The sequence below is a fragment of the Nerophis ophidion genome, linkage group LG01 (assembly GCF_033978795.1).
Source record: "Nerophis ophidion isolate RoL-2023_Sa linkage group LG01, RoL_Noph_v1.0, whole genome shotgun sequence".
Classification (NCBI taxonomy): domain Eukaryota; kingdom Metazoa; phylum Chordata; class Actinopteri; order Syngnathiformes; family Syngnathidae; genus Nerophis; species Nerophis ophidion.
In genome coordinates, this window is record NC_084611.1 from 23,976,491 (window position 1) to 24,042,822 (window position 66,332).

At 40.2% G+C, this 66,332-nt stretch overlaps 2 protein-coding genes across 2 annotated transcripts in view; both read left to right on the forward strand.

The window, feature by feature from the left end:
* Positions 1 to 10,736: 10,736 nt before the first annotated feature.
* mrps27 (mitochondrial ribosomal protein S27) lies at positions 10,737 to 26,688 on the forward strand. Its single transcript, XM_061899177.1, has 11 exons — positions 10,737 to 10,835; positions 11,054 to 11,131; positions 14,972 to 15,042; positions 15,119 to 15,177; positions 15,554 to 15,668; positions 17,619 to 17,697; positions 18,078 to 18,193; positions 18,280 to 18,382; positions 18,466 to 18,608; positions 22,454 to 22,612; positions 26,343 to 26,688. The coding sequence occupies exons 1-11, from the start codon at positions 10,763 to 10,765 to the stop codon at positions 26,583 to 26,585; spliced, it is 1,239 nt and encodes a 412-aa protein (XP_061755161.1). The 5' UTR covers positions 10,737 to 10,762; the 3' UTR covers positions 26,586 to 26,688.
* Positions 26,689 to 59,119: 32,431 nt separating this feature from the next.
* Positions 59,120 to 66,332, forward strand: part of ptger4a (prostaglandin E receptor 4 (subtype EP4) a) — an 8,493-nt gene continuing 1,280 nt past the window's right edge. The window contains exons 1-2 of the mRNA XM_061899189.1: positions 59,120 to 60,092; positions 65,273 to 66,332. The exon at positions 65,273 to 66,332 is cut by the window's right edge and continues 1,280 nt beyond it. Coding sequence (XP_061755173.1) covers positions 59,301 to 60,092; positions 65,273 to 65,800 — 1,320 coding nt within the window. The 5' untranslated portion in view covers positions 59,120 to 59,300 and the 3' untranslated portion in view covers positions 65,801 to 66,332. The remainder of the gene's footprint in view (positions 60,093 to 65,272) is intronic.

Consider the following 66,332-nt stretch of genomic DNA (forward strand, 5'->3'; position numbering starts at 1 on the left):
ATGACAAATAAAACTCTGTTCTATTCTATTCTAATATTTTTGTGATTAATCGTGTGAATTAACTTGTTTTCTTTCTTACAACCCTAATTCTAATACAAGTTACATCCACACTCCAGTTAAATACATCAACAAACAAGACACTTCACAAAGGATGGACACAAACACAACAAATACAACGTCGGATAGCTTAAAAGTAACAGTATACATTATAGTATTTCTCCAATGTATTGTGCTGTAAAGCAGTGGTTCTCAACCTTTTTTAGTGATGTACCCCCTGTGAACATCTTTTTGAATTCAAGTACCCCCTAATCAGAGCAAAGCATTTTTGGTTGAAAAAAAGAGATACAGAAGTAAAATACAGCACTATGTCATCAGTTTCTGATTAATTAAATTGTATAACAGTGCAAAATGTTGTTCATTTGTAGTGGTCTTTCTTGAACTATTTGGGAAAAAATATATATATACAAAATAAACAAAAAAATGTGTTGAAAAATAAAGAAGTGATTTAATTATAAATAAAGATTTCTACACAGATGTAATCATCAACTTAAAGTGCCCTCTTTGGAGATTGTAATAGAGATCCATCTGGATTCATGAACTTAATTCTAAACATTTCTTCACAAAAAAATAAATCTTTAACATCAATATTTATGGAACACGTCCACAAAAAAATCTAGCTGTCAACACAGTTGATGAACTTACATTCATATTTTGTTGAAGTATTATTTAATAAATATATTCATAAAGGATTTTTGAATTGCTATTTTCAGAATATGTTTAAAAAATCTCATACCTTGGCATACCTTCAAGTACCACCGGGGGTACGCGTACCCCCTCTTGAAAGCCATTGCTGTAGAGCACCTGTTGCCGCAAATAGTACACTTTAAATATCAAAATGCTGTGATGTTTTTAATTCCTATACAAAATTCCTGCAATAACACATGGGAGAACAGAAATATATATTTTTTGTATTGCGTTGCTTTATCAAAACATTTATTAGTGCTTGTGAACGACTCTTGCCGTCATCGTGTGAGTTGCGTGGACCACCCAGGAAGGACATCTGGTTGAGCAGGTTTGACTCTTTTATTTTTTCAAATAAGAAAGCTTCGGTGTCGATCAGGTCGCTTTTGAGCTCCTTCTCCACTGCTCGTCCCGGTCGGCTTTTCAGCTGTCGTTGTCAACGTCCTCGCCTGGGGCTCATCCTCAAATCTTTCGTTGCTCGTTCTCCTGCAGTGCTGTATCTGCTGCGGACACTCCACCTCTTCTCTCTTGATCTTTCCTCCTTCTCCCCTTTTATAGACTGCGAGATAGGCAGATTGTGAGCCAGTGTGTGAGCCACCCACCTGATCTTGTTTGCTGCGGTGTCGCTCCCGGCACGCCCTGCCTCTTCCTTCCACCGCATTCTCCGCCTCCTGGCCACCATCTTGAGCAGGGCCAAAGCGTGTCCTGCCCCGCTGTCGGCCCGTCAGCTCTGCCTCTACACAGTGCTATTAAGTAGTTTAATAATTAAGTAGTGTACTAACTCATGGTCACATCATCATCTTTTTGCTCTTTGCTCTACTTACCACTGCACTATTATTTAATATTTTTGCACGGTTTAGTTCTATAAGTACTTTTATATATTTTTAGTTAAATGTTAATATTTAGGGCTTCACGGTGGAAGAGGGGTTAGTGCGTCTGCCTCAAAATACGAAGGTCCTGAGTAGTCAGGGTTCCATCCCGGGCTCGGGATCTTTCTGTGTGGAGTTTGCATGTCCTCCCCGTGAATACGTGGATTCCCTCCGGGTTCTCCGGCTTCCTCCCACTTCCGAAGGCATGCAACTGGGGATAGGTTGATTGGCAACACTAAATTGGCCGTAGTGTGTGAATGTGAGTGTGAATGTTGTCTGTCTATCTGCGTTGGCCCTGCGATGAGGTGGCGACTTGTCCAGGGTGTAGCCCGCCTTCCGCCCAAGTGTAGCTGAGATAGGCGCCAGCGCCCCCCGCAACCCCAAAAGGAAATAAGCGGTAGAAAATGGATGGATGGATGGAGGTTAATATTTATTGTTTACACAGGGAGCATATACAAAGAGAGCACAATACTGAGTCAAATTATGTGAGGTAAACATACTTGGCCAAGCTGATTCTAATTTTTTTTCAAATAGAATCTTACCCCCTAATTTATTTACTTCTTTTTTTTTACTAATAATGTATACCTTTATCAAATTGACATTGTTTTTTGAGAAGGGTATGTGGCCTGTGCACAAGCAAAGTAAGGAAATTCATCAAAAATGTTTACTATTATCTAACAGTATACTGTCAACATGGTGCATACTGGATCCATTGTCATACTGTATCTACACTAACATGTGTTTTTTAAGTATGGTAACTCCACAAAGTTCCATGCATGTTATCCTCTGCATTATCCTCAGCACATACATTCTAAGCAAACATCATGTGACTTCGAATCAGACAAAATGCAGAAGAGAAGCTTCTCTTTTCCAAAACACTAACGACCACATACGTCCAACACGATGAAACGGCAAACATTTTGAGGAACTTCTCACATCCTCCTTTCCTTTCCTCACCTACGGTACACCTTTCAATTCCAACCGCTGGCTTGGAAAAAAGAGAAAAAACAATTATCGTCTTCTCTTTAATGCAGCATCAAGTGTTCTGATCTCCAAACAGTGTCCTATTGCGCTGCTATTTAACTGCTGTACCTTGGGGTGAGATCCGGCCAGTGTTTCTAGTTGTCACAGCAGATGTAAACTGGACAAAGTGCTTAAGTGGCGCTGGTGCAGTGTTATTTAGGATTCCATGGGCCATTCCTATTGATGCTAATCTTTGAATGTTAGAACCATTTAACAGTCTATATTTTTGGAGAACTAAACAGTGATGGGGCAGCACGGTGGGAGAGGGGTTAGTGTGTCTGCCTCACAATACAAAGGTCCTGAGTAGTCCTGGGTTCAATCCCAGGCTCGGGATCTTTCTGTGTGGAGTTTGCATGTCCTCCCCGTGACTACGTGGGTTCCCTCCGGGTACTCCGGCTTCCTCCCACTTCCAAAGACATGCACCTGGGGATAGGTTGATTGGCAACACTAAATTGGCCCTAGTGTGTGAATGTGAGTGTGAATGTTGTCTGTCTATCTGCGTTGGCCCTGCGATGTGGTGGCGACTTGTCCAACGTGTACCCCGCCTTACGCCCGATTGTAACTGAGACAGGCACCAGCGCCCCCTGCGACCACAAAGGGAATAAGCGGTAGGAAATGGATGGATAAACAGTGATGATGGTGTTATGGTTTTCGGTGAAAGATTTTGAGCGATGTGCAATGTTTTCAATGGCCTTATTGTCGTTTACCTTGCCTGGGACAAACATGTCATACAATAATAAAAACCAGACATAATCATTGCATTAAAATAAATTGGAGCTGCCTCCAGTGTTAACATATTCCTGATACATTTGAACATTTTTATGTTGGATTTAAGACTTGCACATCTGTTTGATATGTTTTTTACTAAATATTAGTTCACCCAGAGAATCTTTGAGAAGCGTGTTGTCAAAAGGGCCTTAAAATCAGCAGAGTACTCTGGCATATATCACATTAAATGTTGACTAGTGTATTTGCAGATGGTCTTACAAAAAAACAACAGAACACTTCTGTCCATTAGAGCAGTGGTTCTCAACCTTTTTTCAGTGATGTACCCCCTGCGAACATTTTTTAAATTCAAGTACCCCCTAATCAGAGCAAAGCATTTTTGGTTGAATACAAGAGATAAAGAAGTAAAATACAGCACTATGTCATCAGTTTCTGATTTATTAAATTGCATAAAAGTGCAAAATATTGCTCATTTGCAGTGGTCTTTCTTGAACTATTTGGGAAAAAAGATATAAAAATAACTAAAAATCAGTTTCTGATTTATTAAATTGCATAAAAGTGCAAAAATATTGCTCATATGCAGTGGTCTTTCTTGAACTATTTGGAAAAAAAGGTATAAAAATAACTAAAAACTTGTTGAAAAATAAACAAGTGATTCAATTATAAATAATAATAAAACGCACAAAGAACAATAGGGGCCTGGCGGACCCTAATAAAGATTTCTACACATAGAAGTATTTATCAACTTAAAGTGCCCTCTTTGGGGATTGTAATAGAGATCAATCTGGATTCATCAACTTCATTCTAAACATTTCTTCACAATAAAATAAATCATTAACATCAATATTTATGGAACATGACCACAAAAAATCTAGCTGTCAACACTGGATTTTGCATTGTTGTATTTTTTCACAGTTTATGAACTTACATTCATATTTTGTTAAAGTGTTATTCAATAAATATATTTATAAAGGATTTTTGAATTGTTGCTATTTTTAGAATATTTTTGTAAAATATCACGTACCCCTTGGTATACCTTCAAGTACCCCCAGGGGTACGCGTACCCCCATTTGAGAACCAATGCATTAGAGGACATTCGAGGAGTGTTTTTACAGCAGATCCTTAAAACTGCAGCGTTTTCCTGTCAATCAGACCACAGGTGTCGAATGTTCTCTAAATGTGACAGAAAACAATTGTACCACATTCAACTGCAGCGCTCCCTAACTCAATATTATTTTGTGCAAAAATCAATATTCTAAGCATTCTTTTAACAGTGTAATCCTTTTTGAAATTAATTGTACAATAACTGAACTTTAATATCCGCTAGTCACCTTGACTTCTGATTGCAGATCCAAGTTTCGATCAGTTTGTTGGCTCACGATATGATAATAATCAAATTAAGGAAGCAAATGTGTAATAATGTCATGTGGCAGTAATGCATTTTTATGGCTTTGCAGCTACAAGTGGCCTGTTGAGGGCAGCCGTAACTGTGAAAATGAATTTGACATGGATCTTTGGCTTGCGTTTTGGCAGCAAATCCTTATTCAATACAGTGTGCTTTTGTCACATGGAGGACATTTGACTAATCCACCTGAAGTGCTCCTGTTATATGTAGAGGATATTTGACTTTGCAGAAAGTCACTAAAAACAGTATGTCGCACCTGCTATACAAAACCCAAAACCAGTTAAGTTGGCACGTTGTGTAATTAGTAAATAAAAACAGAATACAATAATTTTCAAATTATTTTCAACTTATATTCAATTGAATAAACTTTAGAGACAAGATATTTGATGTTCGAACTGAGAAACAACATTTTGCAAATAATCATTACCTTAGAATTTAATGGCAGCAACACATTGCAAAAAAGTTGGCACAGGGGCCTTTTTACCACTGTGTTACATGGCCTTTCCTTTTAACGACATTCAGTAAACGTTTGGGAACTGAGGAGACCAATTTTTGAAGCCTTTCAGGTGGAATTATTTCCCATTCACGCTTGACGTACAACTTAAGTTATTTAACAGTCTGGGGTCTCCTTTATGGTATTCTAGGCTTCATAATGTGCCACACATTTTCAATGGTAGACAGGTGTGGACTAAAGACAGGCCAGTCTAGTACCCGCACTCTTGGCATTGTCTTGCTGAAATAAGCAGGGGCGTCAATGATAACGTTGCTTGGATGGCAACATACGTTGCTCCAAAACCTGTGTGGACCTTTCGGCATTAATGGTACCTTCACAGATGTGTAAGTTACCCATGCCTCGGACACTAATACACCCCCTTACCATCACAGATGCTGGCTTTTGAACTTTGCGTCTCAAACAATTTGGATGGTTCTTTTCCTCATTGTCCTGAAGGGCACGATGTCCACAGTTTCCAAAACAATTTGAAATGTGGACTCGTCAGACAACAGAATACTTATCCACTTTACGTCAGCCCATCTTAGATGAGCTCTGGCCCAGCAAAGCCGGCGTAATTTCTGGGTGTTGTTGATAAATTGCTTTCGCTTTGCAAAGTAGCATCTTAACTCGCACTTACAACTTTAGCGACCAATTGTAGTTATTGACAGTCATTTTCTAAAATGTTTCTGAACCCATGTGGTGATATCCTTTACACACTGATGTCGCTTATTGATGCAGTACCGCCTGAGGGATCAAAGGTCTGTAATATCATTGCTTACATGCAGGGATTTCTCCAGATTCTCTGAACCTTTTGATGATATTACGAACCGCGTATGGTGAAATCCCTATATTTGTTACAATAGCTCATTGAGAAATGTTGTTTTTGAACTCTTTGACGATTTGCCCTCGCCCTATCCTTGTTTGTGAATGACTGAACATTTCATGGAAGCTGCTTTTATACCCAATCATGGCACCTACCTGTTCCCAATTAGCCTCTTCACCTTTGTTTCATAAGTGTTTGAGCATTCTTCAACTTTCTCAGTCTTTTTTGCCAATTGTGCCAACTTTTTTGAAACATGTTGCCGCCATCAAATTCCAAATGAGCAATTATTTGCAAAAAGAAACAGAGTTGTGCAGTTTGAATGTTAAGTATCTTGTCTTTGAAGTCCAGTCAATTAAATATAAGTTGAAAAGGATTTTCAAATCATTATATTCTGTTTTTAATTAAGATTTACACAACGTGCCAACATCACTCATTTTGGCTTTTGTATTTAGGATTTTCGATTAGGATTTTAGCTGCAGGTCCTTAAAAACAGCAGAGCCCTCCTGTCAAAAAGAAGATATTTTAGTCGTGTTTTTGCAGCAGGTCATTGAAAAACAGCAACAGAGCTTTTCTGTCTTAGATACTTGAACTTTAAATATTTTGAGTTGCAGTCCGTCTTTAAAATGTGAGATAACTCCTGTCAAATAAAGATAATATTTTACTAGTATTTTGCTGGTATTGTCCTTTAATTTAAGTAATCTATGACATAATTTATGCCTATATTTTTCATTTGGTGAGGTCAAAACGCCTAAGTATGACAGATTCTTGCATTGACATTAAATTATATGCAAAATAAGAATAATACTGAAGGAAGAAGTCTGGCCTCGCTGCACAATTCTGTCACTATGGGCCTCAGAACAATGACGTTGTTGCTCTGTCCTTAGTAGTGGTATTACTTTTGTTGACAAAATGCAATTTATTGTCAGCAATTGTCATGAATTACATCATGTGTGCATCCATTATCCGTTTGGCCACCGTGTTCGATGGAGAAGTCTGATCTACAAAATTTGCAGGCAGCATACCTCTTCCCCTTCAAGCTGTCCTGGATGAACTGAAATATTTTTTTCCAATCATTTTGGAACTTGCAAGCATACTTTTTCTTCTTACTCGTCATCGCCATGTCTCTTCTTCGTTCTTCTGCTTCGTCTCTGTTATGTTTTTGGACATTACTATTTGCCGTAGTTTTGAAGCGATGCATGGTAGGAATCCGGATGTTGTGTGTCAGTGTATTAACGTGCCGGCTGGAATAAACACATGCTGAGTAATAGCTCCGTGCCTGCCTACTTTATGGGTTATAAATAAGCCTATGGATAACGGTGACATACAAAATAGTCTCCTTTTCAGGTGGGAGAGGACACTAAAGGCAGTGCCTTCAAGGCATGCCCCCAATATTGATGTACGGGTGGAAATCGGGAGAAATTCGGGAGAATAGTTGCCCCGGGAGATTTTCGGGAGGGGCACTGAAATTCGGGAGTATGCCTCGTGGGCCGTATAAAACCTGTTTGTGGGCCTGTTCGGCCCACTGGCCGTACGTTTGACATCCCTGAGTTAACCTGTCACCTCCATTGACACACAGCCGAGGAGTTGCATTGTGTATTCAAAGGCCTACTGAAATTAGATTTTCTTATTTAAACGGGGATAGCAGGTCCATTCTATGTGTCATACTTGATCATTTCGCGATATTGCCATATTTTTGCTGAAAGGATTTACTAGAGGACATTCACAATCAAGTTCGCAACTTTCGGTCGCTAACAGAAAAACTCTGCCTTTACCGGAAGTCGCAGACGATGACGTCACATGTTGAGGGCTCCTCACATATTCACATTGTTTTTAATGGGAGCCTCCAACAAAAACAGCTATTCGGACCGAGAAAACGACAATATCCCCATTAATTTGAGCGAGGATGAAAGATTTGTGTTTGAGGATATTGATAGCGACGGACTAGAAGAAGAAAAAAAAAAAAGTTTAAAAAAAACGCGATTGCATTGGGACGGATTCAGATGTGTTTAGACACATTTACTGGGATAATTCTTGGAAATCCCTTATCTTTTTATTGTGTTGCTAGTGTTTTAGTGAGTTTAACTGTACCTGATAGTTGGAGGTGTGTGTCCACGGGTGTCTTGACGCCAATGTCTCAGGGAAGTCGACGGCAGCTTTATGGACGGGGCAAGCTCAGCTGATCTCCGGTAAGAAGCTACTTTTTACCACAATTTTCTCACCGAAACCTGCTGTTTGACATTCGGTCGGGATCCATGTTCGCTTGACCGCGCTCAGATCCATAGTAAAGTTTCACCTCCGGGAATTTTTAAACAAGGAATCACCTTGTGTTTGTATAGCTAAATGCTAAAGTTCCCAACTCCATCTTTCTACTTTGACTTCTCCATTGTTAATTGAACAAATTGCAAAACATTCAGCTACACAGATCTCTAAAATACTGTGTAATTATGCGGTTAAAGCAGATGACTTTTCGCTGTGTGTGTGCGCAGCGCTCATATTTCCTAACAGCCCGTGACGTCACGCGTACACGTCAACATTACGCGATGTTTTTAAGAAGAAACTCCCGGGAAATTTAAAATTGCAATTTAGTAAACTAAAAAGGCGGTATTGGCATGTGTTGCAATGGGAAGAAGCAGCGAGGAATGAGAGATGTAAGTGAAGTCATAGCTAGCTAGGCAACATAATTGTCTTAAGTTGATGCTAAGTTAGCTAACGTTATTCCTTGAATCAAGTTAAACATATTCATTTGCTGTACGAGCTGTCGGGGGAATTTCCAATGAACATGAAACATAATGTTGGTTATTGTCTGCTGGTTCTGCATCAATGATGATTTGAACTAAGCATGTGTGAGTTGAGTGCTTCTCAAATGGTTTATCTTTAGGTAGAAAAACATTTTTCCATATCATCAAGTCGTGAGCCAAATTTTTAAATCATTCAAGTTATTTCACAGAAAAATAGCACAGTAGACTTGTCTTGTTAATCGGTGTGACTTTGACTAAAATAATCTTGTTTTGTCCCCAGAAAAATGGCTACAGCTAAAGCATCTGGTTTTGTTTCCAGAAAAAATAGTAACATTTCTGTATTTGTTTTCAGAAAGATGGCTGAAAATATCGGGTTTTGTTGCCCCATTTAGATTTTTTTAAAAATATATTTCCATGTCTGTCCTGGGTCCTCCTCCATCTTGTTAGTCGGTTTGCCTTTTGCTAAAATACACACTAATAGTCACTAGAAAAATGGCAAAAAATATCTGGTTTTGTTGCCACAATTTGATTTTTTTCTCCCTAAACTTTTTTTTTTTTCATGCACACATCTGACTGGAACTCACTGAAAATGACACACAATCCACTTTTATGTCACGACCCAGCAGTTGGGAACCACTGGTCAACTGCATAACAGTTACTGTAATATTTCCATGTCTGTCCAGAGTGATTGACCACTTTGCAAAAATGAAAACGAGACGTTAGTTTACTTCTCAGAAAATGATTCCCTGAACAGACACACAACAGTTGTTCATTTATTCTACTACTGTGGCTTTATTGTTTTGTGTATATTTTATAGTTTTGTGTATCTGAAATAGGATTAGCCACATTGCCATAAATGGAAATTAAATAATATAAAAGAACCCAGAGATGTAGGGGTGATTTATTTATTTTTTTACTTTTGTAGATGTTAAATTTGCAGATGATTACTGCAATATATATTTCAAAAAGATTCATTGCTCTTCCTTTTTGCTTTTACCAGTAGCAGTTAAGAAGTCTGGAGTAAAAAAGTGCACAAGTAAGTCAAATGCATTAGTTAATTTCAGGTGGTTAATCAAAGATCCATACAACATAATCTGATATGATTTCATAGTTTAAAGCACTATGTATGTATTTTTAATGATAAATAAGTGCTAAAAATGTTTTTGCTTGCGCGTTAGGGTTAGGGTTGTTTGAAAGGTCCCATGACAAGATTTTTTTTTTTTTAAAGGTTTATTTATAAATTTCAACAATTACAAACAGTAAGACAAACAACAATATACAACATTATAAAACATTATGAAAACAGTACAAAACAGCGACAGGGGTTGTAAGTTCAAAATAATAAAAATAGAATACAAATATATATATATATATATACATATATATATATATATATATATATATATATATATATATATATATATATATATGTATATATATATATATATATAATAAACAAAATGCAAAGCCGTAGGCTCATTCAGGTTCATCAAACAACTTAAATTTGGAACACAGCATCATCGTTTTCACAGCTTTTTTGTTGTTAGAGGTAGAGAGCGTTTTAATGTAAAGTTCCAGATCTTTTTTAAAGGCACAAAAGATAGGACGGGTATTAATAAACTTACATTTATGAATATAAAACTTAGCCAATAAAATAATGAGGTTGCAAAGGGTCCCATGACTAGATAATGGCGTTCAAAAAAATAGTGTGACGTAAAGTGCAACTTCTTGCCTTTTCTTTACGCACACAGCGCCCTCTTTAGTCACTTAGGAGAATAACGCTGTAAGACAATTTACAAAAAAAATATTTATATCATGCAGAGCTTACAAATCCTGAAATAAGTAAGCCTATGATAATAAACATAATTAATATTGTATATATAAAACATATTCTTTTATCAGTCTGGTTCTTCCTCTTTGAACCGGAAGTGGTGTCGTCCAAATATGGCTGCCTCTATGTTTCGACGCTGCCTTATTGACGCTGTCAAAGTTAAACGTTTATCACCCTCTTTTTCAGGTAAGTTCATGTGTACAGAGCTTTTTGAACGCCTTGTTTAATATTTTGATTTGATATTTAATTGTTGAACTTTTTGCCCTCTTTTATTGTTGGAGGCCACGGATGAGCAGCCATGTTAGCATCGCTACTGCTACTAACACTATGCTCTAATTAGTATATGTTCAAATATTCATATTTGAAACACTGTACGTACTTGAAATGCCTATGTTTCTTTGCAGCAAAAAGATGGTTACTTTCAACAGCATATTCAGACACCAAAGCATGGGAGGCAAGAGAGAAGGAACCTAAGAATTTGGGTGAGATTTTAAACAGTATTGCTCCTATATACCTCCCACTATAAATGATTAACCATTCATCCATCCATTTCCTACCGCTTGTCCCTTTTGAGGTCGCGGGGGGTACTGGAGCCTATCTCCACTGCATTCAGGCGAAAGGCGGAGTACACCCTGGACAAGATAGAGATACAACATTCACACACACAGGCCAATAAACATCCATCCATTTTCTACCGCTTGTCCCTTTTCGGGGTTGCGGGGGGTGCTGGAGCTTATTTCAGCAGCACACGGGAGGAAGGTGGTGTACACCCTGGACAAGTCACCATCTCATCGCAGGGCCAACACAGATAGACAGACAACATTCACGCTCACATTCACACACTAGGGCCAATAAACATCCATCCATCTATTTTCTACCGCTTGTCCCTTTCGGGGTCACGGAGGGTGCTGGAGCCTTTCTCAGCTGCATTCGGTTGGAAGATGGCGTACACCCTGGACAAGACGCTATTGCTTGTGTTTATTTTTTTGTTAAGCATTACAATCCGTTTCAGCTACACACTGCCTCCCGCTGTGGTCTGCATATTGTGATCACAACAAACCATTGTGTGATGTTCCCAATATTTACGAAGCAATTAGCTACTGGCTGCCACCTACTGATATTGAAGTGTATTACAAGATTACGCTGCCGAGCTCTCGACAGCACCGACACTCAACAACGGCACATTATTTGCAGACTATAATTACTGGTTTGCAAAATATATTTTTACCCCAAATAGGTGAAATTACATAATCTCCCACGGCACACAAGACTGTATCTCACGGCACACTAGTGCGCAGTGGTTGAAAAGCACTGTTAGCTCACTCAGCTTCTTAAATTTTTTAGCTCATCTTCGTTATATTCGGGCTAAAAAACAAGGTTCTGGTTCATTTTTTCCAAAGTAGTCTTGGTTGGCTTCCATTAAGTCTGCAATGATTAGTTGTGTAGTTTTTGCAGTTGAAGTAAACAGCGAACGTTGTGATGCGTCCTTGAAATTATTGTGCCACCATATGCTTAAAATGTAGAAAAAAACAACTTAAATATTACTCGGTATTATGAATGTGCCTGTGACTACTTTACATATATACTTACACCATGTTCACAAAACGTTGACAGAGGCTTACAGATAAAAAAATATATATATATATTCCTTAAGGCTCTGGATGCTGTGGGGCTGTCTTGGTTGACAAGACTCTGCAGCATCGCGTGGACATCGGGGGCGGTACCTCTGGATTGGCAGACCGGGGTGGTGGTCCCTCTCTTTAAGAAGGGGGACCGGAGGGTGTGTTCCAACTATCGTGGGATCACACTCCTCAGCCTTCCCGGTAAGGTTTATTCAGGTGTACTGGAGAGGAGGCTTCGCCGGATAGTCGAACCTCGGATTCAGGAGGAACAGTGTGGTTTTCGTCCTGGTCGTGGAACTGTGGACCAGCTCTATACTCTCGGCAGGGTTCTTGAGGGTGCATGGGAGTTTGCCCAACCAGTTTACATGTGCTTTGTGGACTTGGAGAAGGCATTCGACCGTGTCCCTCGGGAAGTCCTGTGGGGAGTGCTCAGAGAGTATGGGGTATCGGAATGTCTTATTGTGGCAGTCCGCTCCCTGTATGATCAGTGTCAGAGCTTGGTCCGCATTGCTGGCAGTAAGTCGGACACGTTTCCAGTGAAGGTTGGACTCCGCCAAGGCTGTCCTTTGTCACCGATTCTGTTCATAACTTTTATGGACAGAATTTCTAGGCGCAGTCAAGGCGTTGAGGGGTTCCGGTTTGGTGGCCACGGGATTAGGTCTCTGCTTTTTGCAGATGATGTAGTCCTGATGGCTTCATCTGGCCGGGATCTTCAGCTCTCACTGGATCGGTTCGCAGCCGAGTGTGAAGCGACCGGAATGAGAATCAGCACCTCCAAGTCCGAGTCCATGGTTCTCGCCCGGAAAAGGGTGGAGTGCCATCTCCGGGTTGGGGAGGAGACCCTGCCCCAAGTGGAGGAGTTCAAGTACCTAGGAGTCTTGTTCACGAGTGGGGGAAGAGTGGATCGTGAGATCGACAGGCGGATCGGTGCGGCGTCTTCAGTAATGCGGACGTTGTATCGATCCGTTGTGGTGAAGAAGGAGCTGAGCCGGAAGGCAAAGCTCTCAATTTACCGGTCGATCTACGTTCCCATCCTCACCTATGGTCATGAGCTTTGGGTCATGACCGAAAGGATAAGATCACGGGTACAAGCGGCCGAAATGAGTTTCCTCCGCCGGGTGGCGGGGCTCTCCCTTAGAGATAGGGTGAGAAGCTCTGCCATCCGGGAGGAGCTCAACGTAAAGCCGCTGCTCCTCCACATCGAGAGGAGCCAGATGAGGTGGTTCGGGCATCTGGTCAGGATGCCACCCGAACGCCTCCCTAGGGATGTGTTTAGGGCACGTCCAGCTGGTAGGAGGCCACGGGGAAGACCCAGGACACGTTGGAAAGACTATGTCTCCCGGCTGGCCTGGGAACGCCTCGGGATCCCCCGGGAAGAGCTAGACGAAGTGGCTGGAGATAGGGAAGTCTGGGCTTCCCTGCTTAGGCTGCTGCCCCCGCGACCCGACCTCGGATAAGCGGAAGATGATGGATGGATGGATATATATATTTTACAATTTAGAATGGAGAAAAAAAAGTAAAACGTGTGATTGTCTCTCATGAGGATTGTAAATTATGGACAAAATTATTTTGTAGTAATAGCTGATGGTGCAATACTTGTGATGACCACACGCCGGCAATAGAGCTTAATACACTTCTTTTTTAGACTTAGACAAACTTTAATGATCCACAAGGGAAATTTTTTCACACAGTAGCTTAGTTACCAAGGATGGAATGGGTAAGGATGGAAAGGATAATGCAGGTTTAAAGTTGACTAAAAATGTACCGTACTAGCAATATAAAATATAACACACTGTAAATGTCATATATACATATCACATATATACATATTATACATGCAGTATATGATATATACCGGTAGGAGGCCACGGGGAAGACCCAGGACACGTTGGGAAGACTATGTCTCCCGGCTGGCCTGGGAACGCCTCGGGATCCCCCGGGAAGAGCTAGACGGAGTGGCTGGAGATAGGGAAGTCTGGGTTTCCCTGCTTAGGCTGTTGCCCCCGCGACCCAACCTCGGATAAGCGGAAGATGATGGATGGATGGATGGATGGATGGATATATGATATATAATGATATATTATATTTCTATATGATATATACAATATATAACAAGTACAGTATATGTAACAGCTGCAGCAAAAAAAAAAAAAAAGGGGAAGCATAAAATAGAGAGTTGTTCCAGCAGAAAATATGCATTATAAACAAAGAGAGGTAGCTAACATAGAAGCGGCCAGGTAATAGACAGATATCATCTATTGCTGTATGGCGAGTGATTATACAGCTGGATGGAGTGCAGAATGAAGGAGTTCTTGAATCGAACACTGGGAACAAAGCTGAAGGAGCCTGTTGGAGTATGAGCTCCGCTGTCCCTCAATTGTCTGGTGGAGCGGGTGGGCAGGGTTATCCATGATGGCACCTCAGAGATGTAATTTATAACATCATATACCGTATTGAGTTTCTGACTTTATCATTAAATATTATTTCTGTCATTTTCTAAAATAAAAATAAACAGCTGTGCTGGCCAACAAAATAGACAGAACATAGGAGAGGAATTTAACACATCATATAACTTATTGAGTTTCTGACTTCATTAAAAAAGAGAGATAATTTATCACATCATATACTGTATTGAGTTTCTGACTTCATCATTAAATATGATTATTTTTGTCATTTTCTAAAATAAAAAAAAATAAACAGCTGTGCTGGCCAACAATATGGACAGAACATACGAGAGGAATTTTCCAGTCAGCTCCCTAATGATGTCACAGGTAATATTTTTTTATATTAATCTACCAAATGTTGAATTAGTAATTTTTTGGTATTAATAATGTGTGTGTTTTCTAGTTCATAGACAATATATCATGCAGCGAAGAGGTTGCTCAAGCAGAGTACTACCTTTACAAGTAAGACAACTAAAACTGGGACTTTTGTCAAGCTCTCAGTCGCTTTTTGTGTGTGCTATTGTTTTATTTTTTTTTTATTTCCCCGGAATGTATTGTCTGTTTGCTTTTGTCTCTTTTGTTTTCTTACGTTCAACATTGACATGCTTTTCTTTGTTATGGGGAACTGTAGACTTTTCCTGTTTACTCTTTCCACCGGAATCTGCTCCCAGTATCATGATTATGATGTTTAGGAATGTTCATTCACATATTGTAGTTTTCCTTGATAGAACTATTTAATGATCACCAGCCCAAATAGGTACAGCTTGCTGTTTAAAAAAGATCAGTTGGTGACACACCTGTCCCATTATAATAGAAACACACTTTTGCCATCCTCCAGGTTTCGTCACAGTCCAAACTGTTGGTACCTTCGAGACTGGACTATTCACAGCTGGATCAGACAGTGTCTAAAATATGGCGCCAGAGATAAGGCCCTGTACACACTTAAGAACAAGGTAAAAGCCTTTTTAAAAAAGATAGATTAGTATTAGTACACCACTAAACTTTCACCACAATAGTAGACATATTATTACAACAGTACATCTTTGTCAGTGTGCATTATATTTTATCATGGTAGATGCGTTTCATTTGTATTTTATATTAATGTTAGGGTTAGAGCGGGTGTGTCCAAAGTGCGACCCGTTGTTTTTTATTGGATTGCGACATATTCTACAGACAAAATAAACACCTCCTAGATTAAACTTTACACAAAAAATTTAAAAATGGAACTGGCCCAAATCCTTCCAAATCGGGACCAATGACAACTGAGGAGCTGTGCATCTTACTGTATGTGGTCGTTGATATCCATGCGTCCTATCATGATGAACATGTGTACAAATTTCTTGCAATATATGGTAAGTTTTTGAGCTAAAGGCCTTAAAAAAGGTTTTATTTGGCGGAAAAATAATATTAGTATAGAAAAGAAAAAAAAATTAAATATCTTAAGGGGTTTAGATTAGATATACTAATTAGATATAAAGGTCTTGTTACTACCTACAATATAACAGTTTTTGGGACAATAGAGGCTCTCTGCAGCGATTGCTGTTTGTCTCTAAACACGAGTAACACCAGAAAAAGATGCTTAATTTGTTGCTAGTTGCTAGTTTAATAAAGGAACAAACCACAAAGGATTGGAGAAGTGTCCAGAAACTGGAACAATTCTCAATAGAGTGCAGCCTGTGTTACATAGTCCATACAATAAGCAACAACTATTAAAAAGAAATGAGTGAAACGAAATGTGTTAATACTAACTATTGATAACACAGATTTGTTTTTTAATATATGCATACATTTTTTTAGATTTCTTAAAGATAATATATTACGGGTGTAACGGTACGTGTATTCGTATTGAACCGTTTCGGTACGGGGGTTTCGGTTCGGTTCGGAGGTGTACCGAACGAGTTTCCACACGGACATTTTAAGTAACGTACCACTCGTTGTGTAAACAATACACACCGAGGCACAACACAAGGCATGAAAGCAGCGACCGGGTTACGATAGACTGACCTACCTCCTCTTTTCACCGGATATGTCCTCTTTTGTGGAGCTGTCCAGGTGGAGTTTCTTAAATGCCTCAAATGTCCGTCATTTTAAGTTAGGTTTGCGTGTATTTTTAATGTACGTTCAGGGTTAAGAAGGGGTTAAAAACAAAACAAATTGTGCAAGCAGCAGCATTCGTGAGGGAGGGGCAGAGACAGCGAGAGAGTTATAATAAACGCGCATGCGTCGTCAGACTCTGCTTTTTACCCATAGATTTATCAGATTTTATTTTTTATTATCTTTAGCAGGGGTGTCAAAAGTGTGCCCCGGAGGCCATTTGCGGCCCACAGCTAACGTTTTAAAGGCCCACAGCACATTCTAAAAAATACTATTAAAATTAACAAAAACATAACAAAAGTGAAATAAAAAAGCTTTAAAGTTAAATGTAATTTTGAAAAAGTTGCAATGTTGACTAATAAAACAAAGCTATTTTTCTTTTCTTTCAAACTGTCATTGCTCAAAACATAATATTGAATCAAAATCAATGTTATCATGAATTATTGACCTATCCAAGGTTCCCATTACTTCACATCAAATAGTCCACTAAGAAAAATATTTTTGGTGGAAGATTTTGCAAATTTGCTAAATAAATAACTAAAAATTTATATTTTGTTGTTTTGTTACTGTACCGAAAATGAACCGAACCTTAACCTCTAAACCGAGGTACGTACCGAACCGAAATTTTTGTGTACTCTTACAGTCCTATAATATATGCATCATTGCTAATTACGCAGAATAAATGATGATTTCAATTAACCCCACCCAGGCCACGCCCCCACTGCCACAATTATATTGGCAATCTGTGGGAAATCCTGGTGTAATATTGTCTCAATGTGAATAAATAATGCTGTGTATGTTCCCCATAGGTCCACTATGGAATCTTCCCAGATAATTTCACCTTCAACCTGCTTTTAGATTCTTACCTGAAGGATGAGGACCTAAAAAGTAAGTCTTTTAAATGAGTCAGTTAAAGAATATGGCCAAATACACTAGATACACAAAGGTAGTTTGACACTTGTATGCTTCCAAAAGATTAAAAGAGAAGAAAACATGAGTAATTTAAAGCTTCCTATCATCTTAGATATATACTCTTAAGATTTGTGTCTATAAGTGGCCAATTAGAAAGGACCTGCTGGCTCTAAAAACGTAACGAGGTATTCTACAAACTGTTATCACAAAGTTAATGGCATGCAGTTGTCTAAAATGTCTTGCAAAGATCAGGAATCCGGTGGAACCTATGAGTTGTCATTTAAATTAATAGCATTTGAATTACAAACACACAGTGTGGCTGTTGTTGCGTAACCTTTTTTTATGAAAATCTTTAGGTGCGTGTTCTGTGGTGGAAGAGGTGATGCTCCAGGAGGCCTTTGACATTTCCTCCACCCAGATCCTGTCGCTGTACGCTCTTGGCAGTTACCTAGCAACCACACCACAACTCACTGTGAGCCGAATACACAAGATGGGGTAGTGTTATCATGAAGACAAAGTCAGTTGTGTTTTAGTGATGTGCCGGACATGTGCACTAAGGTATCAGAGGAGAAAGCATTTGGAGCATCGCTGCTCATCTGTGGCCTCAAACAAGACAACAGCATCGGCCTCACTGCTCAGCTGCTGGGAAACACTCTGCTAGGTGCGCATGTACAGGAAAAGTGCACACTTTTGTGTTCCCCTGACTGGATTCGTTAATTTGTTTTGAGTTTGGTTCTCTTTTAGGCAAGGTGGAGCTGCAGAAGGGCATTTTTGCTGTGTTCAAAGGTATGCCTCTTCTCTGGACACGTGGATATTTTGGTCGAGCTCTGGCTGTCATGGAGAGTGTTGCCGCATCGCCTGGTGAGGTTAAACTGCCCAAAGACTCGGTAAGTAATGAACCAAAGCTCTTGTGTGCTTGCAACAATCCTGCACAATGATTATTATTTCCAGCTTTTGAATTTAAAACTGCGATCTGGTTAGAAGGAATCAAAAGTGCACACCATGACTTCCAGTTTAGTGCCAACAGAGTTTTAAAACAAAAGCATGACAGTATTAACACAAATTCTTCCACAGCAAGTACAAAAATGCACAGATTTGGAGGAGTAAATATATGACTGAAATAATTGCACTCATACGAAAGCATTTTTTCAACAAAAGTAAAAGTAGATAAATGTATAAAAAAACATGTGAAAACAGTAAAATAAAAATATGCACAAATGGAGGAAAACAGACCTTTTTATTTATCGTCAGTTCTCCTTACCTCCCTGGTAAAAGTCCAGTAGTCAAGTTGCAGTTTTAATGATCAGTTTTTGGTTTATGTCGGTTTGAGTTTGCCAGTCTAAAGAACGTCGACATATACAGGTTCCACCGTACTCATTTGTGTAGCCAGCTATTTCGACAATAATGGCTGTGGTGAGTCATTTTCATGAAGTTAATAGTAAATATATAGGCCTAATGCTATGCAAGCAGTATGATGATGAATCTCAAGTATATCCATGTTTCCTGTCTAAAGTATTGTGCCTCAAAGGGGAACTTCACTTTTTGGGGGAATTTTGCCTATTGTTCGCAATCATTATGAAAGGCATCACGATGAATGTTTTTTTATTTTATTTTTTTGCATTCTAAATATTAAATAAATGTGATCAAAAGTCTGCTCACAATGGAGCCTATGGGAGCCGTAAAATCTTGAAAAAAAAAAACAAACGCCTCCATTGAAGTTTTGTTTACATGATGGAACTATATATGTAATTTATAATAACATAACATTTACGTATTTTGATCATTTTAAGTATACACGGCGCATTCATTTCAAAAACGCATAACGTTTTGCTGATTTATATTCACTGCAGACTTACTGAGAGTCAACAAACAAAATGAAGCATCACTTACTGTGCAAAGTCTGCTGTCATCAGGATGCCAAATGCTGGGATGTTCATATATTCCCATTTAGGTTTAGAATATCTCATAATCCTCACAAAGAAAATGGGGGTGGGGGCATTAAGCGTCTTTTCGTATAAGTACTAGATGGTTGTCAAGTGTTCCAATTTGTCAGAATACCTACTCAGACTTCTTCTGTCCAGGTGAGATGCATGATTTATGATCTACAAAAAACTTACAGGGAGCAAGAAAGCGAGAGAGCAGCACACCACTCGATGACGTCAACATAAGGATACACGGTAGTGATCACGACGCCACTATAAATAGCTCGTATGTGTTTGCGCTTATAATAACAATTTTCACTAATACCTGGTTTATATTAAAATCACAAAATGTAAATGGAGTATGGTTGGCGGTTTTTGAATGTTTTTTTATTGCATTTTATGGGTGAAATAGAGAAACTCCTAATAGCTCCGCTTTAAGCACACTTTTGTTTACGTAATATTTAGAATGCATAAAAAAAAAATTCATCTGTCATGTCATTCATAATGATTGTGAATGACAGGTACATTTTTAAAAAGTGCAGTTCCAATTTAAAAAAATGAAAGTGGTTACTGAAGTTTGAGGGCTGTGCTCAATTGTGTGTGATACTGAGCTAATCTGGGGTTATGATGGCAAGATCAGAGGTTCTGTTTACATTTTTACAAGCAGTCATAGATGGGTAGAGTAGACAAAAATTAAACTTCTGTTCTATTGTATTTCACATTCCGGTGAGGTAGTCCTGTGTGGGGGTTTGAGGGAGAATGGAAGGATTGTTTTTAGTGTTCAAAAGTCTTATGGCTTGTGGGAAGAAACTGTTACAGAACTTTGAAGTTCTTCTTCGGAGGCTGCGGAACCTTATTTTCCAGAATCCAGCAGCGAAAACAGTACTTGACGAGCGTGGGACATGTATCTGCTGAATTCTGAGCCCTCGGTAGATAGCGGATTTTTGCAATCTCTTAGATGTTAGGAAGTGGAGTCTGAAGGATCTTCTCCGCCGTCCTCACCATTCTCTGTAGGGACTTTCAGTCGGAGGCACTGCATTCTCCCAATCAGACAGAGATGCAGTTTGTTAGGATGCTCTCTATAGTGACTCTGTAGAATGTGTTGAGAATAGTAGGAGGGTGGTGTGATGTCTTATTCGACACAGAAAGTGCATTCGCTTCTTGGGAAAAGGGTCAGAGTGTCTGTTACTGCGCCTCCAGAAACTTTGTGCTGCTTAAGCCTGGTATATACTCTCCTGCTCAAGTAACTTGCATAAGCGACGTCATCTTGTCCTCTCCCCCTGCATACCTTTCCGCAAGCCTTGCGTGCACCTCCCTAAAATCCTTGCTTCAGAGCTGTGATCGGTCATCTTTTGAAGAGGAGGGCCCCTGACCGCAAGATGGCAGACTGTGCTTAAAATGCACAAATTATTGTATTGAATAACGCAACAGTGATGAAACGTTTGCATGCAAATTGATATTGTGTATTCCGTATTTTGGTGCGCTATAAAAATAATTACTTAATGTGTTTTTTTTTCAGCTTATTGCGTTGTCATCCAAAAAAAGTCACGCATACGACTCACTAAATTTATTGCCAATCTTGTGCCAACAATAGGTTCATTTGTGACACATATTCTTTCTGGTATACACAAGTCTTTTTCTCTCAATTGTAACACTTCATTGTTCTGTCAGTATCTTTTAGGCACGGCATCTATATTCGCAAACCTGAGAGCTCTGGACATCAAAACATAAAAAATGCCATGAGCAGGTCGTTACAATAGTTATTTGACAGTTTTGTTAATTTACAATCATCTCGTTTGGGACGTTATACCACGTCCCAAACGGCCGAATACTAATAAAGTTGCAAAATCGCTCGTCCTCTGCCGCAACCCGTTCAGGGGTTGCACATTCCCTCCGTTAAAAATAAACTAATGTTTCTAAATGATTAGTGTCAACAATGAAGTTGACATGATTCACAAGTCGCATCCAACAGAAGAACAATAACTCAACCAATACGCCGTCAGAGGGGACGCAAGCTACGTGGCACGAGAGTATATCCCAGCCTTTACTCTCCCCACTGCTGTGTTGTTGATTAGTTGTGTGGCTCTTTGTTTTTTCAACGTTCAGTGCCATGTTGTTGGTTCTGCATTAGTCAACCAGATGTTTCACTTCGTCTCTGTAGTCCATGTCATTATCATGGTTGAGGCCCTCTACTGTTGTGTTTTCCCCAAACTTCGGAATCTGGTTAGTAGTGGTCCTAGCACAGCAGTCATGGGTAAGGCTGGACGATTATGACAAAAATATTAATCACGATTATTGTGATTGATATTATAATCACAATCAATACTATGTTTATTCACAGTATATTAAAACCCAGAAAGTCTTTAGGTTCTCTACAGCCAGCAAATCAGTGCATCTGTCTTAACAGCACCCTCAGTTTTGGAGGACGTGACCGTCGTGATGTGACATCCTTCATCTGCAGATACACACACATGCTGTCACATTTTTGTCATTTAACAAACATCATACATAGAAAGTCGGTGAAGCGCCTCCTTAATCCTGTTTGATAATGCAGCCTTTTCCTAATGAGATCTTGAGAGAGCCTGTCTGTGAGCATCCCTGCCACAGTAGACCAAACACACTATGACAGACAATAATGTAGCACCTCAGGATATATTGTATCAAGATTCTTCCTGTGCCTCAGGTCACACTTTAATCCCATTGCCTTCATTAAGAAGCAGAGGTCAGCTGGCAAATATCTCACACAGCTCACAAGATTTTATTACAGTTGAGCCTAAGATGATAAACATAATTTTTCTTGCTTTTTATAGTTGGATTTTGTGAATGACACGCTGCAACAACTGTCTTCAACGTCTTCTGACTCTTCTGGAGAAGAGTCCGACAAGGAGGAAGAGCAGAAAGTGGAAATGGTTGATGAAGAAGACCAGGCAGAAATGGATCGACTATCCGAGTATGAGAGCAGATTCAAAGTAAGGATGCACTGTTGAAGAATTGTCAAGATCAATAATTACGAATGTATGTTTATGTAATGAAGGTGATGCTGTAGCTTGTTTACCCCAGATGCAACCAATTGTTGTACTTTGTTTTAATATCCCTGCTCTATAGCTATAGTTTGGCCCTTTATTTATCTAAACCGCAAAGTGGACCGAGTGTTAAATGGAAGCAAGCAATAATTGGAGAGGCTGGTATTTACGAAATTTAAGCAGAGTTTGTTTACTTTAAAGAGGAGCGGCGATATATTTTTTAGGAATTGTGCCTATCGTTCACAATCATTATCAATCAATCAATCAAAGTTTACTTAAATAGTGTCCCCTTAATGTAAATGAATGTGGCGTGCTGCCACAGCATTTCTATTACTGCCGCTATTTTTTGTACTTGAAAAAAAATTCAAATAATATAATATTTCTGGGTTTTTCCTGGCTCAAGTTGAGGCAGAGGTGGTACAATCCTGACCATGCACCAGAATTTGAGCGTAAAAAAAAATGAGTTTTTTTTTCAATTAAGTAATATGCTATAAAGAACACTGTAAAATGTATTATAATTTTTATTAATTTGCTTGGTAGTTTGCTGTAAAATCATAAGTCAAGCAGATTTTTAAGTCCATCCATCCATTTTCTAACACTTGTCCCTTTCGAGGTCGCTCGAGCCTATCTCAGCTACATTCGGGCGGAAGGCGGTGTACACCCTGGACAAGTCGCCATCTCATCGCAGGGCCAACCATGCCACCGCCAACACAGATAGCCAAATTCACACTCACATTCACACACTAGGGCCAATTTAGTGTTGGCAATCAACCTATCCCCAGGTATTTATTTTTATTTAGACAACATTTTTTTGGAAAGTATGATAACATAGTGTAATATTTGTTGCAATAATAGATACTAATAACATTTAAAAGGCAAGCAATTTCAATCAGTATATATCATTTTTCTGTCAAAATGAAAAAAAAACCATTGCATTTAGTGAGAAAATAAGTACCGTACTTTATTGACATATCATTTCCAGGTGTTTGCGGGCCATATCAAATGATGTCGGAGCTCAGATCTGGCCCCCGGCCCTTGAGTTTGACACCTGTGGCCTAAGCGCTTGCATAAGAGAATGATGGACTCATACTTTGTGTGATGGAGTCACTTTTGCTTGAGACACTCGTAGATAATTTTGAAGCAGCCTTTAAGTGCTCTGTAGACAAAAATTTACACGTCACCAACATGAATTATTACATTTTAACTGCCTGATACTTTAATTTCTGTGCTCTGTTTCACCTGGACTCTTGACTTTGCTCCTCGGGAGATTGCTTTTTAAAGTAGTGGCTGATTTTGCCTGCCATAACTGCAGAGCTAAAAAACATAAACGTTACTTTGTCAGGGAGGAAACTTTTTTTTTTTATATAAACCCGACATGCTTCTAAGGCTTTCTTTTATTTGACCTTGTACCAGTCAATCTGTACTGTCATGGAACTCTACTTGATCCTATGCAAACTTCTAATAAATTCTTCAATCAATCGATCTATTATAATTAGTCAGAAAAGGTTGGAAATAAAGCTAACACTACTAGCTGTGTTCACTTACCAGAGACAAAATGTTCACAACACAGTCTGGAGTGTTCTGTAGGATTCCAATGATCCCTCAGTATCATGTTCCGTATGGCAAAAATCCATTTGTTACGGTGTTGTGCCAAAATGTGAATGCCTGCCAAAAATGGATTTCCTTTGCGGGACCACGCACCGCTCGCTAAACCTGCATTGCTTGGCTTAGTCTGTCCACAGTGGATTACTAGGTGTAAGACAAACCCTTAATCTTCATGGTTATTGTAACGCTACGTGTTTAACATTATTTAAGCCTTTATTGTGTCTGGATAATGACAATTTGCCTTTTCTGTGGTATTAATTAGATTTAAAGGACAAATGTCTCTTCTCCTCACAATGACAACATTTCACTTACATTTATGTCAATTTCCTTGATAATATTTTGTGTTTATCAGTAGGTTTTGTTTTATTGGCCAATTTATGAGTCTGATCAGCAGTATCGTGAACGCATAAATCATATGTCTTATTTTCTTTTTAGTTTAGTGATTGTTGATCAGGCATATTAGCAAACAAACATAACAAAGGGGGTGAGGGATCAACTTTCTGTGTAATAAGAAAGTCAAAACAACAAGCTGTCGAATGCTTTGCTGACTCGCGCACACACACAGAAATCCCTACGGTGCCCTCTCACAAACACAATCACAATATTGCTCAGTAACCATATTGCTACAATAATAAACATTTAAAAAAGTAAATACTGTCTTCTCGTCCGCTGTGATATAACTCTGTTCTGGTATCTTTTCCCTATAAAGACTGGCTTCATCACAGTAAAAATTGATTTGGTTACTTACTGAGCTGTGCTGGGGTAATGCTTGTGAGTGCAAATAATGTACTCTTTGCAAATAGTGTTTTTAAAACTTCACAGCAGTTTGATCCTTCTTTCCACGCTGGTCTGTTGAGTTTTTAAGACTCTAATTTAGTTAACAAAATGGACAAAACTTGTCAAAAGGCGAAAAAACATAGGAAAAGCACACATGCTGGAGTGACAGACGTGACTTCTCCTGCACAGCAAGTGAAGTGCCTTCCCAACAATGTTTCGCCCTGCTTTCTTTACTGGTGCCTAAATGAAGCGTTCATCTACAGCAGGGGTCGGCAATCCGCGGCTCTGGAGCCGCATGCGGCTCTTTAGCGCCGCCCTAGTGGCTCCCTGGAGCTTTTTAAAAAATTTATGGAAAATGGAAAACAATGAGGGGGGAAAAATAATTGTTTTTGTTTTAATATGGTTTCTACAGGAGGACAGCCATGACACAAACCTCCCTAATTGTTATAAAGCATACTGTTTATATTATACATGCTTCACTGATTCGAGTATTTGGCGAGCGCCGCTTTGTCCTACTAATTTTGGCGGTCCTTGAACTCACAGTAGTTTGTTTACATGTACAACTTTCTCAGACTTTCTCGGACGTGTTTTATATCACTTCTTTTTCTGTCTCATTTTGTCCACCAAACTTTTAACGTTGTGCGTGAATGCACAAAGAGGAGTTTTGTTGATGTTATTGACTTGTGTGGAGTGTGCTAGTTAGACATATTTGGTCCCTGCATGACTGCAAGCTAATCAATGCTAACATGCTATTTAGACTAGCTATATGTACATATTGCATCATTATGCCTCATTTGTAGGTATATTTGAGCTCATTTATTTTCCTTTAATTCCTTTTAATTCAATTTATATCTCATGACAATCAATCTGTATGTAATATGTCTTTAAATTTTTTGCGGCTCCAGACAGATTTGTTTTTGTATTTTTGACCCATATATGGCTCTATCAACATTTTGGGTTGCCGACCCCTGATCTACAGCAACATGGTTTGCACGCAGAGGCATGTTTGAATCGAAAAGTTTGTTAATCCAAAAGTTTGCATGTAAAGTGGGTTGTAAATCGAGGTTCCACTGTACGGCCATCTTGTGGAGTTAATAAAAAATGGCTTTAAAAAGGTTGCCTACAGCCTCAGCTTTAGAAAGCAACATAGATTCTTCTAATACAGTGATGCAATAAAGCATTTACCTTAGTCAAAAATGACTGTAGTTTGCTATATTACAGTATGTACTGTATGTGCCAAAGCATCTTTGAATGTTGTTTCCAGCCTCACCTTGCTTCTTTTTTTTTTCTTTAGGAGTTGATCGGTCAGCTGGAAGCTCATGGAAAAGTTGACTCTGAGGCCAGCTTTCAGTCATTGGTGACCACTCTGGCCAAGCAGCAGCTGTCCTCCACCGAGAAACCAGACCTGGATACGTACGAGAGTCTACTGTCGACCTGGGAGGCCGAGAGGAGGATGCTGATCCAGAGGGAGCAGGAAATGTGGCGAAAAGCAGATGAGGAGAATCGTCAGCGGCTGATTGCCAGGGCAGACCTGTAGCAGGCACAATAAAAGTTTAACTTCTATAACCTGTTATGTATTAATGTATTTGTGTGTTTTTATAATTATTGTGGGCTAGAATTAAAAAAAATAGTGGTTTCAATTGTGCGACCTCTTTAATTAGGAAAAAACGGGAATGTTGGGATCTCATCCTCCCATTCCTTTCCTGTTTGTGTAATGCGAGTGTGTGAGGGAGTTTTCTCACAGGGGTAAAAAAAAAAAAACGGGCATTGCACTGAAGAATTTCCTGATAACTAATCTACAAAGAAATAATTATTTGCCAGCATAGGCAGTTATTTGTGAGCTGTAAACAGTGAATGCATTATATGGTCTTGATTAAATGTGTGAATACAGAGGTGCATGATAAAGCTAAGAAGACAATGCTACCCGTATTAAACATGAAACACTTGACTTGCTGACAGCGAGAAGCTTCAACTGCTTAGATGAAAGATAATACAGTTTGTGGGAAAAACATTATTCAGGAGTTGGAGTTTATTTTGTATTTTCCTGTTTGTATTCTAATGCAACGACTCAGAAATAATAAGATTGTCCTAAGACTTTGTAAACGAGGGCTGCGTCTGCTGATGTAGCTGACCTTGGAGGGTAATGGAGACATTGTGAGAGCTAAATTATTTTTTTTTATCAGCTTGCATACCGGCCCCGCATATATGTGTGTCTGTTAGACATTCTTTGCACCAGGACATTGTATTGCCAGCTAATATTACAGGTGGTTAGATATTTTAAGCCAGCAACTTCTTATCAAGTCAAATGTACTGCACATCATGTTCTCTTTTTTTTGCAGATTTTTATGAGTAGGAAAAGCTTTGATGTCGAGCTGACCACAGCACATCAAGGCCACTGCCTATTTGACAAGGTCAGCTGCTCTTCCTTTTAAAACTGATTATTAATAATGTTTATTTTGTCTGTCTCATTTGTTTGCATTGGGATGAGTGTAGCATTTGTCCTGACAAGGGTTTATTGCGTATAAATTCAATATAGCAATAAGTCAGACAAGCATGAGGTAATATTTCGTAATTTGATTTAGTGTTAGATTCATTTTGTGCGTACTTAATATGATTTGTGTTTAATCTTTTCAATTGGTTAAAAGTTTGCATGCAAATAACATTTGATTTAATTTGAAACTGTAAACTTTTTTTAACAGCGCTTGTCTGCGTCCTATACCTTGTCTTTATTTTGCTTGTATTGTATTTTAATAATTGGCCCACATTTAAGGATGATGTAATGTTTTCTTCCTCACCTGAAGGACCATGTATTGCTTCAAAAGCAGAAATACAATGACTCACTTGATGACTTCACACAATTGTAATGTCATCATGTAATTACGATATCTTTAGAAGAACAAAATGGGAAAAAAAAAACATCCCTGCTGAGCATGTGCACCCTGTGGGAAACACTGATCACAAGTTTAATTAAGGTAAGACTAAAATCCCTTCATCCAATGAGCGCCAATATTCACATGCTTCATTAAAATATATTTTCAGGAATAAAAAAGGAAAAGATGTAAAGTGTGGTAAGGACACATTTGAATTTTCTATTAAGTTTTGACAAATTTTTACATACATAAACTGCAAAATCCCACTTTTAATGTGATAGTTTAAATAACCGTGCACCTAATCAATGGACTCACACTTTTGTTAAAATTTTAATGTTGGACCCCATATGGGTTTGATGTCCCAGATAAATCGATAAATATTTAAAAAAACAAGACATAGAATTTTCTTATCAAATGACTCAACACCCCCCCCCCCCCCAAAAAAAATAAAAAAAATACATATATATATACATATAATAGGCTACTGTATTGTATGTGTAATTTTTTATTTTATTTTTTTTTCTTATTGATTGGAAACTTAAGACCTCAACTGTTATTATACATCATTTATTAAAACAAACATTAAACTCTGCATTGGCTGGTCCACCAATATTTTCCACCGTTCAACTAGAGGTTTTGAGGTCGCCAAAACTGTCAAAACAAATCATGTGAGAGCTATTTAATGGAAAATAATTCCAGTATTCCATTATTGTGGCTTTAACTAAAAGCTGAACAAATTACGTATTTTTATTATTATTATAGTATAAAGCACACTTTTTACATTTGTGAAACAAGACCCAAGAGGTGTATTGTGTCTACACCAGGGGTCGGCTGTGGAGCCGCATGCGGCACTTAGACCACTCTGATGTGGCTCAGCCGCATACTTGCCGACCGTCCGGAGAAGTCCGGTAGATTTCCAAATTTCAGTGTCTCCATCAGAAATCTCCCGGGTTAACTATTTTGGATTTACACCTAGACAACAACTTTGAGGACGTGCCAGGATTTTCACCATGCTAACTGCGTGCCGGCCGGCCGGTCACATTTTGGTTGCGACCTCTATCTGAACGCATACGCTACTGCAAGGCATACTTGCTCAACAGCCATAAAGGTTACACTGAGGGTTGTGATATAAACATCTTTAACACTCTTACTAATATGTGTCACACTGTGAACCCACACCAAACAAGAATGACAAACACATTCCGGAGAACATCCTCACTATAACACAACATGAACACGACAGAACAAATACCCAGAATCCCATGTATCCCTGACTCTCCCGGGCTACATTATACACCCCGCCCCGCCCACCTCAACCGGTGCACGGAGGGGGGGATTGGGTTGGTGGTAGCTGGGTGTATAACGTAGCCCGGAACATGGGATTCGGAGTATTTGTTCTGTCGTGTTTATGTTGTGTTATAGTGAGGATGTTCTCCCGAAATGTGTTTGTTATTCTTGTTTGGTGTGGGTTCACAGTGTGGCGCATATTAGTAAAAGTGTTAAAGTTGTTTAAACGGCCACCCTCAGTTGTGACCTGTATTGCTGTTGAATAAGGATGCCTTGCAGTCTCTTACGTGTGTCTGCAATAGCCTCATCAAACATTTCTTTGGGCTGGCAAGCTATTTGTAAAAGCTGTAGAGGGCGCTAGCGGTAGTGCCATTATTGTACGCCCTTATTATTGTTCATTGTGTGAACACCAGCGTACATTCGAAAGAATATTTACTCTGGAATTCGGGAGTCTCCCGGGAAAATTGGTAGGGTTGGCAGGTGTGAAACTCGCGGGCCGCACTAACATTAAATGTTCACATTAAGGTGCGGGTCGCGTGTCTGAGACCCCTGGTTTATACATAGCACAAAGCAAAAAAAAAAAAAAATCTGTATGCAGTATTATTTCATTCTAAATTTCAAAAGAGTTGTGTGGCTCCCATTGTTTTCTTTACTTTGTAAAACGGGTCGAAATGGCTCTTTGAGTGGTAAAAGTTGCCGACCCCTGGTCTACACAATGTTTCTAGTAGAGGTTGAAGTTGTACCAAAAATCCAAAATGTAATAAATTGATTTTTGTTCTCAAAATTCTACAGACAATACCCCTTAGTAACAATGTACATTTTTTTTTTAATGTAGTTAATTTATTACAATTTAAAGAAAAAATCACAGGTACATTCTGTAAGTTTTCAGACCCTTTAATCAATATTTTGTTGATGCACCTTTGGCAGCAATTACAGTCTCAAGTTGTTTTGAATATGATGCCACCTGCCCACCTATCGTTGGGCAGTTCCGCCAATTTCTCTTTGCAGCACCTCTCAAACTCCATCAGGTTATATGGGAAGCGTTGGTTTTCATCCAGGATGTCTCTGTACATTGCTGCATTCATCTTGGTCTAATCCTGAAGGTGACCAATCACCTGATGGTCACTCTTTTAAAACTACCGCATTCATCTGTGGAGAGAGGAGAACCTTTCAGAAGAACAACCGTCTCTGCAGCAATCCAATCTGGCCCGTATGGTAGAGTGGCCAGACGGAAACCATTTATTCGTAAAAAGATTGCCAGAATGCACCTGAAAGATTCACTGGTCTGATGAGACCAAAATGTAACTCTTTGGTGTGGATGCCAGGTGTTATGTTTGGAGGAAACCAGGCACCACTCATCACCAGGCCAATATCATCTCTAGAGTGAACCATCGTGGTGGCAACATCATGCTGTGGGGATGTTTTTCAGCGGCAGGAACTGGGAGACCTGTCAGAATAGAGGAGAAAAAGAATGCATCAAAGTACAGAGACATCCTAGATGAAAACCAGCGTTTTGTATCCAACCTGATGGAGCCTGAGAAGTGCTGCAAAGAAGAATGTGCAAAACTGCTCAGAGGTGTGCCAAGCTTGTAGGACTTGAGGCTGTAATTGCTGCCCAATGTGCATCAGCAAAGTACTGAGCAAAGGCTGTAAATCAGGGGTGTCCAAACATTTTCCACCGGGGGCCACACACGGAAAAATTAAACCGTGCGGGGGCCGTTTTGATATTTTTCGTTTTCAAACCATAACAAAATAAATTGATTTTTTTTTTTTACCTTTAGGACTCCCAGGGACCATAGAGGGTCTCCGTCATTAACATGTTAAAGATAAGTCAGAATCATTTTTTCATTTTTTATGTAACGCTTACAGTAAATCTCTTTATCAACTTCAGGTTGATATAAAGTCCCCCCCCACCCCCCCAAAAAAAGGTTTTATGCCTTTTCATTCAAAGACAACTTTTTTTTTTTATAATAAAACTGAAATATGCAGTATTTCCCCCATTGCCCAAAACATTCAGAAAGCAAAGTTTGATCTGAATTAATTGGAGTTCTAAAAAGATCAATAATGCAGGACACCATTGATTTAAATGTATAATTATTTCTGATTAATCACAGTGAAAAAATAAATAAAATTCCACTAAATATCTTTGGGATAAAAAGGTCCCCCACTCATAAAGTGATACATTTTTATTATTTGTTTTACTTTCAACACTTAAGTTACGAGATCAACTTCAGATATATCTGTGGATTTTACGTTTGAAGTATTATTTTGTTTGTTTTATGCTGTTTTGTCAAAGAAAACACTGTTTTTATATGGCAACCATACAATACATGCACATAATATTTTCCACATAAAACATCATAAAGTGAAATATTTGAAGTAATTGGAGCTTTGAATAGGTCAATAAATTATCTATATTTTTTTTGTTTTAACTTTTTTTTTTTTTTTCAGCATTGGCAATAAGAGCAAAAAAAGAAAGACAAAAGAAAAACAAACAGCCTGCATGGCAGCTTTGTGTCAACATTGCAACTCTTACCCGTTAGATTTCACCTCATTCTACTTTTTTTTTGTGTTTTTATTTTTTTTATTTTTGCAATATCCAGAATGTGTGGCGGGTCACTAAACAATTAGCTGCGGGCCACAAATGGTCCCCGGGCTGCAATTTGGACACCCCTGCTATAAATAATTACGTGATAAAAAAAAACAAAACGTATTGCTTTTAATAAATTTGCAAAATAAAAACAAAAAACATGTTCACATTGTTGAGGTGGCGACTTGTCCAGGGTGTAGACCGCCTTCTGCCCGATTGTAGTTGAGATAGGCACCAGCGCCACCCGCGACCCCAAAAGGAATAAGCGGTAGAAAATGGATGGATGTTCACATTGTCATTGTGGGGCAGGGGTCGGGATCCTTTTTGGCTGAGAGAGCCAAGAATCCAAATATTTTAAAATGTATTTCTGTAAGAGCCATATAATATTTTTTTTAACACTGAGCAAAACTTAACCCATGAATTTTTAAGTAAGACCAACATTTCTAGAGTATAATAGGTCTCTTATTCTTTGTAATAACATTGTTATTCTGAAGCTAATTGTGGAGGGGGCGTGCCCTGCGGGCCTGCAGCAAAGCAGGGTGTTGCAAGGACCGGCCTCGAAATCAGCGACAGGTGACATGTCGCCCTGTTATAAGCGGCAGCCAGGAGGAGAGACGGGGTTGGGGCTAGAGCGCGAGTGAGAACGAAAGAGAAAAAGACAATTGCTGGAAAGCAACTGAGAGATTTATTAAAAAATAAAACAAATATTGTAGCACTGAAACAGGCTCTCATGTCAGAGTTTGGTGGTCTGAAGAACCCCCTGGAGGGCAAGCCCCACACTAACCAATAATAAATAAATAACTTCTTACCATTCACGCAACTTCTTGAACAGATGCGGTAAAAAAACGGATGGATGGATTAAAAATGCACAAAATGGTTTTATATTTTGAAGATTATTTTTAACACTGTGATTACAAGTGGAATCATTCATTACTTATTGTGTTAAGAAATGTCACCTCAGATTTACCTGAGAGCCAGATTCAGTCATCAAAAGAGCCACATCTGGCTCGCGAGCCATAAGTTCCCTACCCCTGTTGTGGGGTATTGTTTGTAGAGCTTTGAGGACAAAAAATAATTAATTCCATTTCGGAGTAAGGCTTTAACGCAACACAATGTGGATAAAGTGAAGCGCTGTTAACACTTTCCGGATGAGCCGTCAATCTTAGAAGTGAAATGTACAATTTGTTGCAACAGAAGAAACATTTGTATCCTCACTCAAGCGTGTTCCGAATTGTGTGGTCATTTTGCTCGACTTGAGCCCTTTGGCATTTATAGCACTATTTAATGCAATGTATACATTGTAAGCAAAACAACACCCTGCTTTTTTTTTTTACAACCAGAGCCCTTTGTTGTGTTAATAAATACCCCCTAATGGGGAATTTAGTCAATAATTAGCAGCATTAAGTGGTCATATACATGCACAGGTACTTAAATAGACACAAGTGTTCTCTGCTGAGGAATATAGCAGTAGTGTCTAAATGAGTTTGCTATTCCTGTGTCACATATTCGCACCAAATCCTGTACAAAGTTTAACTGCATGTCCTGCATAACTGATCCCCTTAAACATAATGATTTCAAACAATGAATTTCTCAGTAAAACCTCAAGCGTCAAACACATTAAATGTTACACAATTTATAATTCAACTAAAATCCATTTTCTTGTGTGTTTTGCTTTTTCTTTGGCTTTTGTGTGATGCAACTGAAAAGGGAAAAGGGATGGCAAAAAAATATATATATGTGGTGCTTACCGTAGAACCACAAAATTACCGTTTCTGGGAGGAAGTAATTGAAATATATACCTAAAGCGCCTTCCACCCGATTGTAGCTGAGATAGGCACCATCGACCCCACAGGGAATAAGCGGTAGAAAAGGGATGAATGGATGGATGTTCACATTGTCATTGTGGGGTATAGTTTGTAGAGCTTTGAGGACAAAAAATTATTAATTAAATTTCAGAGTAAGGCTGTAACGCGACACAATGTGGATAAAGTGAAGCGCTGTTAACACTTTCCGGATTGGCCGTCAATCTTACAAAAAGGACAGGTACAGTTGTGATTAAAATTATTCAACCTCCACACAATTTTGGTGTTTTAGCAATTTGGACATTTATTCCGTATTTTGTTTATAGTCATATCAAATAAAGATGTGTCAAATAGACAAATGCAACTTAAATTGTAACACTGTATTTTATAAAATACCAAAAAAGGAAATTTTTCTTAATATCTCATTGACAAAATTATTCAACCCCTTGACGATCATAACTCTTAAGAACAGCATTTGAATAAGGCATTTTCAATCAGGTGTTGAAAACACCTGTAGATGTGATTAGAACCATAACAAGCAACAATTAAACTGATTGAAAAAGACTGACGCTCAGCTTCTTGTAGATGGTCAATGGTGTATTTGCAACATGGTGAAGTCCAGGGAGTGGTCAAAGAAGTCAAGAGAGGAGGTAATTTATCTTCATAAGAAAGGATATGGATATAAGAAAATATCAAAGACATTACACATTCCAAGAGACACAGATGGAAGCATAATTCGCAAGTTTAAAGCTAAAGGCACAGTGGAAACACTACCTGGGCGTGGTAGAAAGAGGATGGTGTGTGCGTACAGTGGTGAAAAACCCCCGGGTAACAGCTGAGGAACTACAACAGGACATTGCAGAGGGGGGAACGCAGGTTTCGTCCAAGACAATAGGGCGCGCACTACGAGATGAAGGCCTCCATGCCAGAACTCCCAGGCGCACCCCACTTCTGACTACCAGGCACAAGAAAAATAGACTCCAGTATGCAAAAAATCATCTGGGCAAACCCCAAAAGTTTTGGGAAACTGTTCTATGGAGTGATGAGACAAAAGTGGAACTCTTTGGGCCTATGAATCAACGTTATGTCTGGAGGAGAAGAAAAATGAAGCTTACAAAGAGAAGAACACCTTCCCTACTGTTAAGCATAGTGGGGGGTCAATCATGCTCTGGGGCTGTTTCTCTGCCTCAGGTACCGGGAATCTCCAGCGCGTTCAAGTCATTATGAATTTTATTTCCTACCAGGATATATTAGCTGCAAATGTCATGAAGTCAGTGACGAAGCTGAGGCTTGGGAGACGTCGGACTTTCCAACTGGACAACGATCCCAAGCATACCTCCAAATCAACATCAGAGTGGTTGCAGAAGAAGGGCTGGAAGACTCTGGAGTGGCCTTCACAGTCGCCAGACCTAAATCCTATAGAAAACCTGTGGTGGGACTTGAAGAAGGCAGTTGCAGCACGCAAGCCCAAGAATATGAATGAACTGGAAGCATTTGCCCAACAGGAATGGGCTAAAATACCTGTAGATCGTTGCAAGAAGCTTGTGTCCGGTTATGTATCACGTTTGAAGGATGTCATTACTGCCAAAGGGTGTTCTACTAAGTACTAAAGATGCATGTAACTAGGGCATTGAATCATTTTGTCAAAGAAAGAGCAAAACACACAGAAAATGGATTTTAGTTGAATTATAAATTGTGTAACATTTAATGTGTTTGATTCTTGAGGTTTTTGTCATGATCCACATCCTGGATCATGACATATTCTGGTTTTGGTTCTCTTTGTTATCACATTCTGTCTAGTATTTGTCTTCCTCAGTTCTTTGTGGAACTTCCTGGTTTTGTTCCGTTATAATAGTTACCCAATTAAGAAAAATGTCCTTTTTTGGTATTTTGTAAAATACAGTGTTACAATTTAAGTTGCATTTGTCTATTTGACACATCTTTATTTGATATGACTATAAACAAAATACGGAATAAATATTCAACTTGCTAAAACACCAAAATTGTGTAGGGGTTGAATAATTTTGATCACAAGTGTACAAATCGTTGCAACAGAAGAAACATTTGTATCCTCACTCAAGCGTGTTCCGAATTGTGTGGTCATTTTGCTCGACTTGAGCCCTTTGGCAGTATTAGCACTATTTACTGCAATGTATACATTGTAAGCAAAACAACACCCTGCTTTTTTTTTAACAACCAGAGCCCCTGGTTGTGTTAATAAATACCCCCTAATGGGGAATTTAGTCAATAATCAGCAGCATTTAGTGGTCATATACATGCACAGGAACTTAAATAGACACAAGTGTTCTCTGCTGAGGAATGTAGCAGTAGTGTCTAAATGAGTTTGCTTTTCCTGTGTGTCACATATTTGCACCAAATCCTGTTAAAAGTTTTGATTGCATGTCCTGCATAACTGATTCCCTTAAACATAATGATTTCAAACAATGAATTTCTCAGTAAAATTGTGACGTCTTGGCGGCATTGTGGTGACGAGTTGTTCTCACGTGGGTGCAGCGAAGATGGACACAGCGTGAGGTAGGAACAATAATTTATTTATACTAACTAAAACAGACTAAAAACCAAAAACTCTTGCTCGAAGGCACTAACAAACAAAACAGAAAGCGCTAGCATGAGCTAGGGACAAACAACAGAAATAGCATGGAAGCTAAAGTACACTAAGGTGGTTACCACAATGCTGGAAAGAGCGACGTCAACTGTAGCGTGAAGCAAACAAGAGTCCAAGAAAGAATGTCAAACAAAGGCGGTCTTAAATAGGGAGATAACTAATCAACGGCAGGTGCAAAAGGAGAGACAGGTGACACTAAATGGGTAACTATTATAACGGAACAAAACCAGGAAGTTCCACAAAGAACTGAGGAAGACAAATACTAGACAGAATGTGATAACGAACAGAACCAAAACCAGAATATGTCATGATCCAAGACATGGATCATGACAAAAACCTCAAGCGTCAAACACATTAAATGTTACACAATTTATAATTCAACTAAAATCTATTTTTTTTTGTGTTTTGCTCTTTTTTTGGCTTTTGTGTGATGCAACTGAAAAGAGAAAAGGGATGGCAAAAAAAATGTCATGAAGTTTTGGGGGGAAGTGTTACAGTAAGTAATTGAAATATATACCTAAAGCGACAAGAGGATTGACATCAATATTAAAAGAAGAAGAAAAAAAGCAATGCACAGCGCAAAGTCCAAAGTGTTTATTGTGAAGAGTGTAACCCGCAGAGACGGAGCCACACTGGATCTAGAGTAGTGGTTCTTAACCTTGTTGGAGGTACCGAACCCCACCAGATTCATATGCGAATTCACCGAACCCGAACCGTAATCATAAAATGATATCATTATATTAAAGAAATACTAATAAAGGTATATTTTAGAAACTGAAAGTTACAGGAATGTACAAATGGCCCCATGTTTACATCTCATGGTGCAACATGTGAATGTTTTAGTGCAGCGGTAGGGAACCTATGGCTCTAGAGCCAGATGTGGCTCTTTTGAAGACTGCATCTGGCTCTCGGATAAATCTGAGCTGACACGATAAGTAATGAATAATCACAGTGTTAAAAATAACGTTCAAAATATAAAACATTCTCATGCTTTTTTATGTTCAAGAAGTTGCGTTAATGGTAAGAATTAATTTATTTATTATTGGTTAGTGTGGGGCTTGCCCTCCTGGGGGTTCTTCAAACCACCAAGAGCCTGTTTTAGGGTTACAATATTGTTTTATTTTATTTTTCTCTCAGTTGCTTTCCAGCAATTGTCTTTTTCTCTTTCGTCCTCACTCGCGCTCTGGCTCCAGCCTCAATCCCGTCTCTCCTCCTGGCTGCTGCTTAAAACAGAGGGACAGGTGATTAGATAACAAGGCCCAGGTGAGCCATCTACGCACCTGTCGCTGATTTCGAGGCTGGTCCTAGGAACATCCCGCTTTGCTGCAGGCCCGCAGGCCACGCCCCCTCGACAGTTAACTTCAGAATAACAATGTTAATACAAAGAATAAGAGACCTATTATACTCTGGAAATGTTGGTCTTACTTAAAAATGCACGCGTTTAGTTGTGTTCAGTGTTAAAAAAAATATTATATGGCTCTTAGGGAAATACATTTTAAAATATTCGGCTTCTTGGCTCTCTCAGTCAAAAAGGTTCCCGACCCCTGTTTTAGTCGGAACTAAATGCGATATATCTGAAAGGGGTACACATTATTTCCGAAGCAGGACCCCCACCCAGACATATAATACTCGTACACAGCTCATGAAAAACAATATGTCATAGTCATTTTAAGTGAGCCAAAACACTTATATTACAAAATAATATCATGGAAATGACTGCTGTCATTTGATTATATTGATAAAACATTGAACTTGTTATTTAGTCGGGTTTGGGACAGGTGTGACCAAAGTGCATGTGCATGTCTGACGTGGCTCACATGCGCTCCACTCAAGGAGTTTTTGCATTTGCTCACACATATGGAAAATTAGAGGGAACATTTTTGGGGGGTATCCATAATACGCCGAGAGGGACAAGTTTTTATTCACACGATGAGTCGGGTGTGTCTTGCTCTGCCGAACTCCTGAGGCCGACTCACCGAACCCCTAGGGCAGTGGTTCTCAACCTTTTTTCAGTGATGTACCCACGTGAACATTTTTTTAATTCAAGTACCCCCTAATCAGAGAAAAGCATTTTTGGTTAAAAAAAAGAGATAAAGAAGTAAAATACAGTTTCTGATTTATGAAATTGTATAACAGTGCAAAAAATTGCTAATTTGTAGTGGTCTTTCTTGAACTATTTGGAAAAAAAGATATACAAATAACTAAAAACTTGTTGAAAAAAAAACAAGGAATTCAATTATAAATAAAGATTTCTACACATAGAAGTAATCATCAACTTAAAGTGCCCTTTTTGGGGATTGTAATAGAGATCCATCTGGATTCATGGACTTAATTCTAAATATTTCTTCACAAAAAAAAAAATCTTTAACATCAATATTTATGGAACATGTCCACAAAAAATCTAGCTGTCAACACTGAATATTGCATTGTTGCATTTCTTTTCAGTTTATGAACTTACATTCAAATTTTGTTGAAGTATTATTCAATAAATAAATGTATAAAGGATTTTTGAATTGTTGCTAATTTTCAATTGATTGATTGAAACTTGTATTAGTAGATTGCACAGTTCAGTACATATTCAGTACAATTGACCACTAAATGGTAACACCCGAATAAGTTCTTCAACTTGTTAAAGTCGGGGTCCACGTTAATCCATTCATGGTACAAATTAATATCAGCATGATACAGTCATCACACAGGTTATTCATCATAGTATATACATTGAATTATTTACATTACTTACAATCCGGGGGGTGAAATGAGGAACTTTGGTTGATATCAGTACTTCAGTCATCAACAAATAAGTACATTTATAAAGGATTATTGAATTGTTGCTATTTTTAGAATATTTAAAAAAAAAATCTCACGTACCCTTTGGCATACCTTCATGTACCCCCAGGGGTACGCATACCCCCATTTGAGAACCACTGTCTTAGGGTTCGATCAAACCCAGGTTAAGAACCAGTGATCTAGAGTGTACTATAACCCCCCGCCCCAGCATTTTAGGGCCCTTTAATGCAAAACCAACTTTTCTTACCTTTTGGTACCTGCTGTTGTGTATTTGGGATCCGTATAAGTCCCAAAACGCCCTGCGGTGAGGTGGACACTTGTCCAGGGTGTACCCTGAATGCAGCTGAGATAGGCGCCAGCGATCTCCCGTGACCCCAAAAGGGACAAGCGGTAGAAAATGGATGGATGGATATGTCCCAAAACATTGAAATCAAACCGTGGAGTCTTTAAAATTAAAAGTTAAATGGCCAATGATTGTCACACACACACAAGGTGCAGGGAAATCATCCTCTGCATTTGACCCATTCCCACAGGGGAGCAGTGAGCAGCAGCAGTGGCCACGCCCAGGAATCATTTGGTGATTCAACCCCCAATTCCAACCCTTGATGCTGAGTGCCAAGCAGGGAGGTCATGGGTCCCATTTTTATAGTCTTTGGTATGACTCGGCCAGGGTTTGAACTCACGACCTACCAATTTCAGGGCGGACACTCTAACCCAGGGGTGCCCATTACGTCGATCGCGAGCTACCAGTCGACCGCGGGGGGTGTGTCAGTCGATCTCCAGCCAAGCTTTTAAAAAAAATAGACCTAAAAATTACTGATCATCAATCTTCACCAAGACGTCACTTAAATGACATTCACGGTACCGGAGGATCTTGTGAGATGACGCTGGCTGCTGCAAGATCATTATTATTAAAATATGACCGAGAGGAAGGCGAGAAACACTTTTTATTTCAACAGACTCTCGCGCCGTACCTTCCGTCAAAACTCTAAAGGCCGACTGCACATTTCCTATCTTCACAATAAAAGCCCTGCTTCATGCTGCCTGCGCTAACTAAATACAGAGTCTCGGAAAACTGGCGTGCACAAGTGATCCCTCAGAAAGCTGGCGTGCACATCACTTGTGCACGCCAGCTTTCCGAGACTCTTATTTTGTTAGCGCAGGCAGCATGAAGCAGGGCTTTTATTGTGAAGATAGGAAATGTGCAGTCGGCCTTTAGAGTTTTGACGGAAGGGACGGCGCAAAAGTCTGTTGAAATAAAAAGTGTTTCTCGCCTTCCTCTCTGTCATTTTTTCATAATAATGAACTGGCAGCAGCCAGCGTCATCTCACAAGACCCTCGGGTGCCGTGAATGTCAATCAAGCAAGCTACGGAATTTGCCGCCAATGTTTTTCTTGTAAAGTGTATGGAAGCTGGATGAATTAGATGCCAAAAACCAACCACTTTCATGTGGTATTGTACAGAAAGGACAACTTTTTTTCTCCTCCATTTGAAAATGTGGGCGTTATCATCATTACTGTCTGATTCCAATCAATGCAAGTCATCAGAATCAGGTAATACACCAACTTATATTCTTGTCTTTGTGAAAGAAAGACATCTATATGTGTTACACATGCTTGTATTATCATTAAACACATTTAACTTGTTTACAAAAATGTCTCTTTCATAAATAAATAAATATAAATGATATATATAAATGAGGTAGATCCCCTCGAGTTGGTCAATTGAAAAGTAGCTCGCCTGCAGAAAAAGTGTGGGCTCCCTTGCTCTAACCACAAGGCCACTAAGTAGGTTTTTGCCAAGATATAGGTATATAAATCCTTCATACTTTCTCCAAATGAGCCGTTTGGAAATCACCTCATTTTTGACGTCATGCTGGTGACGTCAGCAAATTATCCATTAACGGTAGAAGTTGGACGGTGGCAAAGAACCCTCACAATACGAAGGTCTTGGGTTCGATCCTGGGCTCGGGATCTTTCTGTGTGAAGGTTGCATGTTCTCCCCGTGATTGCGTGGGTTCCCTCCGGGTACTCCGGCTTCCTCCCACTTCCAAAGACATGCACCTGGGGATAGGTTGATTGCCAACACTAAATGGTCCCTAGTGTGTGAGTGTGAATGTTGTCTGTCTATCTGTGTTGGCGGTGGCGACTTGTGCAGGGTGCCTTCCGCCCGGATGCAGCAGAGATAGGCGGCGACCCCGAAAGGGACAAGCGGTAGAAAACGGATGGATGGATGAGTAGAAGTGGAGCCACGTAAATAAGACCGCTGACAAAACGGGATGACTTTGTGGGAGTCAATCGTCGCCGCGAGTCCATCTTTCTTTATATCTATCATTGGGCTACCCTCCATCTTTCTGTGGCCAATCTAACAATAAGATCCATTTGATAGGCGTTTGGAAAGCTCCATTTTTTGGCTGCCCAATCACAGCGCAAAATGTGAACATCCTCCAGAGCAATCATTGATTGCAAATTGAGCTGTTTGCACTTCTCGTTGTGGCAATGAACTTTGTAGCCTCTAGGCTTAATATTAATTTAACTATTAATTATTTCTGAAGTTATTATGTTGTGATCAATGACATAATAAACCGTATTGCCAATGCATAGTCTGTTTTTATTAATTATGCATATGAATAAAAACACTTGTTGCATTTAGGATGTTATACTTAACTATTTTGTTGAATATTCTTTGGTCAAGTTAAGATACAACTTTTTTTATATCCAACATGATTGTGCTGTGTATTATAACTAATTTTGTTTAAAAAAATGAGAACTGAAGTCATGTAAATCAATTATTACTTAGCTCCACTAAACAAATTGGAAGAAAAAATCCTGGAACTGTCTCTGCTAACCCATCCATCCATCCATTTCCTACCGCTTGTCCCTTTCAGGGTTGCGGGAGGTACTGGAGCCTATCTCAACTCCATTTGGGCGGAAGGCGGGGTACACCCTGGACAAGTCACTACCTCATCAAAGGGCCAACACAGATAGACAACATTCACACTCACATTCACACACTAGGGTCAATTTAGTGTTGCCAATCAATTATTACTGCTTTGCACACTCTTGGCATTCTCTCGATGAGCTTCATGAGGTTGTCACCTGTGGACTTGGAGAAGGCATTTGACCGTGTACCCCGGGAAGTCCTGTGGAGAGTGCTCAGAGAGTACGGGGTGTCGGACTGTCTTATTGTGGCGGTCCGCTCCCTGTATGATCAGTGTCAGAGCTTGGTCCCCATTGCTGGCAGTAAGTCGGACCCGTTTCCAGTGAGGGGTGGACTCCGCCAAGGCTGCCCTTTGTCACTGATTCTGTTCATAACTTTTATGGACAGAATTTATAAACGCTGTCAGGGCGTTGAGGGTATTTGGTTTGGTGGCCGCAGGATTAGATTTCTGCTTTTTGCAAATTATGTGGTCCTGATGGCTTCATCTGGCCAAGATCGTCAGCTCTCATTGGATCAGTTCGCAGCCTAGTGTGAAGCGACTGGGATGAGAATCAGCACCTCTAAGTCCCGAGTCCATGATTCTCGCCCGGAAAAGGGTGGAGTGCCATTTCCGGTTTGGGGAGGAGATCTTGCCCCAAGTGGAGGAGTTCAAGTACCTTGGAGTCTTGTTCACGAGTGACGGGGGAGTGGATGGTGAGATCGACAGGCGGATCGTTGCGGCGTCTTCAGTAATGCGGAGGCTGTATCGATCGGTTGTGGTGAAACAGGATCTGAGCCGGAAGGCAAAGCTCTCAACTTACCGGTCGATCTACGTTCCCATCCTCACCTATGGTCATGAGCTTTGGGTCATGACCGAAAGGATAAGATCACGGGTACAAGCGGCCGAAATTAGTTTCCTCCGCCGTGTAGCGGGGCTCTCCCTTAGAGATAGGGTGAGAAGCTCTGCCATCCGGGAGGAACTCAAAGTAAAGCCGCTGCTCCTCCACATCGAGAGGAGCCAGATGAGGTGATTCGGGCATCTGGTCAGGATGCCACTCGAGCGCCTCCCTAGGGAGGTGTTTAGGGCACGTCCGACCGGTAGGAAGCCATGGGGAAGACCCAGGACACGTTGGGAAGACTATCTTTCCCGGCTGGCCTGGGAACGCCTCGGGTTCCCTCGGGAAGAGCTGGACGAAGTGGCTGGGGAGAGGGAAGTCTGGGCTTCCCTGCTTAGACTGCTGCCCCCGCGACCCGACCTCGGATAAGCGGAAGAAGATGGATGGATGGATGGATGGATGGAGGTGTGCTTAAAGCTCATCAAGAGAATGCCAAGAGTGTGCAAAGCAGTAATCAGAGCCAAGGGTGGCTATTTTGAAGAAACTAAAATATAAAACATGTTTTCAGTTATTTCACCTTTTTTTGTTAAGTACATAACTCCACATGTGTTCATTCATAGATTTGATGCCTTCAGTGGCAATGTACAATGTAAATAATCATGAAAATAAAGAAAATGCAATGAATGAGGAGAAGGTGTGTTCAAACCTTTGGTCTGTACTGTACTTCTAAATTTAGTACCTTATTGAAAACTGTTTGCGCCTGTCAAATATTTAGGATTGGAGATGTCCAATAATATCAGGCTGCCGATATTATCAGCCTAAAAATGCTTTCAAATGTGATATCGGAAATTATCGGTATCCGTTTCAAAAAGTAAAATTTATGACTTTTTAAAACGTCGCTCTACGGAGAGGTACACGGATGTAGGGAGAAGTACAGAGTGCCAATAAACCTTTAGAAATTGCCTTTGCATGCCGGCCCAATTGCATTATATCTACGGCTTCTCACACACACAAGTGAATGTGAGCCATACTTGGTCAACAGCCATACAGGTCACACTGAGGGTGGCCGTATACACAAGTTTAACACTGTTACAAATATGCGCCACACTGTGAACCCACACCAAACAAGAATGAAAAACACATTTCGGGAGAACATATGCACTGTAACACAACATAAACACAACAGAAGAAATACCCAGAACCCCTTGCAGCAATAACTCTTCCGGGACGCTACAATATACACCCTTCGATACCCTCTACATACCCCCCCCCCCCACACACACACACCTCAACCCCGCCCACATCAACCTCCTCATGCTCTCTCAGGGAGAGCATGTCTCAAATTCCAAGCAGTTGTTTTGAGGCATGTTAAAAAAATAATGCACTTTGTGATTTCAATAATAAATATGGAAGTGCCATTTTGGCATTTTTTTCCATAACTTGAGTTGATTTATTTTGGCAAACCTTGTTACATTTTTTAATGCATCCAGCGGGGCATCACAACAAAATTAGGCATAATAATGTGTTAATTCCACGACTGTGTTAATTAAGGGTAATTAAGAGTTGGACAAAATCGGATATTGACCAAAAAAACATTATCGGACATCTCTATTTATGATCACTGTGCTCAAACACCTTTTTGCACAGAATTCAATTAAAATTCTGTTCAGGGCCCCAATTTAGCCTTGCGCCACCTGCTTTCTGCATTATGTAGTTTTACTCTTCATATGGTGTTATTACTCAGCATTTAACAAACAAAACATAAATGCCACATTTTCTGCACGGTTAAGAAATGTTTATAATGTTGACATTTTGACCCTGGAACTGACTGATTATTTTGCGATTAGAAAATAGATTCTGAATTAAAACATTTAACAGAATCTCTGCTATGTTGTTGTTTATCATTGTCTGATTTACTTTTGTATTTTCTAAAGAGTTTATTTTGATTAACTGAAAAGGTATTTGGTATTAAATATAAATATATATATTTGGTAAAAACAACCATAACATGATTTTTTGATGGGCAACTGTAATTAAGAAAGAGTGATAATGCATTTTAACACTCAATATGGTTTCTTTTTATTTTTTTTTCGGGGCGGTATAGCTCGGTTGGTAGAGTGGCCGTGCCAGCAACTTGAAGGTTCCAGGTTTGATCCCAGCTTCTGCCATCTTAGTCACTGCCGTTGTGTCCTTGGGCAAGACACTTTACCCACCTGCTCTCAGTGCCACCCACGCTGGTTTAAATGTAACTTAGATATTGGGTTTCACGATGTAAAGCGCTTTTAGTCACTAGAGAAAAAGCGCTAAATAAATATACAAACCCTGTTTCCATATGAGTTGGGAAATTGTGTTGGATGTAAATACCAACGGAATACAAGGATTTGCAAATCCTTTTCAACCCATATTCAATTGAATGCACTACAAATACAACATATTTGATGTTCAAACTCATAATTTTTTTTTTTTTGCAAATAATAATTAACTTAGAATTTCATGGCTGCAACACGTGCCAAAGTAGTTGGGAAAGGGCATGTTCACCACTGTGTTACATCACCTTTTCTTTTAACAACACTCAATAAACGTTTGGGAACTGAGGAAACTAATTGTTGAAGCTTTGAAAGTGGAATTCTTTCCCCTTCTTGTTTTATGTAGAGCTTCAGTCGTTCAACAGTCCGGGGTCTCCGCTGTCGTATTTTACGCTTCATAATGCTCCACACATTTTCGATGGGAGACAGGTCTGGACTGCATGCGGGCCAGGAAAGTACCCGCACTCTTTTACTACAAAACCACGCTGTTGTAATACGTGGCTTTGCATTGTCTTGCTGAAATAAGCAGGAGCGTCCATGATAACGTTGCTTGGATGACAACATATGTTGTTCCAAAACCTGTATGTACCTTTCAGCATTAATGGTGCCTTCACAGATGTGTAAGTTACCCATGCCTTGGGCACTAATACACCCCCATACCATGACAGATGCTGGCTTTTCAACTTTGTGCCTATAACAATCCCGATGGTTATTTTCCTCTTTTTTCCGGAGGACACCACGTCCACTGTTTCCAAATATAATTTGAAATGTGGACTCGTCAGACTACAGAACACCTTTCCATTTTGCATCAGTCCATCTTAGATTAGCTCGGGCCCAGAGAAGCCGGCGGCGTTTCAGGATATTGTTGATAAATGGGTTTTGCTTTGCATAGTAGCGTTTTAACTTGCATTTACAGATGTAGCGACCAACTGTAGTTACTGACAGCTGTTTTATGATGTGTTCCTGAGTCCATGCGGTGATATCGTTTACACAGTGATGTCTGTTTTTGATGCAGTACCGCCTGAGTGATCAACGGTCTGTAATATCATCGCTTACGTGCAGGGATTTCTCCAGATTCTCTGAACCTGTTGATGATTTTACGGACCGTAGATGGTGTAATCCCTACCTTCCTTGCAATAGCTCGTTGACAAATGTTGTTCTAAAACTGTTCGACAATTTGCTTAAAAATTGGTGACCCTCGCCCCATCCTAGTTTGTGAATTACTTAACTTTTCATGGAAGCTGCTTTTATACCCAATCATCAATCAATGTTTACTTATATAGCCCTAAATCACTAGTGTCTCAAAGGGCTGCACAAACCACTACGACATCCTCGGTAGACCCACATAAGGGCAAGGAAAACTCACACCCAGTGGGACGTCGGTGACAATGATGACTATGAGAACCTTGGAGAGGAGGAAAGCAATGGATGTCGAGCGGGTCTAACATGATACTGTGAAAGTTCAATCCATAATGGCACCAATCATGGTACCCACCTTTTCCCAATTAACACCTGTGGGATGTTCCAAATAAGTGTTTGATGAGAACTTCTCAACTTTATCAGTATTTATTGCCACCTTTCCCTACTTCTTTGTCACGTGTTGCTGGCATCAAATTCTAAAGTTAAGGATTATTTGCACAAATAACATTTTTTTATTAGGTTGAACATCAAATATGTTGTCTTTGTAGCATACTCAACTGAATATGAGTTGAAAATTATTTGCAAATCATTGTATTCCGTTTATATTTACATCTAACACAATTTCCGAACTCATATGGAAACAGGGTTTGTAATTCACTTCACTTATTCATTTTTGTAGAGCATTATAAAATATGGAGTAGTGAGTGACATTCCCGCCCACTATTTTGTGATTTCATCAGTGGTTTAAAGGGATTATTTCAACATGGACGTCTTTTCTTGCTTTCAACGCTGTTAAACAATCAAAATGTGGGTTCCTACGTGCGCAAGTTGCATTCTTAAATTTTAGCGGCAGATCGTGCCTGTCCGTACCTGCCCTCTGAGATAATGTTTTTTCTTTTTACTCTCCGCTTGGATGATGATGATGTTTTTTTCTAACTCAAAAAGGCCTGGAGCCAAAAAAACATGATATCTGGTGATAAAGCAGCGGCTCACACCTCGCTTCCAACCATGGCAAGGAGTGAATCACTGCGCTACACATAACAGTTGGAACTAAAAAAAACAACAAATAAAAAAAAAAACGGCACTGCGGTCGCCTGTTGTAGTTTTTTCAAACGCTCATTATGCATGTGACCGGAGTGCCAATGTCATACAATGCTTTCATTGTTTGGAACAGGATTTAAACATAACGTGATGTTTTCTTTCCGCAATGACAGAGAAACAAAAGTATTGAAAGGAACACTGTTTTTTTTTTGTTTTTTTGCTTCAGCGCGTACAGCATCAGCACGCTGCAGGTTATCTGACTTCAACACACAAATCCAGGAAAAGCACATTCATGAGAAGGCCTAATCTGCCAAATCTGCTCTCAGTGCATTCTATGAAAACTCAAAACAAGACATACACAGGATTCTGACATCATACAGTATTTCATGATTACGCCCACATTACGCAACACGATTTGTGTGTCGCCTACACCTTTATGGAAAATATTTTTCTCTAAACATTCTTTGTCCCACAGGGCGTCCCCCCCTGTTTTCAAGCTTACAACAAAGGACACAACAAGTGGGTTTTCCAAGAGCTTGTTGATGTCAAGCAGTGAGTGTCAGAATATGGGCCTCTTAACTCTAAAATACTCTTTCAACACCAGGACTGTTGAGTCTAGGTCAGGAAGTACACACGTAAGCTGCTTTAAGAGTGGCAATGTAGCAGTGGGGAAGTGGAGTATAGTGCCCCAGCATACACTATATTGCCAAAAGTTTTTGGCCACCCATCCAAATGATCAGAATCAGGTGTCCTAACCACTCAAGCACTTAGGCATGGAGAGTGTTTCTACAAACATTTGTGAAAGAATGTGCCGCTCTCAGTGATTTCCAGCGTGGAATTGTCATAGGATGCCTCCTGTGCGACAAATCCATTTGTGAAATGTCCTCGCTCCTAAATATTCCAAAGTCAACTGTGGGCTTTATTATAAAAAAAATGGAAGAGCTTGGGAACAACAGCAACTCAGCCAACAAGTGGGTGGCCACGTAAACTGACAGAGAGGGGTCAGCAGATGCTGAAGCGCTTAGTGCAAAGATTTTCTGCACAGTCAGTTGCTACAGAACTCCAAACTTCATGTGACCTTCCAATTAGCCCACGCAGAGTACCGCAGAGCTACATGGAATGGGTTTTCATGGCCGAGCAGCCGCATCTAAGCCATGCTCTACATCATTGTCACACTCCGCCTCGGGTGAAGGTAATGTAACCTTTGCAAACCGGACTTTAAATCAAGGATGGCAAGGCACGCAGTTGGCAACAGTTTACAAACATTTATTTAAATCCCAAAAAGTGTCAAGGTGAACAAAAACACAGGAAGACAAAGCACCCACAATCTCAGTAGTTGTTTGATGTATGAAGACCGAAACTCTTGGTCAGGACAGAGAACCTCCTTTGGCAGTGACAGACAGCAGACAGGCAGAAACATGGCATTTTCCCCACTTAAATAGCCCATAGCCCCGCCCACTAGCTGGGACCAATTTGACAGGGGAAATTAAGAAAAACACTTATTTTGTAGATTTAACCATAAATAAACATCAGATGTCCAAAAAAGTATTCACATAGTACTTTTACATTTTTAAAGCAGTCCTTTTTGTACAGAGTGTATTCAGGTTTAGACAACACAACTTTCAAATGTCCAGTGTCCATCATCAACACCCAGCTCCTGAAAGTCATGGTTTGGCCCAAATTAGGCCTAATTAGTCAAAGCAGGTGTGCTCAGCTACATAAAGCTTTCAGCCCCTCCCTGACTCTTTTAGCCAGACATGCAGAGCCATGGTGAGTGACAGGTTACAATTTGTTTGTTGAGCATGCTTTCCACTGACAAAAAAAAATGTGCACATTTGAGAGGAAGCCAAAAGGTCAAACAGTGACAGTGCAGGGTCAAACTGCCACAATCATCAAGTCCAATGCAAAGCGTCAGATGCAGTGGTGTAAATCACGTTGCCACTGGACTCTAAAGCAGGGGAGACGCCTTCTCTGGATTGATGAATTACGCTTTTCCATCTGGCAATCTGATGGATGAGTCTGGGTTTTGAGGTTGCCAGTGAAATTTGGTGGAGGAGGAATTATGGTGCGGGGTTGTTTTTCAGGAGTTGGGCTTGGCCACTTAGTTCTAGTGAAAGGAGCTTTGAATAATTCAGGATACCAAAACATTTTAGACAATTCCATGCTCCCAACCTTGTGGGAACAGTTTGGAGCGGGCCCCTTCCTCTTCCAACATGGGTCCATAGATACATGGATGACAGAGTCTGGTGTGGATGAACTTGACTGGCCTGCACAGAGTCCTGACCTGAACCCGATAGAACACGTTTAGGATGAGTTAGAACGGAGACTGAGAGCCAGGCCTTCTCGACCAACATCAGCAGTAACGTGCGGTGAACTAAACACCAGGTGAGGCTTACATACTTTTTTTTCTTCTATTTTATTTGTTTACTTAAATTCATATGTGCAGCTCAAGTCATTGTTGATTTAGGTTGCACATTAGAGTTACAGGAAAAAAAGGGAGGTATTTGCTTTCATAAAAACGTTATCATAATAAAATTATGATGTTTGATAAATGGGTCCAAAAACTATTTGATACATTTGTTATTAAATACTTTTTGGTCCCATTTGCTTTTAACAAAATAAATCAAGTATTGTGAGTGTATATTACCTTTCTGCATGTGTATCTGAAGCAGCAATAGCTATCCTCCATCAAACCATACTTTGTATGATCCCATTCATTTTGTCTTAAAGTCCAGTTTAGAGAAGTATTTAATCTTGGATACAATATATAATCCTTCATATTGGCAGAAACATTCATTTAATTCAATTTCATTCCAAGAAATTAAACAATATTTTTGCATCTCACAAAAAAAACACCCCCAAACGCTGGCTTACTCTAATAAAAATGCCATGTTATAAATACAGTTAAAAAAAAAAAGAAAAGAGAAAAATGCTGGCTTCTGCTGGAAAGACCTGTGTCTGCTAGCTTGAGCGTCCGCACTTCTCCCAGTGTGGCGAGTCAGCGTACTGCTGAGGCATTGAACTGCAAGTTGACAATACATCGCCCCCTACCTTGAGGCAGAGGAACTTGCTGCCTCAAGACCTGCCTTTCCCACATGGCAACAAGCATGCGCCCCCTCACACGCACACCCAATACACACTGTGTGTAGCCGTGGAGGCACCGCCTGTGTCTGCCTCACTTCTCATCTGCTGCATTGTTTTGAACAGGAAACATGGAATTTCCGCGATTTCGACCATGAAAATTATCAAAATAAACAGGAACCACACAAAAATCTCATAGAAAGCATAAACCAAAAGATAAATATTAAAACGTATTTTATTTTATTACTTCGTTTTGGAACATCTCATGGTTAAGTCACCTGGTGGCTGGTGAGGCACTGCCTCACTTGCCTCCCCTGACAGCACGTCACTGAACATCAGTGTGTGACCTCACCAATGCGCTGTTTGAAGAATGGTTAAAAATTCCTATAAACACACTCCTCAACCTTGTGAACAGCCTTCCCAGAAGAGTTGAAGCTGTAATACAGGGGTGTCAAACTCAAACACAGAGTGGGCCAACATTTTAAACGGAACAAAACCGCGGGCCAAGGTTGAACAAATTAACCTTTTAATAGGGACCCAAACAAGTTTTGCATTAAATATTGAACAAGCAAGGCTTATATAACTTTAGTGACATGAAAAATCCAGTTTCAAGTAATAATAACAATAATTTAAAAAATATCAATGGCATATCAAATAAAATTTTAATAAAAATTGGATGCCTTTTTTTCTATTTGCAATCTTCTAAAGGGAAATATCATTTTTTTTCCACAGTCTAATATAAAATTTGAAAATAAAATAACAATAATGAATGAACCAAACATTCAAGCCTGGAAGTAGCAAGAGAAAATGCATAAATAAAACGTTAATTATTGGTCAGTTTGCTGGAAGTTTCCCGGAAGAGTTAGTGCTGCAAGGGGGTTCTGGGCATTTGTTCTGTTGTGTTACGGTGCGGATGTTCACCCGAAATGTGTTTGTCATTCTTGTTTGGTGTGGGTTCACAGTGTGGCGTATATTTGTAACAGTGCTAAAGTTGTTTATATGATCACCCTCAGTGTGACCTGTATGGCTGTTGACCAAATATGCCTTGCATTCACGTGTGTGTGTGTGTGTGTGTGTGTGTGTGTGTGTGTGTGTGTGTGTGTGTGTGTGTGTGTGTGTGTGTGTGTGTGTGTAAAAGCCACAAATATTATGTAACACGCTGTTAGTATGGAGGAAAAGTGGACGTGACGACAGGTTGTAGAGAACGCTAAAGGCAGTGCCTTAAATGCACTGCCCCCAATATAGTTGTCCGGATGGAAATCGGTAGAAATTCGTGAGAATGGTTGCCCCGTGAGATTTTCGGGAGGGTCACTGAACTTCGGGAGTCTACCGGGAAAATTAGGAGGGTTGGCAAGTATGAGTATTAGCGGTGAATGCGGTGTTACAGCGGCACCGACGCTGTCTAACACCGGCGGGCCAGCTGTAATGCTAAATTGATATTGCCTCAAGGGCCAAATTAAATTACACGGCAGGCCAGATTTGCCCCGCGGGCCAGAGTTTGACACCCATGCTGTAATAGCTGCAAAAGGTGGGCCAACATCATATTGAACCATAGGGGTTAGGAATGGGATGGCACTTCAAGTTCCTATGTTAGTCAAGGCAGGTGGCCAAATGCTTTTGGCAATATAGTGTATCTTACAGACGGCCGCCGTAGATTTTGCTCGTGTTTTTACGGACGCTGGTCTTACCGTGCATGTATGTGTCAAAATACATACAACAAATAACATCACATTACTTTGTTTTCCATAGTGTGAAATTGGTCAATTGTTAAAAGTGTTGTAATTTTTGTAATTGTGTTTATACATTTGTACCTCAACTTAAGAGTGCCTCAATTTAAGAGTGAATTGCAATATCGTTGTCCCTCGGCTAATTGTTATAGTTTAAAGGAGACGTATTTTGCAAAAGCAACTTTTCTTACATGTTGGTACCTGTTGCTGCAGTCCTGGAAATTTGAAAGTAAACAATGGAGGCATGGCTAAAATATTTATAGAACAATCTTGAGACGCTTGGACAGCATGGTAGTGGTAGTTGTTGTGATCCCAAGGTGCAGAGGACAGCGTGCAGGTAAAAGGTATTTAATGAGTGGTGGCCTTGGATAAATCATAATCATAAATTGATAAGTTAACTTTTTATGTTTAAATCACGTTTCCTAAATATGTAAAAGTATTCATCATACTGTATTCTCTTTATGTCATATTAGGCTGTTTTAACTAGCTTGTTGCCAGCGTTGTATGAAATCTGCCGAGGCCTTCTGAATCACCATTGCAGTGGTCTGTGCAGTGTAGATGAACGGGTGCACATACAGTTGCAATAGCCAATCAGATCATATGAGTTGTTGACAATTGCCACACGTTGAACCGTTCAAGGCAACGTGTACACCTCCTGTGATTGGTTACCCACTTGTCACTCAATTTGAGCGTATCACTGCTAGTCTGCACCATACTGAAGCAGAATGAATCCAACGCCAGCCAAGAATGTTAAAAAATATTTCAACAGGGGACATTTAGCCATGAAAATATGGAAAAGCTGCAGAGTGTGTGTTTGACAGAGAAGCAACTGGAAGGAAATACCATAGATGTGCACATTATTATTACATTACTTCATAAACTATTGTATTGTTTTTTATAATAGTTTTGTGAAAGGCATGTTACATGTTAAAATTATACTATTTTGGGGCAGCCAAGAACCATTTAAATTGTTTTAAATTCTTTTCAACTGGAGATCTTGATTTAAATGACAAGAGTGTGAGTTAAAGGCCTACTGAAACCCACTACTACCGACCACGCTGTCTGATAGTTTATATATCAATGATGAAATATTAACATTGCAACACATGCCAATCCGGCCTTTTTAGTTTACTAAATTTGCAATTTTACTGCAATATTACTGCTTTGCACACTCTTGGCATTCTCTTGATGAGCTTCATGAGGTTGTCACCTGTGGACTTGGAGAAGGCATTTGACCGTGTACCCCAGGAAGTCCTGTGGAGAGTGCTCAGAGAGTACGGGTTGTTGGACTGTCTTATTGTGGCGGTCCGCTCCCTGTATGATCAGTGTCAGAGCTTGGTCCGCATTGCTGGCAGTAAGTCGGACCCGTTTCCAGTGAGGGTTGGACTCCGCCAAGGCTGCCCTTTGTCACTGATTCTGTTCATAACTTTTATGGACAGAATTTATAGACGCTGTCAGGGCGTTGAGGGTATTTGGTTTGGTGGCCGCAGGATTAGATTTCTGCTTTTTGCAGATGATGTGGTCCTGATGGCTTCATCTGGCCAAGATCGTCAGCTCTCATTGGATCAGTTCGCAGCCTAGTGTGAAGCGACTGGGATGAGAATCAGCACCTCTAAGTCCCGAGTCCATGATTCTCGCCCGGAAAAGGGTGGAGTGCCATTTCCGGTTTGGGGAGGAGATCTTGCCCCAAGTGGAGGAGTTCAAGTACCTTGGAGTCTTGTTCACGAGTGACGGGGGAGTGGATGGTGAGATCGACAGGCGGATCGTTGCGGCGTCTTCAGTAATGCGGAGGCTGTATCGATCGGTTGTGGTGAAGCAGGAGCTGAGCCGGAAGGCAATGCTCTCAACTTACCGGTCGATCTACGTTCCCATCCTCACCTATGGTCATGAGGAAAGGATAAGATCACGGGTACAAGTGGCCGAAATGAGTTTCCTCCGCCGTGTAGCGGAGCTCTCCCTTAGAGATAGGGTGAGAAGCTCTGCCATCCGGGAGGAGCTCAAAGTAAAGCCGCTGCTCCTCCACATCGAGAGGAGCCAGATGAGGTGATTCGGGCATCTGGTCAGGATGCCACTCGAACACCTCCTCCCTAGGGAGGTGTTTCGGGCACGTCCGACCGGTAGGAAGCCACGGGGAAGACCCAGGACACATTGGGAAGACTATGTTTCCCGGCTGGCCTGTGAACGCCTCGGGTTCCGTCGGGAAGAGGTGGACGAAGTGGCTGGGGAGAGGGAAGGCTGGGCTTCCCTGCTTAGACTGCTGCCCCCGCGACCATACCTCGGATAAGCGGAAGAAGATGGATGGATGGATGGATGGATGGATGGATGGATGGAGGTGTGCTTAAAGCTCATCAAGAGAATGCCAAGAGTGTGCAAAGCAGTAATCAGAGCCAAGGGTGGCTATTTTGAAGAAACCAAAATATAAAACATGTTTTCAGTTTTTTCACCTTTTTTTGTTAAGTACATAACTCCACATGTGTTCATTCATAGATTTGATGCCTTCAGTGGCAATGTACAATGTAAATAATCATGAAAATAAAGAAAATGCAATCCGATCATATGAGTTGTTGACAATTGCCACACGTTGAACCGTTCAAGGCGACGTGTACACGCTCAAATTTTCACTCAATTTGAGCGTATCACTGCTAGTCTGCACCATACTGAAGCAGAATGAATCCAACGCCAGCCAAGAACGTTAAAAAATATTTCAACAGGGGACATTTAGCCATGAAAATATGGAAAAGCTGCAGAGTGTGTGTTTGACAGAGAAGCAACTGGAAGGAAATACCATAGATGTGCACATTATTATTACATTACTTAATAAACTATAGTATTGTTTTTTATAATAGTTTTGTGAAAGGCATGTTACATGTTAAAATTATACTATTTTGAGGCAGCCAAGAACCATTTAAATTGTTTTAAATTCTTTTCAACTGGAGATCTTGATTTAAATGACAAGAGTGTGAGTTAAAGGCCTACTGAAACCCACTACTACCGACCACGCTGTCTGATAGTTTATATATCAATGATGAAATATTAACATTGCAACACATGCCAATCCGGCCTTTTTAGTTTACTAAATTCCAATTTTAAATTTCCCGCGAGTTTCTTGTTGAAAACGGCGCGGAATGATGACGCGTACGCGTGACGTCACGGACTGTAAGGAAATATTAGCGCTGCACCAAACACGGCTAAAAGTCGTCTCTGTTCATAGCGTAATTACACAGTCTTTTTGACATCTGTGATGCTGAATCTTTTGCAATTTCTTCATTTAATAATGGAGACTATAAAGAACAATGCTGTTGGTGGAAAGAGTGGATTGCAGCTGTCTTTAGCACCGAGACACAGCTGGTGTTTCTTTGTTTGTTGTGAAGCGTTAACACAGAGCGGTCAAGCGAACATGTTTTCTCTACGTCAACCAGCATGTTTTTGGATGGGGAAATTGTGATATGTATCTTACCTGAGACATCAATGGATTATTTGTCGTCCTGCAGCAGCTGTCATGTCAAAACAAAAAAGGCAGCTGTGAGCTTGGCTCCTCTGCTTCTCTCTGAGACACTTCGTGTTCTATTCACCGCAGCCACCCGACCTCGAGGTATGACTTTACAATCTTTAAAATCTCACTTAAACACTACCAACACAATAGAAAGATAAGGGTTCTTCCAGAATTGTCCTGAAAAATGTGACTTAAAACATCTGAATCGCTCACAATGCAATCGCCTTTTTTTTTTTTTTTTTAGTCCTTTGCTATCAATATCCTCAGCCACGAATCTTTCATCCTCCGAATAGCTGTTTTTGTTGGAGGCTCCCATTAAAATCAATGAGAATATATGAGGAGCCCTCAACATGTAACGTCATCGTCTGCGACTTCCGGTAGAGGCAGGGCATTTCTCCAGTTGCGAACTTTATCGTGGATGTTCTCTACTAAATCCTTTCAGCAAAAATATGGCAATATCGCGAAATAATCAAGTATGACACACAGAATGGACCTGCTATCCCCGTTTGAATAAGAAAATCTCATTTCAGTAGGCCTTTAAGACAGTGCTTCTCAACCTTTTTTCAGTGATGTACCCCTGTGAACATTTTTTTAATTCAAGTACCCCCTAATCAGACTAAAACATTTTTGGTTGAAAAACAGAGATAAAGAAGTAAAATACAGCACTATGTCATCAGTTTCTGATTTATTAAATTGTATAACAGTGCAAAATATTGCTCATTCGTAGTGGTCTTTCTTGAACTATTTGGGGAAAAAAGATATACAAATAACTAAAAACGGTTAAGATGAAGGAGCATGTACGGTCAACACAAATTGCATGAGTAATCTGCACTATTTTTTTCCAAGATACATGTGTATATATACAAACATATATATATATATATATATATATATATATATATATATATATATATATATATATATACACACATGTGTGTAGATATATACATATATATAGATATCTTCTTTTTTATTTTTTTTTACTATTTATATTACTAAATTATTGTGTATGCACCCGCTTCAATTGTGTTGATTTTTGAACCTGTTCACTGTAATAATGACGAATAAAACTCTATTCTATTCTATTCTAATATTTTTTGTGATTAATCATGAGTTAACTTGTTTTCTTTCTTACAACCCTAATTCTAATACAAGTTACATCCACACTCCAGTTAAATACATCAACAAACAAGACACTTCACAAAGGATGCAAACATACACAACAAATACAACGTTGGATAGCTTAAAAGTAATAATATACATTATCGTATTTCTCCAATGTATTGTGCTGTAAAGCAGTGGTTCTCAACCTTTTTCAGTGATGTACCCCCTGTGAACATTTTTTAAATTCAAGTACCTCCTAATCGGAGTAAAGCATTTTTGGTTGAAAAAAAAGAAATACAGAAGTAAAATACAGCACAATGTCATCAGTTTCTGATTCATTAAATTGTATAACGGTGCAAAATATTGCTCATTTGTAGTGGTCTTTCTTGAACTATTTGGGAAAAAATATATATATATAAAAAAAACTAAAAAACTTGTTGAAAAATAAACAAGTGATTCAGTTATAAATAAAGATTTCTACACATAGAAGTAATCTTTAACTTAAAGTGCCCTCTTTGGGGATTGTAATAGAGATCCATCTAGGTTCATGAACTTAATTCTAAACATTTCTTTACAAAAAAGAGAAATCTTTAACAATATTTATGGAACATGTCCACAAAAAATCTAGCTGTCAACACTGTATATTGAATTGTTGCATTTCTTTTCACAGTTTATGAACTTACATTCATATTTTGTTGAAGTATTCACAGTGGCAGAGGGGTTAGTGTGTCTGCCTCACAATACGAAGGTCCTGCAGTCATGGGTTTAATCCCGGGCTCGGGATCTTTCTGTGTGGAGTTTGCATGTTCTCCCCGTGAATGCGTGGGTACCCTCCGGGTACTCCGGCTTCCTCCCACTTCCAAAGACATGCACCTGGGGATAGGTTGATTGGCAACACTAAATTGGCCCTAGTGTGTGAATGTGAGTGTGAATATTGTCTGTCTATCTGTGTTGGCCCTGCGATGAGGTGGTGACTTGTCCAGGGTGTACCCCGCCTTCCGCCCGATTGTAGCTGAGATAGGCGCCAGCGCCCCCCGCGACCCCAAAAGGGAATAAGCGGTAGAAAATGGATGGATGGATTATTTAATAAATATATTTATAAAGGACTTTTGAATTGTTGCTATTTTTAGAATATTTAAAAAAAAATCTCACGTACCCCTTGGCATACCTTCAAGTACCTCCAGGGGTACGCGTACCCCCATTTGAGAACCACTGCTTTAAGAACCACTGATTTAGTGAGATTTTTCCACCATCAGGGCTTCACGGTGGAAGAGGGGTTAGTGCGTCTGCCTCACAATACGAAGGTCCTGCAGTCATGGGTTCAATCCAAGGCTCGGGATCTTTCTGTGTGGAGTTTGCATGTTCTCCCCGTGAATGCGTGGGTACCCTCCGGGTACTCCGGCTTCGTCCCACTTCCAAAGACATGCACCTGGGGATAGGTTGATTGGCAACACTAAATTGGCCCTAGTGTGTGAATGTGAGTGTGAATGTTGTCTGTCTATCTGTGTTGGCCCTGCGATGAGGTGGCGACTTGTCCAGGGTGTACCCCGCCTTCCGCCCGATTGTAGCTGAGATAGGCGCCAGCGCCCCCCGCGCACCCAAAAGGGAATAAGCGGTAGGAAATGGATGGATGGATTATTTAATAAATATATTCATAAAGGACTTTTGAATTGTTGCTATTTTTAGAATATTTAAAAAAAAATCTCACGTACCCCTTGGCATACCTTCAAGTACCTCCAGGGGTACGCGTACCCCCATTTGAGAACCACTGCTTTAAGAACCACTGATTTAGTGAGATTTTTCCACCATCAGGGCTTCACGGTGGAAGAGGGGTTAGTGCGTCTGCCTCACAATACGAAGGTCCTGCAGTCATGGGTTCAATCCAAGGCTCGGGATCTTTCTGTGTGGAGTTTGCATGTTCTCCCCGTGAATGCGTGGGTACCCTCCGGGTACTCCGGCTTCGTCCCACTTCCAAAGACATGCACCTGGGGATAGGTTGATTGGCAACACTAAATTGGCCCTAGTGTGTGAATGTGAGTGTGAATGTTGTCTGTCTATCTGTGTTGGCCCTGCGATGAGGTGGCGACTTGTCCAGGGTGTACCCCGCCTTCCGCCCGATTGTAGCTGAGATAGGCGCCAGCGCCCCCCGCGCACCCAAAAGGGAATAAGCGGTAGGAAATGGATGGATGGATTATTTAATAAATATATTCATAAAGGACTTTTGAATTGTTGCTATTTTTAGAATATTTAAAAAAAAATCTCACGTACCCCTTGGCATACCTTCAAGTACCCCCAGGGGTACGCGTACCACCATTTGAGAACCACTGCTTTAAGAACCACTGATTTAGTGAGATTTGTCCACCATCATTAAAAAAAAGGGGCGTCTCAAAAGAAGACTGCAATAGAGTGGGTGTGGTTGTGACGTGAGGACAGTGGGCGGGACTCCTGGGACGTTTGAATGAAGAAGAAGAACGAGATCAGTGCGTTGCTGCTTGCATTCATCTCTGTTCAGTCCTGCTCCTCTCACGACGCAACTTTTCCTAACAAGATGTTCTCCTACAGGCGAGACGATCTGATCCCCTCCAGCAGTGGAGGTCCTGGCGTGTAGATGAAGTCCGCGTCCAGTGAGGTCCCAAGACCATGGGCAGCGTGGGCGAGCAGTCCATGACGGGCCGCACCATGATCCCCACCATCCCGTCCATCATGTTCATGTTCGGCGTGGCGGGCAACGTCATCGCCATCGTGGTGCTGTGCAAGTCCCGCAAGGAGCAGAAGGAGACCACCTTCTACACGCTGGTGTGCGGCCTGGCCGTCACCGACCTGCTGGGCACCCTGCTGGCCAGCCCGGTCACCATCGCCACCTACGTGAAGGGCTCCTGGCCCGCAGGGGAGCCTCTGTGCCAGTACTTCGGCTTCACCATGATCTTCTTCTCCCTGGCCGGCCTCAGCATCATCTGCGCCATGTCCGTGGAGAGATACATCGCCATCAACCATGCCTATTTCTACAACGACTACGTGGACCAGAGGCTGGCCGGGCTGACGCTGCTCGCCATCTACGTGTCCAACGCGCTCTTCTGCGCGCTGCCCGTGGTCGGCTTCGGCAGAGTCCAGAAGCAGTACCCGCAGACCTGGTGCTTCCTGGAGTGGCGGAGCAACACGACGAGCGACGCGGCGTTCAACTTCATGTACGCCGGGTTCAGCTCGGTGCTCATACTGGCCACGGTGCTGTGCAACGTGCTGGTGTGCGGCGCGCTCATACGCATGCACCGGCGCTACGTGCGCAGGACGTCGCTGGGGACCGACCTCGGACGCGACGTGGATCCGCGCAAGAGGGGCCGCAGTTTCCGCCGTCTGGCCGGGGCTGAGATCCAGATGGTCATCCTGCTCATAGGAACCTCGGCGGTGGTGCTCATCTGCTCCATTCCACTGGTTGTAAGTCGGCCTTTCTTGCCTTTACGCACATTTTTACGCACGGTGTTGTTTTGGATATTATTTTCTCTCAAGGCTTTTTATATTTGTTAATGTAAAAATTCCAAACTATCAACTTTTAGGCATAGCAATTTGAATGTCATATAAATCAGTGGTCCCCCCCAATTTTTTTATTTATTTATTTTTTTAATAAAAATGAATAAAACAATTCCTCTGCGGCCCGGTATCAATCGGGCCACAGAATAATTTTTTTATTAATTTTTATTTTTTTTTAAATATATATATATATATATATATTTATATATTTTTTTTTAATTAAATCAACATAAAAATACAATATACACTTACAATTAGTGCACCAACCACAAAAACCTCCCTTTTTCATGACAAAGAAGAAAAAAAAAAGGCTCACATCCAACCCCCCCACCCCCAGAATTATCCTAGTAAATGTGTCTAATTACATCTGAAACGCTCACACTGCCGCCGCCCGTAGCCGTCGCTTTTTTTTTTCTTTCTAGTCCTTCACTATCAATATCCTAATTCACAAATCTTTCATCCTCGCTCAAATTAATGGGGAAATTGTCGTTTTTTTGGATCCGAATTGCTCTTACAATGTGAATATGTGTGGAGCCCTGCAACTCGTGACGTCACGCACACAAACTTCCAGTAAAGGCAGGGCTTTTCTATTAGCGACCAAAAGTTGCGAACTTTATCGTCGACGATCTCTACTAAATCCTTTCAGCAAAAATATGGCAATATCGTGAAATGATCAAGTACGACACATAGAATGGACCTGCTATTCCCGTTTAAATAAGAAAATCTCATTTCAGTAGGCCTTTAAATTTAGAAAAAGGTGTCACTAGTTTTTGACGACAGGGGGAGAGTTAACCCCCAGGAGATGCACTAATAGTCATCCATCCATCCATCCATTTTATACCGCTTATCACTTTTGGGGTCGCGGGGGTTGCTAGAGCCTATCTCAGCTGCATTCGGGCGGTAGGCGGGGTACACCCTGGACAAGTCGCCATCTCATCACAGGGCCAACACTGATAGACAGACAACATTCACACTCACATTCACACACTAGGGCCAATTCAGTGTTGCCAATCAACCTGGAGGGAACCCAAGCAGGCACGGGGGAGAACATACAAACTCCACACAGAAAGATTCCTAGCCCGGTATTGAACTCAGGACTACTGAGGACCTTCGTATTGTGAGGCAGACGCACTAACCCTCTTCCACCGTGCTGCCCAATTATAGTCATATTAATAATGAAAAAATAATGTATTATTATGATTCATTATAACTACAGTAACCAACGAACGAAATTTCTCTACAGAATCTCCTCTCTGGTCAACAAAAGCACCTTGAAGATTCTAGCGGGAACTCTCGGTCAACCCCTTTTCGATTACGCTTGCACCTCCTGGTACCCCAGCACCTCCAAAACCCTCAAATCTAGACTACAAACATTCCAGGACAAGCTAGTCAGATTACTTCTAGACCTCCACCAAAGATCTACCCACTTCTCCAAAGTGGGCTGGCTCAGGGTGGAGGACAAAGTAAAACAACTTGCACTGAGCCTAGTCTATAAAATCCGCTACACCTCCCTGATACCGAAGTACATGTCAAACTACTTCCTTAACCGCCATAACCACAACACCAGTGGGAGCTCCACAAAATATGTTAAACCCAGATTCCGATCTAACAAATGTCTAAACTCATTCTCCTTCTATGCCACATCAATGTGGAATGCACTCCCAACAGGTGTAAAAGAAAGTGCATCTCTGTCCTCCTTCAAAACCGCACTAAAAAAACACCTCCAGGCAACTTCAACCCTAGACTAACACCCTCCCCCCCTCCATACCCCACCTTCCCGGATTGTAAATAATCAAATGTAAATAATCAGATGTATATACTTGTTATTATGCTTTCTGATCCCTCTATTCCCACTACTTGCTGTACACATCCTACCAAGTCAGACCTACACTGTTTCAATGTACATTTCTCAGATGATGCAATTGTTGATGACTGAAGTGCTGATATCAACCATACCTACCCCGCCCCCCCCTCCACATCCCACCCCTTGACTGTAAATAATGTAAATAATTCAATGTATATACTCTGATGATTAACTTGTGTGATGACTGTATTATGCTGATAGTATATATTTGTACCATGAATTGATTAACGTGGACCCCAACTTAAACAAGTTGAAAAACTTATTCGGGTGTTACCATTTAGTGGTCAATTGTACGGAATATGTACTGAACTGTGCAATCTACTAATAAAAGTTTCAATCAATCAATCAAGTACGCTAAACTACTATTCCAAGTGTGTCTAACGTACAGGCAGGTTTTATCCGGCCCGCGGGATGAGTTTGCTAAGTATAAAAGTGAGCTGAAATTTTTGAATGAAAGAAACCGCTGTTCTAAATGTGTTCATTACTTCAGTGTTTTTCAACCTTTTCTGAGCCAAGGCACATTTTTGTCATTGAAAAAATCCCGAGGCATACCACCAGCAGAAAACATAAAAAAATGAAACTCAGCGGCCAATTTTTGACAATAAAAAGTATTTCTCGCAATTGTTGGATATGAATTCAAACTATAACCAACCATGCAACACTTAAGCTCTAGTCTCAAAGTACTGTCACATCACGCCGTGACTTATTTGGAGTTTTTTTGGTGTCTTCCTGTGCGTAGTGTTTTAGTTCTTGACTTGTGCTCCTATTTTGGTGTCTTTTCCTGTTTTGTTGGGCATTTCCTGTAGACGTTTAATGTTTTCCTTGAGCGCTATTTCCCGCACCTGTTTTGTTTTAGCAATTGAGGTTATTTAAGTTGTCGCCATCTTTCTTTGCGGGGACAGTGCTGATTGTCATGTCATGTTCGGATGTACTTAGTGGACGCCGTCTTAGCTCCACACGCTGTAAGTCTTTGCTGTTGTCCAGCATTGAGTTTTTGTTGACTTTTAAACCAGTTCGGTTTTAGTTTCGTTTTGCATAGTAACAAAGTAATGCAAAACTATTTTACTCTACTTTATTAAATTCCACTAAAAATACTTAAATCTGCAATATTATCGTATATATTACATTCAAATCTCCATACCTAAAAGTGGATAGTTTGGCATTTTTACATGAATGAATGAATTAAATTAGTTTTTTTTGGGTCATATAATCATAATAAACCATTTTGTGTCATTAATTTACCAGCACATATTTAACATTTACACACAAAAAGAAAAAGAAAAAAATGACCGCAAAAAGGAATAGGCTGAAGCCAGGGCTTATTTTTGCCTATCCTGTACATTCACTAAAAATTAGATTGCCTGTAACATCAACGTTCAAAAAATTAATAGGATGACAGTAAATGTTACTATATTTAATAATTTTCCATTATTTCAACTTTCAGGGCTTTCTTAAACCTTAACAAATAACTACATGTCATCCACTTATCACTGAGCTTGATCCACCATTTAACTCCTAAAACTGAAATACATTTCTATTTTATATTCCTTCTTACTTTACCTATTTCAAAAATCTTAGTTTTCTCCTCTTAATTTACAAAAACCTAAGAATACAAGCCGGAAAGCTGTTGTTCTATACTGGAAACATAATTTCCATTGTTTTTAAAAATCCAATATCTGAAAATTTTAACATATTATAACTTATGAATAGTGGATTGGTAGGTTCATAGTAGCACACTTTGTGTATTATTATAATTACCCTTTTTTGAAGTTTAATTATTGGGTCTATGTTTGTTTTGTTTTGGGACACCGTGGCGCGGTGGGGAAAGTGACCGTGCCAGAAACCTGACAGTTCCTGGTTCGATCCTATTCACGTCCGTTGTGTTCTTGAGCAAGACACTTCACCCTTGCTCCTGATGGGTCGTGGTTAGCGCCTTGCATGGCAGTTCCCTCCATCAGTGTGTGAATGTGTGTGTGAATGGGTGAATGTGGAAATAGTGTCAAAGCGCTTTGAGTACCTTGAAGGTAGAAAAGCGCTATAAAAGTAAAACCCATTTATCATTCATAAACATTTGCCCAAACTTCAACACAATATGTTAAATATTTAAAAATAAAAGAATAATGTCTGCGATGAGGTTGCGACTTGTCCAGGGTGTACCCCGCCTCCCGCCCGATTGTAGCTGAGATAGGCACCAGCGCCCCCCGCGACCTCAAAAGGGAATAGGCGGTAGAAAATGGATGGATGGAAAATAATTAATTCATATATGCAGACATTTCTTATTCAGCATGTTTCCTACTTTATAAAGAATAGCAATGGATTTGGATATTTTTCCCTTTATTATATTCAATATGCGGTTTCCAACATAATTTATGATCAATTATTATTCCCAAGAATTCAGTTTCATATACTCTATCAATTTCCACTTGATTTAATTTGAATTTTACTTCACAATCTCTCCTTACACCACTAAACACCATAAATCTAGTTTTCTTATCATTTAATGATAACGTATTACTGTATTTTTGGACTATAAGTCACAGTTTTTTTTTAATAGTTTGGCCAGGGGTGCGACTTATACTCAGGAGCGACTTATGTGTGAAATTATTAACAAATTACTGTAAAATATCAAATATTATTTAGCTCATTCACGTAAGAGACTAGACGTACAAGATTTCATGGGATTTATCGATTAGGACTGACAGATTGTTTGGTAAACATATAGCTTGTTCTATATGTAATAGTTATTTGAATGACTCTTACCATAATATGTTACGTTAACATACCAGGCACATTCCCAGTTGGTTATTTATGCGTCATATAACCTACACTTATTCAGCCTGTTCACTATTCTTTATTTATTTTAAATTGCCTTTCAAATATCTATTCTTAGTGTTGGGTTTTATCAAATAAATTTCCCCCAAAAAATGCGACTTATACTCCAGTGCGACTTAAATGTTTTTTCCTTCTTTATTATGCATTTTCGGCAGGTGCGACTTATACTCCGGAGCGACTTATACTCCGAAAAATATGGTAATATCAAACCAATTTTTTAGCTGAAGCAACTAGACCTCAACATTTTGAAGTGTTCTCCTGAACAAAATACTTTTGTATTATCTGCAAACATAATACATTTCAATGGGGATTATGAGATTTGTTTTTAAACAGAATGACCAATTCGATGATTAGGCTTCAATTCATCTGTATTTGTATTCTACCTTTGCAGGCTCAGGTGTTTTTGAACCAGCTCTACAAGCCTCCAGTAGAACTGCGCCTGGACATTAACCCTGACCTGACGGCCATTCGCTTCGCCTCCTTTAACCCCATCCTTGACCCCTGGATCTACATCCTGCTGCGCAAGGCCGTCCTCCTCCAGCTGGTGGAGAACATAAAGTGTCTATTCTGCAAGGTGGGCGCCAGGAGCAGGCAGCAGATCAAAGGAAGCTTGCCCTGCAAGGACATCGCTCCTCCCTGCTCCTCGGTCATCTCCAAGCCAGACTCAAACTCGCTGCCGTCCAGCGAACTTCGGGATATCGCCTCCCAGACTTTCCTGCACTTCCCCCAGGTGAAGGAGGTACACAAAGAGGAGAAGCTTGTGTGGTCTTCATCGTGGAGACACTTGCAGGTGACCAAGACTTGTAAGCAGGACGGGGACAGGGCCCATGTGTTCAAGGACCCCCACGCCTCCCCGGTAAAGGACCCAGCTTTACAGGTGTCGCTCAGCACTGAGACAATGCAGGAGAAATGCATTTGACTTAACCCACCCAATATTTAGGAGCAAATTCAAAACAGGAACTGTCAATCAGTCAAGGAAAACAACGCTGACAAAGAACATTTTAGCACTGTTGGCTGCAGCAAGAAAGTCCAGGATGTTGAACTTCCCAACATAAAGGGTCTTAAAGGGTTAAAAAAACGTAAACACTTTAAAGGCCTACTGAAATGAGATTTTCTTATTCAAACGGGGATAGCATGTCCATTCTATGTGTCATACTTGATCATTTCGCGATATTGCCATATTTTTGCTGAACGGATTTAGTAGAGAACATCAACGATAAAGTTCGCAGCTTTTGGTGCTGATAAAAAAACCTTGCCTTTACCGGAAGTAGCAGACGATGTGCGCGTGACGTCACGGGTTGTAGGGCTTCTCACATCCTCACATTGTTTACAATCATAGCCAGCAGCAGCTAGAGCTATTCGGACCGAGAAAGCGACAATTTCCCCATTAATTTGAGCGAGGATGAAAGATTCGTGGATGAGGAAATTTAGAGTGAAGGACTAGAAGGAAA

Coding starts and splice junctions, on each gene's coding strand:
- mrps27 (XM_061899177.1), top strand. CDS start 10,763: ATGGCTGCCTCTATGTTTCGACGCTGCCTTATTGACGCTGTCAAAGTT. Junction 10,836..11,053: donor TTTATCACCCTCTTTTTCAG/GTAAGTTCATGT, acceptor GTTTCTTTGCAG/CAAAAAGATGGTTACTTTCA. Junction 18,383..18,465: donor GCTGGGAAACACTCTGCTAG/GTGCGCATGTAC, acceptor GTTCTCTTTTAG/GCAAGGTGGAGCTGCAGAAG.